Consider the following 71,102-nt stretch of genomic DNA (forward strand, 5'->3'; position numbering starts at 1 on the left):
GATCTTTCTTGAGCTGCTCATGAGTTGCTCGATGTTGAATTTGTTGATTTCTTTGGACAAATTCATCAAGCGTGGCCGGGATTCTGATGTAGAATTTGGATAGGTTCACTCATGTTCTCAAATTCCATACCACCATGTTGTTGGGAAAGTGGCATCCTTTCGTTGATGCGGTAGTTTATCTTTCCCACCGAAAAAAAAGTGAAGCGCTTTTAATTTGCATGAATAATCTAACGCAATGTTTAGGACTCTGAATTAAATTTCTCTCAAGGGAAGTCTGGCAACTGAACTGTTCCCCAAAAATTTCTCGAATATTGCATTCCCTAGGTGTAATATGTTTTAGCTTAGGTGTGTGCATTCTCCTCTTGGGTGCAATGGTTGAAATTACGCGGATATAAGTTTATAAAGTAGCTCAAATTTAAAAAAAAAATCCACGGCATCTAAAGACGCATCTCTATAGCATAAACTTCACGTCAAAAGGAAAAGATCAATACATGCGCAAATACTTGTTGATTTTTTTCCTGATAAATGACCCTTTTTATTGACTCATAGTGTCGCACCAAGAGGTTACAAATACAACGAGTACATGTTTGTCTTCCGCATGATAATATACACATAACCATTGCCCAGCTTCGAGGCTTCTCTCACGTCACCATGGAGGTGGAATCCGTACAGGTTGTTAACCTTTGGACCTTGTGCAGCAATTTCCGTTCGATTGTAGTGCCTATCTTGAAGGAAATAGGGGAAATGGCTCTTGGTTTTGCCTCCCTTTTGATTCATCATATTAGGAGAAGTGCAAAATAACTCAATGAATCAACGTGCTAACCTCGCTTACACGCATGACTTGTTTGAGAGCTGGATCGAGAAGAGTCATGAGTTACTAGAGAACTGCGTGCGGGCTGATTGTAACTATATGATTCTTGATCAGTAAAGCATCTGTTTCAATGCAAAAAAGACCCATAAAAGGTCTAAGCGAGGCAGACGACCCACTGCAGCAAATCATCAACTACCACTTCATTTTACAACACCCGAACTACGAGAATGTCCAACAATGTCCAACAAGTAACACCACCGTCAAACAAAGAGGACAATGCATGAACCCCGTCGTGGCCGGGTCAACCACAAAGGCGAGATTGTGGGTTTTCACCCACGAGAGAAAGTCAGAGCAAAGTCTAGATAGTGTCGTAAACAAGTGGGTGCAAAACCGCCACTGTCATGAACAACCAATGAATGTCAGACCTAGGGTTCACATTGAAACTCGAGACCTGGTACTCAAATAGCATCACCAAACACAAATATCCATGTGTTGTCGCCACTAACTTCGCAGAGAAAAAGTCTTGCTGCAATGCCCCAATCAACACTGAAATCACAGATCGAGATGAACTTCACACATCAGACATTTGTTAAGATGCCATGATCTGCCATCATAGATACTGTGCACAACCCGACCATTACCCAGAAGAAGTTAGAGGGCATGAGTTCAGCCTACCACACGAAGCCTAACAACCAAGTCGCGTGCACGGCCAACGAGCAATCACCATCGTCGGCCCCATCGGTCGCTCCATCGCCTGCACATGCCATCGGATGATCACCAACAGGAGGTTGTGCAAAGCCCAAGTGGCCATTTGCACACCCTCCTCCCAAGTCACACCGACAAGGAACCTTAATGGGAACGCCGCAGAGGTTCTGAGTTAACAACCTTTCATAATAAAATACATGTGAGATAGCATCGCTTGTTAGGCACGTCATGTTCTTGATTGTACTTTGTACTTAATATTAGCTTAATGTAACTTTTTTTATTAAGGAATCCATTCAGGTGAAGTTTTACTGTCCTAAAAATACTAAAATATATTGCAAAAACATTCCATCAACAATGTGTCAGGACATCTAGTTAACAAGGGTGAAGAAGCAGAGAGCTCTGTGGCTTATTCGGCTACCTGCTATAGAGGGTGTTTGGTTGGACTTTTCCTTGGCTTTTGCACCTTGGCTTATAAGCTAAAAAAACTCCTAGGGGATTTCGGCTTTGCTTTTGGCATTTATCCCTAAATAGGCCAAAAGCCACAACCGAAGCCAAAACCCCATAAATAGGAGCTTTTTTGCTTATAAGCCAAAATGCAAAAGCAAAGTAAAAGTCCAACCAAACACCCGATATAGTCTAAGCATTCCTCTGTTTCCTTCCGTAGATCATACCTTATTTTTTTCAAGAATTACTATTTCATAACATCTAGCGATGTGATTGCTTGCACCTCAATTTGCAACATAACTTGTGTGAGGTAAAGTATCGGGGTAGGGCTGAAATCAACTCCTTATTTAGCAGAAAGGACTAAAATCAACTTAATGTCTAAAATTTCGCTAAATAAGTAGTGCATTCAAATGACACCACACAAGTTTTTTGTAACCACAATTTTAAAAGGTTATATTACCAACTTTAAAGTGGCTTTGAGTACTTTTCCGGCTGAAATCACTATTTTGACTTTGTTAGGAAACTTTAGCAGGACCTGACCGTTTTGTTCAGCGCCAAGGCTTGTGTCATTTCTGTCCCACCTAGACACGCCAAACTTGTCGCCGTTTCTGGCCTAGCACGACCTCGTCAAGTAGCCGTGGGCCTCCTACATGGCAGGGCAGAAACGCCACTTTGGGGCGCGTTACTGGAAACGCTAAAGGCCCTAGCGTTTCTGCCCCGAGAAGAAACGACAGGGTGTGTGGTGTTTCTAGTAACGTGTGCCCCGTGACCACTTATCTATTCAGGGTTAAATTGAAGGGAATATGCCCTAGAGGCAATAATAAATTTGTTATTTATATTTCCTTATATCATGATAAATGTTTATTATTCATGCTAGAATTGTATTAACCGGAAACTTAGTACATGTGTGAATATATAGACAAACTAAGTGTCACTAGTATGCCTATACTTGACTAGCTCGTTGAATCAAAGATGGTTAAGTTTCCTAGCCATAGACATGAGTTGCCATTTGATTAACGGGATCACATCATTAGATAATGATGTGATTGACTTGACCCATTCCGTTAGCTTAGCATTTGATCGTTTAGTATATTGCTATTGTTTTCTTCATGACTTATACATTTTTCTATGACTATGAGATTATGCAACTCCCGAATACCGGAGGAACACTTTGTGTGCTACCAAACGTCACAACGTAACTGGGTGATTATAAAGGTGCTCTACAGGTGTCTCCGAAGGTACTTGTTGGGTTGGCATAGATCGAGATTAGGATTTGTCACTCCGATTGTCGGAGAGGTATCTCTGGGCCCTCTCGGTAATACACATTACTATAAGCCTTGCAAGCAATGCAACTAATGAGTTAGTTGTGGGATGATGTATTACGGAACGAGTAAAGAGACTTGTCGGTAACGAGATTGAACTAGGTATTGAGATACCGACGATCGAATCTCGGGCAAGTAACATACCGATGACAAAGGGAACAACGTATGTTGTTATGCGGTTTGTCCGATAAAGATCTTCGTAGAATATGTAGGAGCCAATATGAACATCCAGGTTCCACTATTGGTTATTGACCGGAGACGTGTCTCGGTCATGTCTACATAGTTCTCGAACCCGTAGGGTCCGCACGCTTAACGTTCGGTGACGATCGGTATTATGAGTTTTTGTGTTTTGATGTACTGAAGGTAGTTTGGAGTCCCGGATATGATCACGGACATGACGAGGAGTCTCGAAATGGTCGAGACGTAAAGATCGATATATTGGACGACTATGTTCGGACACCGGAAGTGTTTCGGGAGGTTTCGGACATATAGCGGAGTACCGGGGGGTTACCGGAACCCCCCGGGGAGTATATTGGGCCTAATGGGCCTTAGTGGGAGAAGAGGAGAGGCGGCCAGGGCAGCCGCACGCCATCTTCCCCTCTAGTCTGAATTGGACAAGGAGGGGGGCGCCCCCCTTTCCTTCTCTCCTTCTCTCCCTTCCTTCCCCTCTCCTACTCCTACTTGGAAGGGGGGAGTCATACTCCCGGTGGGAGTAGGACTCCTCATTGGGCGCGCCATAGGAGGCCGCCCCCCTCCCCCTCCTCCACTCCTTTATATACGGGGAGGGGGGCACCCCTTGGAGACACAACAATTGATCATTGATCTTTTAGCCGTGTGCGGTGCCCCCCTCCACCATAATCCACCTCGGTCATATCGTAGCGGTGCTTAGGCGAAGCCCTGCGTCGGTAGCATCATCATCACCATCATCACACTGTCGTGCTGACGGAACTCTCCCTCGAAGCTCTGCTGGATCGGAGTTCGTGGGACGTCACCGAGCTGAACGTGTGCTGAACTCGGAGGTGCCGTGCGTTCGGTACTTGGATCGGTTGGATCGTGAAGACGTACGACTACATCAACCGCGTTCTCATAACGCTTCCGCTTATGGTCTACGAGGGTACGTGGACGACACTCTCCCCTCTCGTTGCTATGCATCACCATGATCTTGCGGTGCGTAGGTAAATTTTTTGAAATTACTAAGTTCCCCAACAGTGGCATCTGAGCCAGGTTTATGCGTAGATGTTATATGCACGAGTAGAACACAAGTGAGTTGTGGGCGATACAAGTCATACTGCTTACCAGCATGTCACACTTTGATTCGGCGATATTGTTGGATGAAGCGGCCCGGACCGTCATAACGCGTACGCTTACACGAGACTGGTTCTACCGACGTGCTTTGCACACAGGTGGCTGGCGGGTGTCAGTTTCTCCAACTTTAGTTGAACCGAGTGTGGCTACTCCCGGTCCTTGTGAAGGTTAAAATAACACATACTTGACAAAATATCGTTGTGGTTTTGATGCGTAGGTAAGAACGGTTCTTGCTCAGCCCATAGCAGCCACGTAAAACTTGCAACAACAAAGTAGAGGACGTCTAACTTGTTTTTGCAGGGCATGATGTGATGTGATATGGTCAAGACATGATGCTAAATTTTATTTTATGAGATGATCATGTTTTGTAACCGAGTTACCGGCAACGGGCAGGAGCCATATGGTTGTCGCTTTATTGTATGAAATGCAATCGCCATGTAATTGCTTTACTTTATCACTAAGCGGTAGCGATAGTCGTAGAAGCAATAGTTGGCGAGACGACAACGATGCTCCGATGGAGATCAAGGTGTCGCGCCGGTGACGATGGTGATCATGACGGTGCTTTGGAGATGGAGATCAAAGGCACAAGATGATGATGGACATATCATATCACTTATATTGATTGCATGTGATGTTTATATTTTGTGCACCTTATTTTGCTTAGAAGGACGGTAGCATTATAAGATGATTTCTCACTAAATTTCGAGGTATAAGTGTTCTCCCTGAGTATGCACCGTTGCGAAAGTTCGTCGTGCCGAGACACCACGTGATGATCGGGTGTGATAAGCTCTACGTTCACATACAACGGGTGCAAGCCAGTTTTGCACACGCAGAATACTCGGGTTAAACTTGACGAGCCTAGCATATGCAGATATGGCCTCGGAACACTGAGACCGAAAGGTCGAGCGTGAATCATATAGTAGATATGATCAACATAGTGATGTTCACCATTGAAAACTACTCCATCTCACATGATGATCGGACATGGTTTAGTTGATATGGATCACGTCATTACTTAGATGATTAGAGGGATGTCTATCTAAGTGGGAGTTCTTAAGTAATTTGATTAAATTGAACTTTAATTTATCATGAACTTAGTACCTGATAGTATTTTGCATGTCTATGTTGTTGTAGATAGATGGCCCGTGTTGTTGTTCCGTTGAATTTTAATGCGTTCCTTGAGAAAGCAAAGTTGAAAGATGATGGTAGCAATTACACGGACTGGGTCCGTAACTTGAGGATTATCCTCATTGCTGCACAGAAGAATTACATCCTGGAAGCACCGCTAGGTGCCAAACCCGCTGCAGGAGCAACGCCAGATGTTATGAACGTCTGGCAGAGCAAAGCTGATGACTACTCGATAGTTCAGTGTGCCATGCTTTACGGCTTAGAACCGGGACTTCAACGACGTTTTGAACATCATGGAGCATATGAGATGTTCCAGGAGTTGAAGTTAATATTTCAAGCAAATGCCCGGATTGAGAGATATGAAGTCTCCAATAAGTTCTATAGCTGCAAGATGGAGGAGAATAGTTCTGTCAGTGAGCATATACTCAAAATGTCTGGGTATAACAATCACTTGATTCAACTGGGAGTTAATCTTCCGGATGATAGTGTCATTGACAGAATTCTTCAATCACTGCCACCAAGCTACAAGAGCGTCGTGATGAACTATAATATGCAAGGGATGGATAAGACAATTCCCGAGCTCTTCGTGATGCTAAAGTCTGTTGAGGTAGAAATCAAGAAGGAGCATCAAGTGTTGATGGTCAACAAGACCACCAGTTTCAAGAAAAAAGGTAAAGGGAAGAAGGGGAACTTCAAGAAGAACGGCACGCAAGTTGCTACTCAAGTGAAGAAGCCCAAGTCTGGACCTAAGCCTGAGACTGAGTGCTTCTACTGCAAAGGGACTGGTCACTGGAAGCGGAACTGCCCCAAGTATTTGGCGGATAAGAAGGATGGCAAGGTGAACAAAGGTATATGTGATATACATGTTATTGATGTGTACCTTACTAATGCTCGCAGTAGCACCTGGGTATTTGATACTGATTCTGTTGCTAATATTTGCAACTCAAAACAGGGACTACGAATTAAGCGAAGATTGGCTAAGGACGAGGTGATGATGCGCGTGAGAAATGGTTCCAAAGTCGATGTGATCGCGGTCGGCACGCTACCTCTACATCTACCTTCGGGATTAGTTTTAGACCTGAATAATTGTTATTTGGTGCCAGCATTGAGCATGAACATTATATCTGGATCTTGTTTGATGCGAGACGGTTATTCATTTAAATCTAAGAATAATGGTTGTTCTATTTATATGAGTAATATCTTTTATGGTCATGCACCCTTGAAGAGTGGTCTATTTTTGATGAATCTCGATAGTAGTGATACACATATTCATAATATTGAAGCTAAAAGATGCAGAGTTGATAATGATAGTGCAACTTATTTGTGGCATTGCCGTTTAGGTCATATTGGTGTAAAGCGCATGAAGAAACTTCATTCTGATGGACTTTTTGGAATCACTTGATTATGAATCACTTGGTACTTGCGAACCATGTCTCATGGGCAAGATGACTAAAACGTCGTTCTCCAGAACTATGGAGCGAGCGACATATTTGTTGGAAATCATACATACTGATGTATGTGGTCCGATGAATATTGGGGCTCGCGGCGGGTATCATTATTTTCTCACCTTCACAGATGATTTGAGCAGATATGGGTATATCTACTTGATGAAACATAAGTCTGAAACATTTGAAAAGTTCAAAGAATTTCAGAGTGAAGTGGAAAATCATCGTAACAAGAAAATAAAGTTTCTATGATCTGATCGTGGAGGAGAATATTTGAGTTACAAGTTTGGTCTTTATTTAAAACAATGCGGAATAGTTTCGCAACTCACGCCACCCAGAACACCACAACATAATGGTGTGTCCCAACGTCGTAATCGTACTTTACTAGATATGGTGCGATCTATGATGTCTCTTACTGATTTAGCGCTATCATTTTGGGGTTATGCTTTAGAGACGGCTGCATTCACGTTAAATAGGGCACCATCTAAATCCGTTGAGACGACGCCTTATGTGAAAAATCTTCAACCTGATAAGCTCGAACCCAAATCGGAGAAATGTGTCTTCATAGGATACCCAAAGGAGACTGTTGGGTACACTTTCTATCACAGATCCGAAGGCCAGACATTCGTTGCTAAGAATGGATCCTTTCTAGAGAAGGAGTTTCTCTCGAAAGAAGTGAGTGGGAGGAAAGTAGAACTTGATGAGGTAACTGTACCTGCTCCCTTATTGGAAAGTAGTTCATCACATAAATCTGTTCCTGTGACTTCTACACCAATTAGTGAGGAAGCTAATGATGATGATCATGTAACTTCAGATCAAGTTACTACTAAACCTCGTAGGTCAACCAGAGTAAGACCCGCACCATAGTGGTACGGTAATCCTGTTCTGGAGGTCATGTTACTAGACCATGATGAACCTACGAACTATGCGGAAGCGATGATGAGCCCAGATTCCGCAATATGGCTTGAGGCCATGAAATCTGAGATGGGATCCATGTACGAGAACAAAGTGTGGACTTTGGTTGACTTGCCCGATGATCGACATGTCATTGAGAATAAATGGATCTTCAAGAAGAAGACTGACGCTGACAGTAATGTCACTGTCTACAAAGCTCGACTTCTTGCGAAAGGTTTTCGACAAGTTCAAGGAGTTGACTACGATGAGACTTTCTCACCCATAGCGATGCTTAAGTCCGTCCGAATCATGTTAGCAATTGCCGCATTTTATGATCATGAAATTTGGCAAATGGATGTAAAGACTGCATTCCTGAATGGATTTCTGGAAGAAGAGTTGTATATGATGCAACCTGAAGGTTTTATCGATCGAAAGGATGCTAACAAAGTGTGCAAGCTCCAGCGATCCATCTATGGACTGGTGCAAGCATCTTGGAGTTGGAATAAACATTTTGATAGTGTTATCAAAGCATATGGTTTTATACAGACTTTTGGAGAAGCCTGTATTTACAAGAAAGTGAGTGGGAACTTTGTAGCATTTCTAATATTATATGTGGATGACATATTGTTGATTGGAAATGACATAGAATCTGTGGATAGCATAAAAGGATACTTGAATAAGAGTTTTTCAATGAAAGACCTCGGTGAAGTTGCTTATATATTAGGCATCAAGATCTATAGAGATAGATCAAGACGCCTAATTGGACTTTCACAAAGCACATACCTTGATAAAGTTTTGAAGAAGTTCAAAATGGATCAAGCAAAGAAAGGGTTCTTGCCTGTGTTACAAGGTGTGAAGTTGAGTCAGACTCAATGCCCGACCACTGCAGAAGATAGAGAGAAAATGAAAGATGTTCCCTATGCTTCAGCCATAGGCTCTATCATGTATGCAATGCTGTGTACCAGACCTAATGTGTACCTTGCTATTAGCTTAGCAGGGAGGTACCAAAGTAATCCAAGAGTGGATCACTGGACAACGGTCAAGAACATCCTGAAATACCTGAAAAGGACTAAGGATATATTTCTCGTTTATGGAGGTGACAAAGAGCTCGTCGTAAATGGTTACGTCGATGCAAGCTTTGACACTGATCCGGATAACTCTAAGTCACAAACCGGATACGTATTTATATTGAACGGTGGAGCTGTCAGTTGGTGCAGTTCTAATCAAAGCGTCGTGGCGGGATCTACGTGTGAAGCAGAGTACATAGCTGCTTCGGAAGCAGCAAATGAAGGAGTCTGGATGAAGGAGTTCATATCCGATCTAGGTGTCATACCTAGTTCATCGGGTCCAATGAAAATCTTTTGTGACAATACTGGTGCAATTGCCTTGGCAAAGGAATCCAGATTTCACAAGAGAACCAAGCACATCAAGAGACGCTTCAATTTCATCCGCGACCAAGTCAAGGAGGGAGACATAGAGATTTGCAAGATACATACGGATCTGAATGTTGCAGACTCGTTGACTAAGCCTCTCTCACGAGCAAAACGTGATCAACACCAAGACTCCATGGGTGTTAGAATCATTACTATGTAATCTAGATTATTGACTCTAGTGCAAGTGGGAGACTGAAGGAAATATGCGCTAGAGGCAATAATAAAGTTGTTATTTATATTTCCTTATATCATGATAAATGTTTATTATTCGTACTAGAATTGTATTAACCAGAAACTTAGTACATGTGTGAATATATAGACAAACTAAGTGTCACTAGTATGCCTCTACTTGACTAGCTCGTTGAATCAAAGATGGTTAAGTTTCCTAGCCATAGACATGAGTTGTCATTTGATTAACGGGATCACATCATTAGAGAATGATGTGATTGACTTGACCCATTCCGTTAGCTTAGCATTTGATCGTTTAGTATATTGCTATTGCTTTCTTCATGACTTATACATGTTACTAGGACTATGAGATTATGCAACTCCCGAATACCGGAGGAACACTTTGTATGCTACCAAACGTCACAACGTAACTGGGTGATTATAAAGGTGCTCTACAGGTGTCTCCGAAGGTACTTGTTGGGTTGGCATAGATCGAGATTAGGATTTGTCACTCCGATTGTCGGAGAGGTATCTCTGGGCCCTCTCGGTAATACACATCACTATAAGCCTTGCAAGCAATGCAACTAATGAGTTAGTTGCGGGATGATGTATTACAAAACGAGTAAAGAGACTTGCCGGTAACGAGATTGAACTAGGTATTGAGATACCGACGATCGAATCTCGGGCAAGTAACATACCGATGACAAAGGGAACAACGTATGTTGTTATGCGATTTGACCGATAAAGATCTTCATAGAATATGTAGGAGCCAATATGAACATCCAGGTTCCGCTATTGGTTATTGACCGGAGACGTGTCTCGGTCATGTCTACATAGTTCTCAAACCTGTAGGGTCCGCACGCTTAACGTTCGGTGACGATCGGTATTATGAGTTTTTGTGTTTTGATATACCGAAGGTAGTTAGGAGTCCCGGATATGATCACGGACATGACGAGGAGTGTCGAAATGGTCGAGACGTAAAGATCGATATATTGGACGACTATGTTCGGACACCGGAAGTGTTTCGGGAGGTTTCAGACATATACCGGAGTACCAGGGGGTTGCCGGAACCCCCCGGGGAGTATATTGGGCCTAATGGTCCTTAGTGGGAGAAGAGGAGGGGCGGCCAGGGCAGCCGCGCCCCCCTCCCCCTCTAGTCCGAATTGGACAAGGAGGGGGGTGCGCCCACCTTTCCTTCTCTCCTTCTCTCCCTTCCTTCCCCTCTCCTACTCCTACTTGGAAGGGGGGAGTCCTACTCCCGGTGGGAGTAGGACTCCTCATGGGGCACGCCATAGGAGGCCGACCCCCTCCCCCTCCTCCACTCCTTTATATACGGGGAGGGGGCACCCCTTGGAGACACAACAATTGATCATTGATCTTTTAGCCATGTGCGGTGCCCCCTCCACCATAATCCACCTCGGTCATATCGTAGCGGTGCTTAGGCGAAGCCCTGCGTAGTTAGCATCATCATCACTGTCATCACGTCGTCGCGCTGACGGAACTCTCCCTCGAAGCTCTGCTGGATCGAAGTTCGTGGGACGTCACCAAGCTGAACGTGTGCTGAACTCGAAGGTGCCATGCGTTCGGTACTTGGGTCGGTCGGATCGTGAAGAAGTACGACTACATCAACCGCGTTCTCATAACGCTTCTGCTTACGGTATATGAGGGTACGTGGGCGACACTCTCCCCTCTCGTTGCTATGCATCACCATGATCTTGCGTGTGCGTAGATAATTTTTTTGAAATTACTACGTTCCCCAACATAAATCATCGGCAAGTTTAACGTGTCTAAATGGAGGAGAAATGCCACAAGCCTTGGTGTTACCAAAAAGGTCGGATCATGCTAAAAAAATCTAAAAGGGTGCAGATTGTGCTAAAGTTTCCTGAAAAGGTCAAAACAATGATTTTGGCTTGCTTTTCCGTCACTCGTAAATCAGTGAGCAATTTAAAGTTATAGGTACACCTTGAGAATCTTCCCCATCTCTGTGACTTAAGAAGCATTTTCTAAATTCCATGGCCTTTGATGGTTCTTGGGATACATCCAACTTTCCATACATTTTTCGAAAATGACTCTTTCCATACATTTTGTTATAAAGGTTCAATAGAAGTACAAAGAATCCCTAACATGATAAAAATTACATCGAGGTCCCTGAACCACTAAACGACCACTACCACTGCCAGAAAAACACGCCGTTATGGTCGCTCCCATGCCGGTGCCGGTCTAACCTTGTCGACGAAAGCCGAGAAAGTCTTCGTGCATGTGTCCCTAAGGACCAGCGCCTTAGAGACACAGTCACCGCAGTGAAACTCTTGAATCGATCTGAATAACCTGACATGAAATCTTGGCACCGCATATGCACAAAGAGAAACCCTAACCTCGGTGCCCCGAGGAGATGGCAGAAATCTACGCTGAAGCTCTATCTATTCCATCCTGACGGACGAACTTGAAGGAGGCTGGAGTGAAAGACTGACTCAAAGAATAAGCGTCACCATCAGTCAAAACGCCGCCCCTACAAGGACTACAAGCCTAACCTATCTACTAGCTGGAGCCAATGCACACCATGGGAAGACAATTTCACAGGCTCGCCGGGAGAGAACAAGGGAAGGAATTTTTTGCCCTTGTCGCCTTGCGAAAGGTGAAATAAGTCCGAGCAACTTTCCAGCTATTTGTTGATAGGACAGCAGGAAATGCTACCAGCTTTCATGTGGCTATGGAACGCCTGTTGTCATAAAAAAGTTTACTTTTAACATCTTTTCCACAACAGACTCAATACAAGGTATATGCTACAAAAAGGAATTTTCTTTGTGCTAGACTACAAGAACTATGTACATGTGGAAGACCTATTAGAGTGCATGCATCACTTGTTCTTTTTCTCTGTGCATACTCAATGCCCATGATTTGGAAAAAACAATACAACGATTCCTAATGACTATTGTTCATCCTGGGAAATGGAAACATAATGTAGGATTTTTTTTCAACGTAGAGTTTTGTTTTTAGAGCTTTTTAGGCTAACCACATACTTTATTTATTGCTCAAGAATATTTTGAGGAATACAATGGACATCCGGAGGTTAAAGGAGCCACACATGACGTCCAAGAGAGAGACTAAGCCCGTACTTAGCGTTAGCGAGACTATGTGCCTTGATGTTTGAAGCCCTACCTTCAAAAACAAAGGAAACATGCTGGAAATCTGAAGACATGAGCTTAATTTCCGGATAATGTGACCATACTTGCCACATTGCCTTGAGATATATTTGAGACCACCTCCTTGAAATCAGATCCTACTATAATATGCGTTTGTAATAGATCAACAACCAATGCCATCGCTTCTGGACAAGCCAGTGCCTTGAGAGATGTTGGACCGGACATCCCATCAATCACCATCGTGAGGCACCCAGCTAAGCCCCTTCATTGCTTTTGCAAATTGTTCCCACTGCACCCCGCCTATACGACCTGGACAACGCTCCATCCACTTCGATTTTGCTATAGCCCATTGGAGGTGGCACCCACCTCGGCGTAGCAACACGATGAGCCTAGTTACATGGTGGAGCAGGTGTAGGTTTGGTGGCTACTAAATCGGATGTGAAACGATCAATGAATGCAACACTGGGACTTAGGAAGTCATTTTCGTGGATCGCCTTCCTCCTTGAGTGGCACCAACACCCGGATCAAGTCTTTGTGCGGGAGTGTCTCCATGGTAGAAAAAATCCATCGTCTTGCGTCAAGTTCAGTTGTATTGCTGATGATACCCACAAAATCTTCGTCTTCAAGGGCCCAAACGCATCTAGACATAGTGCATTCCACCAATGAATTTCACCATGCGTCCTCGCTTCCATGTAGAGTGCAATTACTTGTGGTTGTCATGTTACGGGAATGGAGCAGGTTCGCTGACGGGATAGATTACCATGCTAGTGTCCAAAGAAAAAATATGATTTTTAGGGCACTTAATCCTTCCACATATTACACCAAGATTTTTTTTTGCTCCGTTTCAGCATTGGACGAATCTCCTTGGCCCTCTAGCCACGTCTCACGCCGGATCTTCATTCTGACCAGCATATGATAAGCTGATCTAACGGAAAAAACGCCTTTAGGGTCGTGACTCCATGTCCAAAAGTCGTCAACCGGTCTGGTGCATAATGGTATAACAAGAATTGCCTCGGCGTTGAAGGCTATGAATGTGTTCCTGACTACTCCATGATTCAAGTTTGCCTCATTATGTAATATTAGCTCGCTCGCCATTTGAGACGGGCTGCCTGTTAGGTTTGTGATGGGTCTCATGTTGAAATCCCGAGGCAACCAGCTTTCACGCCATATGTGTTTCGTTTGGCCATTGCCAACTCTACGAGTTAACCCATGAGTAAGAATGCCCCTGTCTTCAAAAGTTATATGCCAAACCTGTGACGGTGAGCTGCCCAATTTAGATTGCAGGAACTCTATATTTGAGAAATGCTTTAACTTTAGAATTCTAGCACTCAGAGAGTTTGGTTCCTGGAGTATATGCCAGTCCTGTCTCGCTAATAGAGCTAGGTTAGAAAGTTTGATGTCTCTGAAACCTTGGCCTCCCATGTACTAGGGCCTTGTTATTACTTCCAAGGAAACCCAGCTGGCTTTTCTTTTTTCTTCCTTGCTCCCCATCAGAACTTCCTGATCAGTGAGTTAATATGATGACATAGTCCTCTAGGGAGTTTGAAATATGAAATGAAATAAACAGGGACAACCTAAGCAAAATGACTTTATTAGAACGTCTTTTTCACCACCACGAGCAGATAATAGTTTCTCCATCCATCCCTTGACCTTATTCCAAACTCTATCATGTAAGTACTTGAAAGTGTCATTTTTTGAGTTGCCAACATCACTTGCATCCCTTTTTTTTCAAAAAGAGTTTTAGTTTTTCTGAGAATAAAAAGAGTTTCTTTTGGTACTTCAAGTTTTTTTAAAGAAACCCGAGCTTTATTCATTAGAAACAACAATTACGTCATTTATGAGAATTGGTACGACTTCACTATTTGGCTCCTCGAACCATTCAGAAATGAACGAAAATCTAGCCAATTTGGCAAGTTCTGAGCAACTTTGTTCTCTTCTCCATTACTATGCTCGAATTTAGAAATAGAAAAAAATCACAAGCAAATTAAAACAATCATCAAAAATTGCCGCCGCTGCCCCCGACGATCGTCCTCCTTCCTTCATGGTGTCGATCACCTACATATTATAATGTGGTTGCTTCCTGTCCCTTGCGCCAGCGATAGACCGAATTTTTTTAGGTCAGAGTTTTAGCCATCAGTACATCCGCGCACCAGTTAATCTCACCATTTCCCGAGCAATGGATCTACCTTTGTCGTCTCTTAAAACCGCCCCATCGTATCCCTGAGTAAATCATGATCAAAAGAAGCATCAAGTTAAGTTTAACAAACCCCGTCGGGAGGCAAGACCATCCTCCTCTGGAAACCTTTGGCGAGGAAGCAATAACAAAATCGGCTGTACGAGCACGTACTTCAAGTTTTGTTTTTAGAGCTGATGAAAAAAAAAGAGTTTTCCTTTTCCCGACGACGAGCTGCATTTTTTTTTTGAGACAAACGAGCTGCAATGAATTTACACCGTCGTGATCGGCCGAGCGCCCAAGCCCAGTTACTCAGCTAGGCTATCGGTCCATCCGGCCCAGATCGAACACAAACAGAAACTCCCGAATACGTATTCTCTCAGCAGAGACGTACTCACAACACTACGACTCGCTCCCACCACCGCGCGTGCCGTGTCAGGCGGCCATCGCGCTACGCCGGCAGCCGCCACTGAACATCTGGACCAAACCCCCGCTGGCCACCACCCAGCGCGGCTGCAAAGGCCCCCGGGACTCTATCCTAGACGAGAGTGAAGAGGTCTTGAGAGAGAGATGGTCTGGGCGCTGACCCCCGTCGGCACAGAGCGCGGTGTGCCACCCCCTTCCCCCCCTCCGATTCCGCAGACCTCGTAGTGCACAGATTTTTCCTTTCAGTTTGGTGATGAATGGTTTCCATGGGGTCTTGCAGGGGCGCAGAAGTACTACATCTCCGCCGCCGGGACGTACACGGTCGGCCGCAAAGGTCTGTTGTTTAAGGCTTGTTGGTTCATTAAGGTTTTGTTTCTGCGTGCAATTACTGGTCAGTACATAGGTTGGTGATACGATAGCTGTGTTAGCGGTTCAATCGTTGAGTTCCTGTACACAACCTCTCGGCAGGATGGAAAAAAGGAGATGACGTTTTGGGATTCAGATATGCTGATTGATTCCTACGATTTTAATTTGTGTCCTGTCTCTTCATTTGTCTGAAATAAATGCAGTCTATAGTCAAGGATTTTATCTTTGTTACTGTATTTACTAGACCATCAAGGACAAGAGCCACACTCTTCTTTTCAGTAAAGTTGATATGGTCTCCATTTGTGCAAGCCCCTAAAACTGATAGATTATCAATATAGTAGCATGTGATTTGGAATTCATAGACTATCAGTATACATTGAACATCATGTATGAGACTGTAGATTGACACCGGCATTTCTGCTACAGATTGCGATATCGTTCAAACAGAAACGTCGATATCCCGAGTGCATGCGGAGATAGCAGTTGAAAAGATGGTTGCCTGGGAGCCACGTTCTGGTGCTCCAGCAAGCCCTTCATGTGTCAGTGTAGTTGATCGTTCAAAATATGGCACATTTGTCAACAAGGTACAGGGGACCCAGGGCAGTCGTCTACGTAAAGATGAAGTTGTGGTGCTTTCCGATGGCGATACCGTGACTTTCGGAAATGGCAACATGACCTTTAGGTTAGTATAAAAGAAAAATGGGGCAACGGTATGCTTGTGCCTTCTTCCCTGCTCACACATCTTTTTTTAATTAGCATGCGCAACTATCTGTAAGAAATGATTGTCAATGCATGCAATCATTTTTAATGTTTTTTTTTGCTTATTTCATATATGTACTGGTGCTTTGGTTGAAAAGGTGGATGTATAAGTTGCACTTAGTTCTGTTGATATTCCTGACAGGTTCTCGTTTATCCCCATAGTGGTCTTTTTTCATGGCAAAAAGTCGGCACGAATTGATCGATCATTGCAGGCAGTCATGACATCTATTGGTTAGTGGTAACTACACTTGTATGATGTACTTGCTGTCGGTTCATTAGTAAGCATAGGTTTTGCCATGCTTGTTGCTACTTAATTTTGATGTCGGTATTATCCTTCTAAGGTGCATATGTTACTCGTAAGTGGATTGATACATGTACACATGTTCTTGTGGATGAATCATCTCCATTGACACCTGAGCTCCTTGATGCAATCATCACAAAAAAGCCAATCATCTTGGGAAACTGGTTCAAGGTACTTTCCTTTGTCCCTCCTGCAGCATTGCTTGGATGCTCGTATGGTATTTTTTAGCCAGAGAACCTGAATTATGCGAATAAAATTCATGCATATAGATGGACAGAGGAGGTCCTCTGGTGTGATTCTGTAAATTATATAGCAATGATCAACTATTTCACTTGTGTCATTTACACTTTCTTATTCATATGTATATTTCAGGTTTGAGTTCTTGTTTTGATCTGTTTCAGGCGATGGCTGAAAAGAACATACACACGGAGATCCCTTCTTGTACACAGTAAGCTGTGGGCAACCTTCAGCACCTGAGTTGTAGTTTCTGTTGATTCTTGCATCAACTTGTGGTTCTCCCGTAACAACAGATGGTGATATATTCATGGTACTTGATCCAGATATATTCCAAACTTGACTCTTGATGGGATGGATATAAAGATGGTTGAGAACAAGCTCATGGAGAATTGCCTAGCAGGCCATACTTTTATCCTGGGGTCGTCAGAAAAGGTGGTGTATGTTAAAGTTGAAAGGATATCATCAGGCGTTTTGCTGTTGACTAACGTTATTCAATTGCAGTATAAATTTGGAGAGAAAATACAAGAGCTACTGGAATCAACTGGAGCAAAATATCTCAGTATCGAGGAGTTTTGTGCTAACAGCCAGGTAAGTGTTCTAATATGTTATAAATTTTTTTTCTTTTTCTTTTGAGGATACCTTTGAGGAATAATGCATTTTCTCTTTAAAAACATAAGGCACCCAAATTCTAGATGAAGAGGGCTTGAGCTGATAATAATGTCAGTTACTTATTCCGGTGCTACCTTATGTGATTGCTTCATTGCCTCTATTTGCATGATGATTTATCTTGTTATTGGTGGGTGTGTACTCTTTGTTTACGGGAGGTGCAAACAGATGAATGACTTAAGCATGAAATTAACAGGACTCTGGAGCTGGAGACAATGACCAACAAATTCTTCTTGTTCCTGCAAAATCTCCTTTGGAGTTCAGTAAGATGCGTCCTCTATTTCCTTTGTCCAAGACCACTGACGTGAAGCTATTTGCTGCTATATTGTCTGGTCGCTTGGAAGCAGCTGCTATTGAACCACCTGCTTGTAAGTATTAAAAGTTCCATGCATATGCATTTTTGGAGAACGTGCAAGAAATTGGACATCTTAACATTAAGCAGTAGCATATATATACCACCAGCCTTATTGAACCTACAAATGTAAATTTTTTTTGCCAGACATGATTGCATCCTCCAATACAACGGATGAAACTATTGTGGCGGATTCTGATGTTGAAACTGATACTGCAATATCTGATCATACTGTTGCTGCTAGCAAGTCTCAGCACCATATTCTGCATATGTCTGACGATAAAGCAGAAAGTAAAGTTACAAGCAGTGTGAGTGCTGTAAATTTAGAAGAAACAAACGTCAGCATCAATATTCAGAACGACCTGGAGAAAGAAGAAATTTCGGAACCCATGGAGGAGGATGTTCAGGTCATAGAGAAAACAACAATTTCTGGGTTCAAAGCTGGAGGTGAGCATGTTCGGGTTATCAACAAGGTGGTGCAGGATGAGGCTTGTGATGCTGTTTTCGTGAACAAGGCGCCTAAGGATGAGAACTTGGACAGTAGCAGGGAAGAGACTTGTCATGTTATTTTCAGTCAAGATCTGATTGTCAAAAGGGTCCTTCGGCCAGCTCCTACCGTGTCAACAGAAACTGGAGGCGTTAACTTCAAACGATTCAAAAAGGTATGTTCTGTATGCTCATGTCGTCTTTTTTGGCACAAAGAGTTGAATGCTAACACAGCGGAATCGTTGACCTTCGACTTTTCAGAGGCAAACCGTGTCTGGAAACAGCTTCAAGGCCCTTATTCCATGTGCACAAGAACCATACAGGTAAGATCATGATGACTTCTGTTGGAATTTGACATTCATCAGTAGGTTTGGCACTAAAAGGCTTACCTTATTCTGTTTCCTTTCCGCAGAGAATCTGATTATGAAAAGGGTACCTTGAATGATTTCATGAGAGAGGAGAAGCGGCGAAAACAAATGGAGTCCATCGCAGAGGACCTCTTCAACAACCAGAAGGTACCTGTGGGCTTGCCCAGCACTGCCACTCCCATAACCTGTGATGTGTGTATGTATTTTAACCCTGTGATGGTGGGTTTTCAGCCGCAGAAGAAGAAGGCGGCTGCGGGCAGTTCAATCCAGACCCTGCTCACCGGTTGCCGATGAAGTCCAGCATAAAAGCGACTCTTCGTCGGAAGCAACCGGATGGTGGCTCTCTTTTTGGGTACCTTTGTTTCCCAAGCTGTACCGAAGGGCTCTTGTCACCACGAGAGAAGCCAGTGGTGGAAACTACTACTACTACTACTACATAGGAGGGGTGCGTGTAGGAGATGAATTGTCAGATATCATGCTCAGGTTTTGGCAAGACGTTTGCATCACTGCACACACGTCGGAGGCGGCTGTTAGCCTGCACTGTTTTTTTTATGTCTTTGGCTCAACTTAGACAGGCTGAGGTAATGCAGGTAGAAAACCATGTTCGGCACATAGTTTGGTAGCTTACATATGGCCAATCTGCATGAAAGCACCAATCCCTTCTTCCTCACGCGTTTGGTTGCCTGCATATGGCTCTTCTGATGCACTATGCTACATGTTTGGTTTCACACATTTGGCTGTGTATACTGTTAGCATCTACCACCCTAACAAGTGCTCGTTGCATTTTATATATGATCACAATTATCACGCCAATAAAACGACACTACAATCAGAACGAATTGAATGATGACGTTGTCTTCATCTCACACAGCCCAAACTGACCAGGAGAGCATAAAGTCGGACTAGGCATCCTCTGCCTTTCGCTTGGTCATAAAACTTTTGAAGCAGTTGTCTTTGTAATAGGTCACTTGTTCATGACTCATGAACGGTAAACTCTTGGAACCCTCCCTATGTACACCACGCACCACTTCACCTAGCATGATAAAAAAAGGAAATCGTTTATTTTCATCCGGCTGATAACAGCGACGCGTAAGTCGCCTCGTCCTAGCGACGTGTGTCCTGTGTGGCGTGGACCTGGCAACCTTATCCTCTCCGCGTGCCCCTCGGCTTCCTCATCTCCTACCTTTGCAGAAGCAAATCCCCATCTCTTTCTCCGGACGCAGGATAAGCAAGCCGACATCGGCCACTGGCCCGTCGTCGCGGCAGCCATCGCTGCATGAGCCAACCCAACCTGCTGCTGCAGGCACCGCCAGCTGCCACCACTGCTCCACCTGCTTCTTCTCTTTTTTCTGGCGCGACCAGTCCAACCACAGCAGCGCTGCGACCCCACGATCTCGCCGTCGACCAGTGACGTTGCAACGCGAATCGGTGGGGAGCTGCAGTGCAGCAAGCGACATGTGACCCGTGGAGACGGAGCCGTCGGCGCTGCCTTGGACCACGCCGGGCTGCAATGGAGCTTCGCCGGAGCCGTCGGCGCTGCAGTGGAGCTCCGACAGGGCTGCAATGGAGCTCGACCGGAGTTGCAATGGAGCTTCGCCGGAGCCGTTGGCGCTGCCTTGGACCATGCCGGGCTGCAATGGAGCTCCGCCGGAGTTGCAATGGAGCTTCGCCGGAGCCGTCGGCGCTGCCTTGGACCACGCGCGGGCTGTAATGGAGCTCCGCCGGAGTTGCAATAGAGTTTCGCCGGAGCCGTCAGCGCTGCGGTGGAGCTCAGGCAGGGTTGCAATGGAGCTTCACCGGAGCCGTCAGAGCTGCGTTGGAGCTCCGCCGGGGCTGCATTGGAGCTTGGCCGGAGTTGCAATGGAGCTTCGCCGGCGCGTCGGTGCTGCGTCGGAGCTCCGCTGGGGCCGCAATGGAGCTCGCCGGAAGCCATTCGTGGTGCTGCGTTGGAGCTGCGCTAGGACTGCAAGTTTGCAATGGTGCTGCGTTGACTCGCTGCTACCATGGCGTCATTGTAGCTTATTTGTAGCAGCCCCCATTATACAAAGTTGAGACGCGCTATCCACCACACCACAGAACCACCCACGGCGGAGGACAGGCGAGAATTCTTTTATATCGTAACTCTGGGCCGGGCGGCTGGGCCCAGCGAGGCCTGTAGCTGCGGGAGTGCTGAGGCGTGCCCTGGTTTCTTTTCTTTTCATTTCTCTTATGCTTTATTTTTGTTTCCGGTTTTGGCTTATTTTTTGATTTTTCTTTTTTCTTCATATTTTCTAATTCACTGGGTTGGTTTTACTCTTAGATTTTTAACAAACTTACTGAATATTTTTAATATAGGTTTCACTATATGATGAACATGGTTTCAAATACACATGAATTTTTTTTAATGTACGCTGAGCACTTTTTCTGCGTATAGTGAACAGTTTTTAATGCACGATGAAACTTTCTTTACAAACGGTGAACTTTTTTTAATATAACGGACTTTTGGTAATATACGTTGACCATATTTTAAATGCAAATTGACTGTTTTTGTAATATATCTTGAGCAATTTTCTTAAGATATGATGAACATTTTAAATAATGCGTGGTGAACATTTTCTTGATACACGATGAATTCTTGTGGCAATGTGTATTTCAAAAAATGCCATGATAAGTATGTATTAAAAACTAACTGTGTAAAATCATTCTTGCATTGCAAGAAACACGTCGATTTTTCTTAATAAAAGTTGAACAGTTTTATTGCATTTATAAAATTTATTATGATTACGCAATTATTTTTAATACATGCTGTCAACTTTTTAAGTAACTGTGCATTTAAAAAATACAATCAATATACGGGTAACTAAAAAAAACTATGTGTCAAGCGTATTTTTTAATAGTTTTGTATTTGAATAATATAACGAGGATACACAATAATTGTGCATGCCAGTAGTCCTGAGTGAAGACACATAAAATGTTGACCGTGCGTGTGTTCTAGTCTGGTGCTTGACACTTAATAATACTAATATTGTCTCAACTGTTTTTAATAATAATAATAAGTAATCACAAAAATAAAATGTATTAATACCATGATTATAGAAAAATAGTAAGTTAGCGCGCGTAGTGTCGCTGGGCCCAACGGCCGGCCCAGCGTGTTGGTAGACTATACAAATGCCTCTTGCCTGCATTTTAACGTAAGCGTCCCTTGGTCGAGTTGGCCAGCGCGCGACTCTAGCCTGCGGCAGGTCTCTTGTTCGAATCTTGGCGGCACAAATTTTGTTTGTTTTATTTATTTGTCGATTCCGACGAAAACTTGCAATGGAGTCCGATTTGGTGGTTGAAATTGCTAAACGAAAAAAAGTCTGTCACATGAGACTTTTTCCGCAAAATAAAAGGGCATTTACGTATAAAGTAAGGGGGTTTTCTGCAAAAAAGATGCCACGTGGGCACCTGCCGGATGGGTCCCGCCAATCAGATACCGCGTCAATACATGGTTTAGACCTTTTTGTAACAGCTCGTTACAGACTTGGTACTGACACATAAAAATTACCAAAAGTGGTATCAATCTGCCACTACCGCCCCAAATGTGGTATTATCGTGTAATTTTCTCCAACATATGAAACAGAAACAATATAGGCATGCATAATCTTATACCCCAAAAGGCAGAACAAGTTCGTCCTAACTACTATGATGTTATCCTACCACCACATTTAATAGATGGTGTAATCCTATCAATCACCATCAGCACGATGGGTTCGTATATACCACCTCATCAAAATATATAGGCCAACAACAATTTTTAAGCCCTATGTACAATAAGATGTACATCGTCATCGTCGGCGTCGTGTGTCATCATCATGCACGTCATCACCCCCACCATAAGCAACACTAGTAGTAGTGCAAGCCAGCAATGTCCTAAGATATAGCACCTTATGAACCCCCCCCCCCCCCCCATGCCAACGAACCCAAGCCCCCGTGCCATGATGTTTAGTAGGTGGCTAAGAGCCGCCATCAGAGCCTCCTGACCGAAGCCACCCATCTCCATGACGGAACTGTAGAGGGAAGGGTGAGCGTCGGCGGTCTTGCTCTCCCTGATGGCAGTTGCCACTTCCTTGACAGCCTCAGTCATGCTGCTAAAGACGCTCGGCTCCTCATCCATCAAGCCGCCCCTCTTCCTCTTCCTCTCAACAACAGGAACATGGTCAACAACCTTCTCATGACCATCAAGGATGTTGGTCTCGGACTCGTGGGTATCTGGATACTCAGGCGTAGGCATAGGCGAACTGAGATGCTCGCTAGAGCCCATGGCATGCTTGCCGGTAGCCAACCGAGAATATCTACTGCATCTTCGAGTAGTTCTGGATGAAAGTGTTGAGGAACTTAGCGTCCTTGGGGTGGACCTAACGAAGAAACACAATGTTGTTAGTTGTGTTTGGCATGTTAGAGAAACTAAACAAGTTTAACCAGTGATATGTGAGCTAACTGTAGTGTGGCCTTGGTAGTGCTCTGTCTCCAACTGAAGCATTAGGGTGTCGGAGAAGAGCAGGAAGACAAATCGTCGTCGCCTTCTACAACCGACCAGAGAAGATACTCTACTTACCTTCTCGTCGGTGAAGAATCCGAATTGGACAGAGAATTCGAAGGGGAGAGGGGGTTGGTGGCGGGGTTTTTGGCGATGAGCCGAAGGGGTAAATAAGATGACCGATTCGGCGGGAGGTGACCCAATTCCTCCTGCTGTGTTTTCGGGAACACGCGAGAGTTCGCATTGCTTGACGCCTTGTTCCTCCCGTGCATGCCGCGAGCTTGGTTAAGAGAAATTGGCTAATTCAGTCGTTATTAACGCGCCTAACTGAGATGTGCTGTTGTAAGATTTGTGTTATAGACCAAACAGTAAACGCACATTCAAACGAGCCAAATTTGCATTCGGTGGACGTGGTCGAGGCCTGAGGGGAATGGAGGCTACCAAACGCCCCACAGACGTACCTTTGCAATTTCATCGTCCAGCTATTCCCAATTCCCCGTTCACTCCCCACGGCCCGAAATTTCATCTCCACGCCTTCGGCCGTCACCATGACCGACGCCGCCGCCTCGTCTTCCCGCCGGAGGATGGAGGCCGTCCGCCGCCATCTCCTCCCTCGGCCGCCGCCCGTCCTTAGCCTGGTACGAGCTATCTCTTAGAGGCCCCAGCCTGCCATCCCACCAAGTCCCCTCCTAACTCACTCGTATCATGTCTTGCTTAATCGGTCCCATTTCGTGCTCAGAATCAGCTAAGCGCCCCGGAGGCAGGACAGATCCCGGTGATCATCGGCGGAATGGTGCTGGACATCCACGCGAAGCCGTCCGTGCCGCCACATCCTGGCACCACCGTTCCTGGGATGGTAAATCACCATCTTGCTTTAAAACACACTCCTCATTTCCACCAATTGATAGCTTGGATCACATGATATTTTGCTGGATTGAATGATGCGAGGTATAAGCGTGCGGTGCGACGTTTGGATCAGCCATGACCAGTAGCCTAATTCTGTCAAAGTGGGCTTTGCTAGGATATATCCCCTCACATATTCTTACTATGGGCTTGAGGATCCATCGCAAAAGTCTCTACTTTCACACTTTTAGTCTGGTCGTTGTGCCAACCGTAAACTTGGCAAAGCTCAAGATTCCTCGTCTCACCAGGCAAAACAATTTTTGGTTTCGAAAAATATTTTGCCCCCACTGAAGACAATGCTTTTCCATTGATTTCTTAACCCGAGATTTTCAAATTAGAGTGATTTTATTAGCTAAAATTAACCCTTTTCTTGTGACCAATCGAACTGGTTGATTTCGTGATTTTTGGCCGAACTTCTGCCGATCATGAGAGGTATTGGCATCTGCAGATAATTTTACCCCAACTTAGTCCATAAAAACTACAAGTTCTGTCATATTTGATCTCTGATTAGTAAAATACTTCATCCTTGTTATTATGTATGTGTAATTATTTTGAACGCCTATCTATTTTGGTTGATATTATATGCATGTTATTCATCCTTAGGTCGAGGCATACAGCTTGCGAGCTTGCATTATTTCTGTCATATAAGAAGTAAAGTTTGAGTCGAATACCATTTGATGATGTATTTGAACTTCATAGGTTAAGTACATCGGTGGGGGAGTAGCTAGAAATATTGCTGAGTGCATGGCTAAGCTTGGGACTCAACCACTCATGATTAGTGTCATTGGAGATGATATGGCAGGTATAGCGTACTTATGTTGACCTAGTTTTTCTAATAACTAAATGTACTCATGTCAGAGTACTCTTCCCTTTTCCTGCCTTGAGTTAAAATTTGATCCAATACTTTTCGTTAATTCTGCTAAAGGGGATTTTCTATTGAAGTACTGGAGGTTAGCTGGACTATGTACAGATGGTAAGTGTGAAGTTATCTATCTTTCTGTACTGATCGTGATATCAACCATATATTTGTATGTTAAACCCAGTTGAAATATTTATTTTGTATGTTGCTAATATGTTGAATATTTTCCCTTTACAATTAGTTCCTGGTTCTCCACTGGCTTAATGTTGTTTGGCAATTTGCTCTGTGCTTATTTGTGATGCAATGGTACAGGCCTACAGTTTGGTACAACAAACCAAAATTAAAACTCTAACTGTAGTGGGACTAGAAAAGCACCCCCCCCTCCCGCCCCACTGCGGTGATCAAATAGCTCACAACCACCCTATGCCAAATTCGGTGTTAGTCGTGTTGTAGGGTTGAGGTTATGGTCTAGAAGGGGGTGAATAGACCTTATAAAATCTACGTCCGATTTAAGCGATCAAGTTTAAAACTTCTCTACCAAGGTTGTCTTGGGGAGCCTACACAACAAGTCTACAACAAGATTAGAGTGTGGAAGCGAAAATTGCAAGTAACTAGGAGTAAGGGAAAAGATATTGCAAACACATCAAACACAACGATGGTTTCTTGAGGTTCAGGTTGTTGATGCAATCCTTCTCCTCGTTGGTAAAGGTTCAAACACAAATTCCCAAGACACACAAAGGCCTTGGCAAGGTCGACCACTAAGGTCCCACGAAACCTCTTGCCCACCTATGTTACCATCGCTTGATACTACGAAGGTCAAAGCCTAACCGGGGTTGATCTTCACGGAGAAGGCAATCACTAGGCCTTCTACGAACTCTTGATTCCTTCACACCTTGAAGGCTATCAAGTGACTCCTAATCGTCTAGGAGGCGCACACCCTCCAAGAGTAACAAGCAAAGGACAGTCACTTGGATGAACTCAAAAGATCTTCAATCAACTCTGTCAAGAATCCATAGGGTCTCTCTCACTAAGAATCAAATGATGGAGCAAAGAGAGATGGAGCACTAAGGGGTCCAAGAGGTGGTGGAGTTCTGCCTTCAAACCCTCTGAAAAATCGCTCAAAAAATGCTTGCCCACTCAGTGGTGTGTGTGTGTGTGGGGGGGGGGGGGGGTCTATATCACTCCCTCTGGTTTTAACTACAAGGCCACTATCAAAAATGCAATTTGCATCTATACAATACCACTATCTCTTCCCGAGAAGAATTGATTAGATTTTTGCCTTGTATGATGGTGCTTACTAATGCAAACGTTGCATGCAGCCATTGAGAAAGAGGCACCACATGCACATGTTTAATTAGCCCAGAACACGAGAGGTTTTCCACACAGTTAGTCCTGCTATTTATTAGTTGGTTTTGTTTTCTGGTATCTGAAAAGTGAGATAATGGCCTTGTATACAAAAACGGAGGGAGTATAGGAAAAAGCAGAAATCTGACCGTTGCAATAGCTTACAACTTGCTCAGTAGTACCGAACAGAAAACCTGGCAGTACTGGACTCGTTCAAATTTGAACGGTCAGGCAGGAAAAATGACTTTACTTGGAGGTGCCTGGCACTCGGAAGTACTGGCTGTCGAGTAACCCTCTTGAAAATCCAAATACCCAGGGGTACCGAATGCAAAAGACACAGAGGTACTGGACAATGGAATAGTTCATTTCTGCATGAAGGATCAACTTGGTCAGAGGTAGGGAAGTGATAATTCTTGGAAGTGCCGGGGTCAATAGAGGAAGCCCTGGAATGGAATGGTGCAGAAACGGCCAAGTCTCAGCTTGGAGATGCCAGAAAGATTTGGCTTGGAAATACCGGACCTATACCGAAGCAAATGAGAGGTGCTCATAATTGCTAGACAAGGTTAAGTTCGGAGATACCAGAGCTAACAGAGACACACTTGGTAGGACAAAAGCTCAGTGGTACCGGAAAAAATTCTCGGTTGTCCTGGGAAACACTTAGAGAACTGGGTTTGCTCATCAGCATCACTCACAACTCACTAGCGGAGAAAGCTCCTTCGCGGCCACGCGTTGGAGCGCTCGATCGAGCATCACGCATTGGAAAGCTCCTTCCATGTACTGAGCATCCAAAATTATCTCCGCCCCCCCCCCCCCCCCCCCCCCCCCCCCCCCGCGAATTCTAGTGGTGGGGCCCAGCGTGTCCTTCCATAAATCTATCCTCCTACTGAATTCAACGCGTGGTGCTGGTATCTTCTTCCATAGATCTCACTCGGCCCCCTGAAATCAGCGGGTGGGGCCCGGTGCATCATTTATTTTTCTCTCACCCTGATTATGTGTAAAAGGAAACTTGACTTCTGAATTTAATTTTTAAGACAAGACCTTCAATTCTCTTGCAGCAACTTGAGGGCCTCAATTGTTCTTGTGATAATATGACATCTTCTTTATAGAAACATCTTTAATTTATTATTTCACTGTGAATGCTGTTCATGAATTGTCAAGGTTTTTTTTATTTTCCTTTTGCCCCTTTAAATGATCTTTAGTTACTTTTTATTAGTTAGCATTATCTCACAGCACTTAAGTAGGAATACTGCAGGTTCCTGATGTTACAACCCCAGTAGTATCAAATGTATTCGATGGGAATGGAGAATTATTTGCTGGTGTCGCGAGTGTGCAAGCAGTTGTAAGAATTATTCAACGAAATGTGTACTGTTTCCTTACATTGAACATTAGTGTTTGGCTGTTTGCTAATTACCACTATATTTGTCTCTGTTTTCTTGGGGCAGGAAACTTTTCTTACCCCTAGCTGGATATATCAGTTCTACCGCCGCATCTCCACTGCACCTCTACTAATGCTTGACGCCAATTTATCTCCTGAGTCACTTCAAGCCGCTTGCAAAAGTAAGTTGTTACATCTCTTTATTATCTTCTGGAGCCGATAACATTTAGTTTTTGTATGCATGTGTATGTTGGATACTGGATACAGTAAATTTTATTTACCATAACAAGTGGCAGTTTTGAGACAAAGAATAATGGATACCAGTGGTAACCTAAGATTATCAGAAGTTTGCGGAGGATTTTTCAAACTAAATTTGCACTTATTCGATGTATTGAAGTTAACTGATATTTTCTTTCAAAATTCAAATTCGAAACCTAATTTGATAAATTCAGGGCCAAACGGGGTTGTCGGCAACTGAAATCTTGGTCTTTAGTACTTTCTCCATTTCAAATTACAGGCTGCATAGTTTCCAGCTGCATTTTTTTAAGCCACCAGAATGTTTTGGTTACTCATTCTGCCCTCTAATGCATTTCCCCCTCATGGTGTACCATGAAGTGACCCAACTTCCAATGAGCTTAAGTATCTCTCTCCATTGCATGCCTTCAAGTCTCTAAATGCCCGAGTTCTATTCCTGCATGCACTTTTACTTGAAAGGTGTCCTTTTTATCCTCCGGTCTAGTTACTTTAAATGCTTCTTAATCTGTGTGCTCAAACAAAATGCGCTCTGTAATCTAAAATGGAGGGAGTGTTTTCTTATATAAAGGCATTGTTGTTGCACTACATTACCTTTTAGTTTAACTTGAATGTCCCAATTATTACCGGTGTTATGTTTTTCTTATCATATTTTTTGGAGTAGGGTCAAAAGTTAGTGATAAACACTATATTGTGTTATTTGTTTCAGTAGCATATGAATCAGGGGTGCCTGTGTTATTTGAGCCTGTCTCGGTGGTAAAAAGTTCAAGAATCGCACCAATTGCGGAACATGTGAGTGCAAATGATTGAGTAAGCATTTTTTAGTATGTATATGGGAAGAATTACCCCCTTGGCTGATTCGAGAAAGCACCCCCTTGATTCCAAAACTGTTTACTTTGCACCCTCCAACCATTAGAACTAGTGCAGATCGGCATGACTGTTCAAATTTCATGGGTAAGAAATGTGTGTATAGATGAGTCTTCGAGGTAAACCACAAATACCATTAGAGAGGAAGAGAGAGAGGGAGGGAGGGAGTATCGTTTTGAACCAGTAGGGGCACATGTAGAAAGCGGACGAAAAAAATCAGTGATGTGGCTGTCTACTCAGAAAAAAGTCAGTGATGTTGTTTCCAACGTGGCGACAGTCACTGATGTTTAACCAACCAAACCAAGTTTTGGTTTCGCACCAGTTTTGGTAGTTGGATGGTTTTGTAGTTGAAGTAGTTTTAGGGAGTCCGGGCAAGAGTTACGCGGTAAATGCACTTCTCTTCCCGTTATATTTGAAGTTTACTTATTGATTTTCTATGATGATTCAGATAACTTGCACTTCCCCGAATGAAATTGAGCTTATTGCCATGGCAAACGCACTGTCTACTCCAGGGAAGTACAACTTTGTCAAACTTGAGCAGTGCAACAACAAAGCGGAATCTGTAGATTATTTGTTTGAAATGCTCAGCCCAGCAATGTTTTTTCTTCTCGAAAAGGGCATCAAGCTTCTCCTGGTGACACTTGGCTCGAATGGTGTTTTCATATGTTGCAGAGAGCACGTCAACTTCATGAAGGATCAGAAAAGTTGTAAAGTGACACCTTTCTCAACTCGGCTACTTGAAAAATTGGAGGGATGTTCTCTATCCAGCATGCCTGTTAATTTGTCTAGAGAAGGTTCTTCCAGAACTCGTGTTTTCCATTTACCTGCAACATCTGCCTCAGTGGCCAGCCTCACAGGTGCGGGCGATTGTTTGGTTGGTGGGTTCCTTTCATCTCTATGTGGGGGATTGGATATTATGCAAAGTGTTGCAGTTGGGATTGCTGTAGCAAAGGCGTCCGTTGAATCTGAAGCTAATATACCTGCCAATTTTTCTGCTGCAAGCATCGCAGGTCTGTCACATGAATCTTTATCAGCTTCACTGTTTTGTGGGATTAGTTATTGATTTGTTGATATTTCGTTGCATAAGTAACTACTCCCTCCGTTCCTAAATATAAGCATTTTTTATAGATTCCAATACAGAGTACATATGGAGTAAAATGAGTGAATGTACATTCTAAAATACGTCTGTATACATCCGTATGTAGTCTATTGAAATCTTTAAAAAGGCTTATATTTAGAAACGGGGGGAGTAGGATATTTCTTGTGTCCAAACCCCCTGTAATGTCAAAAGTGTAAACATCCATTTAGAGCTTGAAATTCAACACCTGTCCTGTGTATTGCCTTTTTGGAGGATGCTTTATGCTCTCTGTTTTATCTTCTCTCCATTTTCGGTTGCAGCGAAACTAATTACCATTTCTTGTATGCAGATGAGGCAAGAAGGACGCTGCTATCAGCTAGACACATATGGTGCCAATAAATAAAGGACCACTGCAAACATTTTGGTGTTATTTTCATTCGAGTCTTTAGGAGAGAGAATTTGTCATGTCACAGTTCATTTTTCTTCTTCTGAATGGTTGGATGTGCCTTCGAGTGCATAGCAGCGCCATAAATGTGCCTGCCAAAATGATGTGTTGTAACTAATGATTATTTATTGAGCCTGTAGGTCAGGCGCCTGAAAATTGTTTCCAGTTTCTGTAACTAATGTATCTTTTCTCTTAGTTATTTCTCTGTTTGGAACGCCCCCGATCTCCTCCACCGGCCGCCTCCTCTGTGCTTCTTCCCTCGCCGCCGCCGGATGACGCCGTCGGGCAAAGCCCACGGCCGATGGCGGCGGCGGGACATTGTCTTTCTTTTCCGAATCTTCCCTTCTAGCCCGACGGCGACGACTAACTGCCCAAGGCGCTCCTCACCGGCGGCTGGTTGATTCGAGCAGTGTTCATGATGGTTAGCCACATCATCCCATGCCTTGTAAGATGGACTGCATCTCCTCCTGTCCGTGCGTGTGATTTGATTGCAGCGGAAAACGGATCTGAGGCGGACTGCATCGGCTCCATGTCCATGCGTGCTCCTGCTGGACGGCGAACCTTCCACCTCTTGCCACGGTGGCTCAATCATGGGCCTCTGGTGCTGAGGGTGCCTCCTTTACCTCGCTGGCTGGTGCACATTAGAGAGCATGTCCGCCATATGTGCTCACTACGGCGCACCGCTAGCCCAGTCAGCTCGACAATGGGCATTGTCTTCACAGCGACGACGACGGTTGCCAAAAGGCTCGACCGTGGTTGTGACGCTTGGAGCGCGTGGGCGGTTGCTCTGTTGGCGGTTGCATGGATCCTGGATGGCATGTGGAGCTCGTGGACAAGATCAAGGCGCGATCCCGGCGTGGACAGCGGCGTTCGGTCACATTCTGGCGACGCGCGCGCCTCCAGCCGCGGTCGTCCATTGTGATGGAGGTGAGGGGCATGATGCCATCTGCGGATGCCTACAGATGTTCCTTGTCTGGTACCCTTGTGTGGCGTTTCCTGAGATCTTCGGCGCTGTGCACGGTTCACCGTGACGAGGTACAAGCGGCGGCGCCACCACATCGCACTATCCGCCTCGTCAGCAGGGATCTAACGGAGGTGGGGATGTCATTATGGAGCGAAGGCCAGAGGTTCTACGCACTCGCTCATATTGTGTGAAACTTCTTGGTAATGGCGGTGATGTATGAAGAAGACTGGATGGGCTAGATCGGAAGAAGTTTGCGTGTCGGACGATTGGAGCTTAGCAGCAGTAATCTCGGCGAGTGGGTGGCGACACTGACATACTTTATTCTTGGTGGTCTCAATTCCGGGGTGAAAGCCCTAGGTCTTGTACCTGGCAATGGCGGCCTCATAGTCGTTTCCTTGTTGAAGGCATTGTTTGGAGATTGGACCTTCTTCAGGGTGAAAACCCAGGATCTGACTAGGATGGTCGGACCGGACGATGATGGTGTTTGTGCACTATAACCTTCCTGAAGGCGTCGTTTTTGGAGAATCTTTTTCGGAGTCTAGGTGTTGCCACCATTGGTGGTGCTCTTGTTGTTGTGAGTCTCTCTTTGTTTTGACGAGGCTTTCGTTTTTTCCTTTTTTTCATTTTTTTGCTGTGTGCATCCATCATGTCTAGACTTGCTCTATATATGATGTTGTTGCAGAGGCCAGGTGTAATTGATATCATCTTGATATTAATATATTCCCTTTATCGAAAAAACCATTGGATTGTTGTTCTTCTTCGTCCTCCCAATGCTGCACTGCTAGTCCCCCTCATGCTGCCCCCGTGCCTGAACTACTACCTCCGGTGGGTTTATAAGTCGGGCATAGTTTTTCAGGTCTTTGGTTTAATGGGAAACATGTATTATATTTCATAAAAATATATCTTTAGATTCGTTGTCAAATGTAGTTTCTAACCACATAATGTCTTGTGGCATGTTATACATATTTCATTAATCAAATCAAAGACATAAAAACCCATGCCCGACTTATAAACCCAATAACCCAATCGGAGGGAGTAGTCAAGATTCTTCCTCCGGCAATCGGAGGGAGCAGTCAAGATTCTTCCTCCGGCTGCGAGCCACGTTGTCTTCGCCCTTGGGAGGTCCTGGCAATTTGTATGGTTTTAGAGTTTAGGAACGGACCGTATTTTATGATTGTTAATTTGAAATGTTACAACCTCCGTTAACAAATATATCATGTTTTGGATTTTTTAGTATGAATTACACACGGACAGAAGTGAGTGAACAAACACACTAAAATGTCTCTATATGTATCCTATTAAAAAAAGTTAGAACATCTTATATTTGTGAGCGGAAGGAGTATGATGCAATGTTTGATCAGGATCTTCTGTGGGGTTCGATGGGCGCAGTTTTGAGAAACTTCCAAGGACGCATTTATAGGGAGTGGAAACTTGAAAATTGATATGTGCGTTGATGCTTCATGAGCACAAGCACAAGCACTAGCCTTTAAATTTAGGCTCGAGTTTGTTGGAATTATATGTCCTGCAAATTCAAACCACTTGGAATTATTAATATTTGGAGTACCTCATTATGGAGTTAAATATGTATTTGCACATTGAATTACTTTATATGTTTAGCATGGAAGTAGTACTTGCTGGCGGTGGCGAATCTAGAAAAAATCGGAGGGGGGTTGGGCTACCCGGGTCACGCAAACATGTGTTGGGCTTGGCTAGCAAGTGAGTGGACTGGACCTTGAAACTAGTAGTAAAAACTAAATTTGTAGGGCTGGGGGGGGGGGGCTCGAGCCTGTTAAAGCCCCCTGCAGATTCACCACTGCTTGTTGGAACGTAAGTATAATGTGCCTAAGGAAGTTGGTTCATTATCCATGGGATACAATATACTGTGTACCGTATATTGGAAAGATTACATTTGACGGAGCTAGATCATATAGTTAGACTACATCCCTAATGTTGATCCACATAATTAGAGAAATTTGCACTCTGGCGCATTGCTCACAAGTGCCTGCTCTAGGGACTCGGCAGACAGAATCCGTTAACAGACAAATTGTAACAGGGTTGGTAGTTTGATGTGGACTCTATCCAAAAAAAGGTTTAAAAGACTACGAATCTTATCTATATAAAAGGTGGACTCTTTAGAAAGACGGTATAAGAAGGCCGAGAGATGCGAATTGTGAGCGGTACCACACAAAAGCATATAGGAATAGGGGGTAGACCATAAACCGTAATTTTTTAACCATAAACCGTAATCTCGGAGATGCGAATTGTGATCCACGGGCATAGACATTTTGCTTGAAAGTCATGGATCTTCATATGAGATAGGCCATTTTGTGAAGTTTTTTTAGTTTGTCATATTGCAAGGTTATATATTTTTTCCAACAAACTAGTGCATATATAAGGGCTCCATGCAAAAGGATTTCAATTTTTGAGGTATTTTTTATTTTCTTTAATTTTCCAAATTATGGTCAAACTTGCAAGGATGACCATTCATACCAAGAGGTTGGTAATATTCACCTTTGTTTGTGGCTATTACATACAATCCTAATGTGCAAGCTTGAAATTAGTTTCCCCAATATTTATGACCAAAATAGAGCACACTTGTAGTTCAAATTTGAATTACTTGATGTAAATCTCTAGCAATTCATTAAATAAATGAAATATAGCAAAAATACTCTAAAAGTATTGAAATTTTGGTAGTTGGAATCCCATGTGATCTACTTCGGGAGAAAATGGAAAGGGCACAATTTACAATCTTATTTCTGCTACTTCTTTCACAAAGAAATCACTTTAGGAACTTTGAAAATGGAAAAAAATTAGCCAAAGCTTGAAACTTCCTTTGGAATTACTGTTTAGAATGTTAAGACCCTTATTTGTGCCAAATATGGTCACGTTATCATGGACTATGCGATGATAATGCCCATGGGCATGGTCATTTTGCTTGAAAGCCATGGATCTTCGTATGAGATAGGTCAATTTGTGAAGTTCTTTTTAGTTTGTGATATCGCAATTTTATGATTTTCCCACAAAATAGTGCACATATAAGGGATCCATGCAAAAGGATTTCAATTATTTAGTATTTTTCCATTTTCCTTAATTGTTGCCAAACTTACAAGGATGACCATTCATACATGGAGGTTGGGAATTTCACCTTTGTTTGTGGTCACTGCCTACAATCCTAATGTGCAAGTTTGAAATTATTTTTCCTAATTTATGACCAACTAGAGCACACTTATAGTTCAAATTTGAATTACATGATGTAAATCTGTAGAAATTCACTAAATCAATGAAATACAGAAAAACACTCTAAAACAGACTAGTGGGCATATAGGGGCTCCATGCAAAATGATTTCAAATTTTGAGGTTCTCTTTTCATTTTCTTTATTTTTTTTCCAAATTGTGGTCAAACTTGCAAGGATGACCATTCATACCAAGAGGTTGGGAATTTCACCTTTGTTTGTGGCCACTACCTACAATCCTAATGTGCAAGCTTGAAATTATTTCCCCCAATTTTTATGACCAAACTAGAGCACACTTGTAGTTCAAATTTGAATTACTTGATGTAAATCTCTACAAATTCTCAACTCAACGAAATATAGCAGAAACACTCTGAAAGTCTTGAAATTTTGGCAGCTGGAATACCATATGGTCTACTTTTGGTGAAAATTGAAAGAGCACAACTTACAATCTTATTTCTGCTACTTTTTCACAAAAAGGTCATTTTGGGCATTTGGAAAATGGGAAAAAAATTTGAGGACCCACTTGTTAGTTTGTGAAATATACACATCTAAATGCGCGTGAGCAGGACCGAACCTGGGTCCCCCAGGTGAATCTCGTTGGGATGGATCAGCTGGGTCGTACAGTGTGCTCGTGAGAGCGTGTGGATCTATTGGGACTCCCACTATCCTAGGCTTTCGGTGTATTATATAAACCAAGGCCAGTCTAGACGATAAACCATCAGATTCATTCACATACATTCTCACGGTAGATCACATGTACTTTGTACCCCATCCACAATCAATACAAGCAAAGTAGGACGTAGGGTGTTACCTCTTCGAGAGGGCCTGAATCTTGGTAAACACCGGTGTCCCTTGTGTCTTTCTTACCATCTAGCCAAGACTACTGATAACCCACAAGTATAGGGGATCAATTGTAGCTTTCTCGATAAGTAAGAGTGTCGAACCCAACGAGGAGCTATAGGTAGAACAAATATTCCCTCAAGTTCTATCGACCACCGATACAACTCTACGCACGCTTAACGCTCGCTTTACCTAGAACAAGTATGAAACTAGAAGCACTTTGTAGTTGTGGTAAGATAGGTTTGCAAGATAATAAAGAGGACATAAATAAAAACTGGGGGCTGTTTAGATAAAGAAACAATTACGTTAGTTTAACGAGTGTGGAAAAGTGGTGGTAGGAGTTGCGGAATTGCCCCTAAGCAATTGACTATGTTACTAGACCGATATCAAGTTTTATCTGGGAGAGGCCACTGCTAGCATGTCATCCCTTACTTGGAATTCTATGTACTTATGATTGGAACTATTAGCAAGCATTCGCAACTACTAACGTTCATTAAGGTAAAACCCAACCATAGCATTAAGATATATTGATCCCCCTTCAATCCCGTATGCATCAATTTCTATGCTAGGCTGAAGCCGCTATCACCCTTGCCCTCCAATACATAGTCATATCAACATACAACTAACCCTATGGTGTGATCCACACGCGCGCTCATATGATGGGCACCAAAGGATAGCACCATAACCACAAGCAAATTAAACCAATCATAGCAATTCAGCAATTACCGATGGGACAACAAAAATCTACTCAGACATCATAGGATGACAACACATCATTGGATAATAATATGAAGCATAAAGCACTATGTTCAAGTAGAGGGTACAACGGGTTGCGGGAGAGTGGACCGCTGAATATAGATGGGGGAAGGTGATGGAGGTGTTCGTGAAGATGACGGAGTTGTTGGAGTAGATCGTCGTCAGACGATGATTGCCTCGACGACATTCCGACGCCACCGGGAGAGAGGGGGAGAGAGCCCCCCTCCTCCTGCTCCTCCTCCTTCTTCTTCTTCCTTGACCCCCCCCCCCTAGATGGGAGGAGGGTTTCCCCTTTGGTCCATGGCCTCCATGGCGGCGAAGGGGCGGGAGCCCCTCCGAGGTTGGATATCTCTCTCTCTCTCTCTCTCTCTCTCTCTCTCTCACTCTCTCTCTCTATTTCCTTCTCTTTCTGCGTTCCCAGGTTCTGTCCTTTAACCGTTTCTTAAATTCCCGGAGATCCGTAACTCCGATTGGGCTGAAATTTTAACACGATTTTTATCCGGATATTAGCTTTCTTGCGGCCGAAGAAGGGGACCAACCACCTTACGGGGTGGCCACAAGCCTCCCAGGCGCGCCCAGGGTAGGGGGCGCCCCCTAGGGCTTGTGGGCCCCTCATGCATCATCTCGCGTTGATTCTTTTCCCCAAAAATCACATATATTCCAAAAAAATCTCCGTAAATTTTTATCATGTTTGGACTCCGTTTGATATGGATATTCTGTGCAAAAAACATGCAACAAGCAGGAACTGCACTCGACACTGGATCAATATGTTAGTCCCAAAATAATATAAAAAGTTGCCAAAAGTATATGAAAGTTGTAGAATATTGGCATGAAACAATCAAAAAATATAGATACGACGGAGACGTATCAACTACCAGATGAGGACCACCTACACGTGATCCATTGGATTTAGCTCCGATGTTGGTGGCCCATGCATGTCTCGATATGTAGTCGCCACAATTGGATGGGAATCTGGATCGGTTCCAGACGCGATCTACGCGCCGGAAGGGATCTTCATCTTCGGTGCTTACACCTTAGTCGCCTACTTGATTGGTCACTGATACGTCTCCAACGTATCTATAATTTATGAAGTATTCATGCCATCTTTACAACAATGTTATATGGTTTCGGTATGATTTGATTAGAACTAACATGGACTAATGTTGTTTTCAGGAGAACTACCGTGGTGTCATTTTTTGAGCAGAAATAAAAGTTCTCGGAATGGGCTGAAAATTTACGGTGATTTATTATGGACCAAAAGAGACCCCCGAAGCACCGGAGTTGGGCCAGGAAGTGGACGAGGGAGCCACAAGCCTAGGGGGCGCACCCCCTGAGCTTGTGGGCCCCTGGCATGAGACTGACGCCAAAAATTCCTATAAATACCCCAAACATAAAAAAGAACAATAGACGAGAAGTTCCACTGCCGCAAGCCTCTGTATCCATGAAAACTCAATCGGGACCCCGTTCCGGCACCATGCCGGAGGGGGAAATCATCACCGGAGGCCATCTTCATCCTCCCGGTGGCCACCATGATGAGGAGGGAGTAGTTCGCCCTCGGGACTGAGGGTATGTACCAGTAGCTATGTGTTCTTGATTTGGCATGATCTTGATGTACCGCGAGCTTTGTTAATATATTTGGATCATATGGTGTTCTTCCCTCTCTACCTTCTTTGATGAATTGAATCTTTTCCTTTGAGCTTTTGTTATGTCAGATTGAATCTTTTGGATGTGAGAGCACTTGATGTATGTCTTGCGATGGGATATTCGTGGTGAAATGGGATGTTCTACTGATTCACTTGATTTATGTTTAGGTTATCAAATTGCGGATTCCCGTGGTGACATTGGGGTAATCTATGCATAGGGGTTGATACGCGTTTTCATATTACTTTCTCCGATAGAAATCTTGGGGTACTCTTTGAAGTTCTTTGTGTTGGATTGAATATTATGAATTTGAAATTGTGTGATGCACATCGTATAATTAACCCACGAATACTTGTGGTGACATTGGAGTATCTAGGTGACATTAGGGTTGATTGATGTGTGTCATATGGTGTTATTTTATTATGAACTCTAGGGCTGCCCTCGTTGCTATTGAGCTGCAGCAGTTTCGTCGCCGTCAAGCTGCCGCCGCCGTCGTCGCCGCCACGTTACGTCCAACGGAGCCACCTCCGCGTCGTCACCGTCGAGCTGCAGCCGCTGCGTTACCGTCGAGCCACTGTCGCTGCCATGTTGGTTGAGATGCCGCAGTTGCATTGCATCCCATCCTCTATCTGGTCCTCTGAAGTCTGGAGCGCCCCAAGTTTGCTAGTGGTCTCTAGGTACAGCCATGCCAAGCACCAAAAATTGCAGGTACAGCCGTGCCAAGCACAATCCGAATATAGCAGTTTTCAGTTTTCTCAAGGAAACTGAAGTGCACTCTACTAACAGAGTACTGAAATTAGTGTACGCTGGGCATAAATAAATAACTTAAAAATAGAACTGTAATATTTATACTGCATCTCACTCACGTATTCAGACTACCTTTGGCCTCGTAATCTCCCTCGTTTGTGTTTTTCATTGGACTGTACAAGGAAGAATATCGGATCAGTTTTGAAAAGTGGATTAGGGGATCAATGATGATGTTTGGTTTTTACCTATGAAGATCAAACGCGACTCCTTGTTTTAGATCGCAACGTGTACGTGCAGTTTGAATTTGACGCGGCGGCGGCTGCTCGAACGGGCGACGCGGCGGCCGCTGCTCGACGGGCGACGCAGCGGCCGCAGATCCGTTGAATTTGATGCGGCGGCAGCGGCAGCAGCTTAACAGGAACTTGGTTCTACGCGGCGATGAGCAGCTCACCTTGGTACGCGGCGCGGCAATTTTTGGCGCGAGAAGGCCAGACGGCAGACGTGATTTTGGCGCCTAGTTTATTAGCAGCTCTCGCTCGGTAGCAGAAGACCGTTGGATGGGATGGAAAGTGAATGAATGGTTGATTTTGGCCCGTACGGCAGTTCTGCCGTGTGTGAAGGCACTGCAGACGAGCCGCGTCCCTTCCCCAGACCCTGCGCAAGCGGGAGCTATATGCACTGGGGCTGCCTTTTTTTTTGAAATTTTTGTTGTCATTATGCAAAGTTGTATGCTGGACAAAAAATTGCCTTTTTTGATCTTTTGTTCTGAATCTTTTTTCTGAACTTACTATTCTGTTTGTGTACATTATCCTCTCGTCAGTTTTGTGATTTTAGACAAAGTTTCAGCCCTCGAGCAATAGCTCGTCCACCACGGGTGCTTGCAGCCGTCCAAGTCGAGGGTTGACGCCAGTCCAAGTAGAATCACACCCACCATCTTCACTAGCACTGTGCAACCGGCCAAGTTGAGCACACACAACAAGGAAAAAAGTGAAAGCCCGCCAACCCGCGTCGCGTTGCCCCGGGACCCCCGAGCACTGCCGCGCGCCCATCGCCGGTGCCTGACGGTGAGGGCCAGCGTCTTTGCCCGACAAAGCAGGCTACCATCCCTCCATTGACAATGCGCATGTCCAGCCGTTGCTGCATCTCTCTCTGCCCGTGGATGCTCGTTTGCTATAGTTGCTTTCTCCCCTCCCTGTACATGCTGCTACTCACCTTTTTATCTCTCTCATGCGTTGTGCTGCACTACTGCAGCTCGATCCAGGAGGTGCTAGCTCATGCTGGCTGGAACTAGGATGCAAAAGGGTTGACGGATCCATGCCGCACAAGCACTGGTGCTCTGCTTTCTTCTTACTTTGTGTTCTAATTTCCTTTCTTCTTATTTTCAGTTTGCGAGATACAAAAAGAAGTTAAAAAAATGTTGTGCCTGGAGTTCATTTTATTTGCTACCCCGTGATGTACGTCTATAGTTTCTCCCTCCAAATGTGTTGGTCCATGTGGTTGTATTTTCTGTGTTTCTCCCTCCAAATGTATGCAAGTACAGAAGTTGCACACAAACAAAAGTTTGTTTTAGTGAGAAAAATGCATACTGTCTTCTATAACTCATTTCACTTCACGGTTTCTTCACCTGTTTGTTGTTTCCTATTTATGCTAATTCCTAAATGTTCTACTCAACTTCAGCGCCATGCTCAGTCCAACCCCGTGGCTTCAGGGTGGCCGAGTTCGTCGCGACCATCAGTTCGGAGACCTGCGTCACTACCCGTGTCGCTACCATGGCCACCTGCATCACTGCGTGCTCCGTCAACAGCCTCCTGCACAGGGAAAAGCAACAGGAGTAGAGGCGTCTGAGATGCTCTGTTCTAGCGAGGTGGCTAATTATGTTTGTTAGTTTGTAATACTTTGGCTGCAGTGTACTTATGTATCTTTTTCTGGCCGGAGCACGACCAGAGCTTATGTCAGTACGAGCTTTGATTGTGATGGTACTACAAACTATATAAAAACACCAGCAATCCATTTTTACTCGTACTTACCTTTTATACAATTTACATGGATTGTGCCCCTATTACCAACTGTGATACAAAAATGCATTGTGCTCACCATTTTATTTCGTCAGTTTGTAATACTTTAAAGAGAGGAGGTAAAAGTGAACCATTCGGTTTTGTATTATAAAAAAGTGTTAATGTGAGAAACTTCGGAAACATCTTGTTTAATAAGTTTTGCTTGTTCCGTGTATAGTATTTATTGAGCTAAAAATGGTATGGTTCATACATTCTTGTCGATCTCGTTGTAATCGTCCTTGTTTTTGTGAGTTTCCTGATGCAAGTTTTGTGGTTAGTCCAGATGAGAGAAGGTGATCCGTCCAAAGTGTAATTCTGTGACGTTGACATCCAAGTTCTACAACTGATCAGTACAAACAAAAACGGTGATCCGTTCTACAAAGGAAAAATAGTTGAATTAAAAATATTGATCAGTACAAGTTAAAAATGGTGGTCCGTTCGGAATTAAAGAAATGACAGAAATTCAACTTGTAAAAGTTCAAGAAAAAAGAGACCCCATGCAATTCAAATAGGAAAAGTACAAGTCGTAAAATAAGAGAAGTCCAGAACATCGTTATGAAAAAATGTTTAGTTCAAAAAAAGAATAAAAAAATATTTTTTTGAAAAAATATCATTCAGTTTCATGATATAAACCATGCAAGTACAGGGGCGACGATACAATAAACCGTTGAAAACTTACGAGCAAAAATATTACCCAAAACAGAGCAAAGTATAGTTAGTAAAAAACACGCTCAGTACAAACCCATGCAAACATCAGTTCAAGTACTCTTTTTTCGGAACCTTTCGAAATTACTCTCCGAAGAATATATCAGTACAAACACACACGTAGATCAGTACAAGCACTCTGTTTTTTCTGACGAAAAAACAACACGATGGGTCTTATCGTAATCGAAATTACTCTTCAACGGTTGCGAATTTGAGAAAACGTTCAACATGACTAAGTTTCATATTTTTGATATCTTTCCAACCGTATATTATTTGCCTCATTTCGACAAACTTTAAAAAAATCGCGTTCAAAATCAAATTTGACCGTATTCGAATTCGTTTTTAAACCGTAAGGAATTAGAAAAACGTTTCAATATGAAAAAGTTGCGCATTTTTCATAGTTTTCCAACGCCGTATCATTTGCATCAATCCGACAAACCGTTTGCAAACAATCGCGAAAATACATTTCGCCCAGAATTTCACTGTTTTCCAAATTACTTTTAAATCGTATAGAATTAGAAAAAACAATAGATATATGGAAGATGCGGATTTTCACCAGCTTTCCAACGCCATCTTATTTGCTCAATTCCGACAAAACATTTGAAAATTGAGTCCAAAATACGATTCGCGTTTTCGGTGTTGGAAAAAAGGTTTTTTCAAAACTGCTCTTAAACCATAAAGATTTTGCAAAAAATTCCTATATATTTGTAATGTAGATGTCAAAAGCTTTCTAACGATATATTACACGCCCCATTCCGACAAAAAGACGATCAGTTCGACGAGATGAAAATCATCAGTACAATCGCCTGAAACCATCAGTTCAAGTAGGGTAACAGAATAATATTCTGTTACGCGTAACAGAATAGCCCAGCCCAAGTAGGAGGAATCCTACTTGGAGTCCCTCCCAAGCCGCCCCCTGCCATATAGAACCGAGGGGAAGGAAAGAAGGGTGAGAGGGAAGGAAGTGAGAATCCTAATCCACACTTTCCTTTCCCTTCTCCCCTTTCCTTCCCCTCCTTAGGCTGGCCCATATAGGGGGCGCACCAGCCCCTTGTGGCTGGTGTGTTTCCCCTCTTGGCCCATAAGGCCCATATCTTTTGCCAGGGGTGCCCGGAACCCCTTCCAGTGACCCGATAAGTACTCGATACCTCTCGAAACACTTCTGTGTCCGAATACTATCATCCTATATATCAATCTTTACCTCTCGACCATTTGAAGACTCCTCGTCATGTCCGTGATCTCATCCAGGGCTCCGAACAACATTCGGTCACCAAATCACACAACTCGGTATCTTCATACCTAGTTCAATCTCGTTACCAGCAAGTCTCTTTACTCGTTCCGTAATACATCACCTCATGACGAACTCCTTAATCGTTTCCTTACAAGCTTATGATGTATATTACCGAGAGGGCCCAGAGATACCTCTCCGATACTCGGAGTGACAAATCCTAATCTCGATCTATGCCAACTCAACAAAAACCTTTAGAGATACCTTTAGAGCATCTTTATAATCACCCAGTTACATTGTGACGTTTGATAGCACACAAGCTATTCCTCCGGTATCCGGGAGTTGCATAATCTCATAGTCAAAGGAATATGTATTTGACATGAAGAAAGCAATAGCAATAAAACTGAACGATCATTATGCTAAGCTAACGGATGGATCTTGTCCATCACATCATTCTCCTAATGATGTGATCCCGTTATCAAATGACAACTCATGTTCATGGTTAGGAAACCTTAACCATCTTTGATCAACGAGCTAGTCTAGTAGAGGCTCACTAGGACACGGTGTTTGTTTATGTATTCACACATGTTAAGGTTTTCGATCAATACAATTCTAGCATGAATAATAAACCTTTATCATGAATAAGGAAATATAAAATAACAACTTTATTATTGCCTCTAGGACATATTTCCTTCATGAAAAGAATACACTCGGTGACTCCGAACGCACAAAGGTGAATTTTCCACAAAAGCTTGGAGGACCCGATGGAAGTAACTCAAAGATTTTGAATGAAACTTATGGTTTTTGGATAGAACATAGATTACAACCCGAAGGCTCTGACCACACAACATTCGGAGGCTTTGAACTATACTATAATCCTGGGATTTTGCTACTATATGATCTCACAATGTCCAGATGAAACTCACTCAGAGTGTTTGTACGAAACTTTTAGTCCAAACTTTAATTGGCTCGGAGGTATTGGACAGATGACACTCACGGCTACTGGACAAAAGGAGCAATGTTGCACGTACGAAAGCTTACATGAGGCTTTTAAGTAAAAGCTTATGTGGAGGTGGGTAATTGGGCTAGGATAGCAGATGGGGCCCACCCCGGTTAAATTAGGGGGGAGGAGGGAATGTATGGAAGGTTAAGTAAACTTACGTAGGACTTTTAGTAGGTGTAGGATTATTGGGACACAAGTCACCTAGAGGTACCGAACATGAGTAGAAAGTTTTTGTACCATCTCGGATATACGAGACACCTTGCTTGGAGGATCCGAAGTGCACAAAGTGCAACTAACTAACTCTCTAGATTGCTTCAGAGGCTCCGGATGGAATCAACTTGGACGTTCCGAACAAATGAATGTGAAGAGAGTTAGGACTTGGAATAATGAGAAATTTTGATGGGTTTTGGAGACTGAACTTTGATCACATAGCAAGAAGTACTTCTCACAAGACCCAAGACCCCCTTTCATAGTATCGGCATACCTATGACTCGAAGTGATCATGCCAAAGCTTGATCCTTCGATTCGAGGGTTCACGAACCATCTTCCAAACTCAATATCTTTTGGGACTATAGCTGATCAACATATGAGAAATTGTTAGTCCCTTTATTCAATCTTGTTGTCATGATTCATCAAAACCCACTATGGGGTCCTAGATGCACTTACAGCTTGACTACTTACATGACCACCATGATTGCTTTTTTTTTCCACTCAATTGCGTAAATAAATAATGGTGGTTGAGGGCATGTAAACATGTATACGACTCGAAGTGATCATGCCAAAGCTTGATCCTTAGGTTTCGAGGGGTCACGGACCATCCTCCAAACTCAACAACTTTTGGGACTATACACTATAGCTGATCGACACTTTGAGAAATTTTAGTCCCTTTATTTAGTCTTGTTGTCATAAATCATCAAAACCCACTATGGGGGCCGTGATGCACTTACAACTTGACTACTTCCACGGCCGCAATTGCTTATCTTAAGGCTAAGCAAGATTTTTCCACCAAATTGTGCAAATAAATAATGATATGTTTGAGGGCATGTAAACATCCATGCCGAAATTTATCTAGCATCCAAACCTCTCTATCTGAAGTTCTGTTCAGGTATGCGCCTATGCGGACGGTCAGGGACTACAACAAACTCACCAACATTCTCACACCTATCGCATTTGCATGCAAAACAAAGATCAAGCAAGCACGCACCGTGGAACCAGCTCACAAGCATTGCATTTCCATGGCCGGTTCCCAGCCGAAGCACCAGCTCCCCCGCCAGCCCGCCCACCAAACAAGCCAGATCCTCTAGAACCATCAAGCACTATAAATACCCAAGGCATGGCACATCACCGCCGCACCACAAGAGCAACCATCCACATCCACGAGACACACACAGCACAGCATCGGCGTAAAGGGAACACCAGCAAGATGTCTCAGCTCGCCCGCGCCAGCCTGACTGCGATGGCGATGCTCCTTCTCCTTGCCGCTGCTGCGGCGGCGGCGGGGCCGGCGGCCGGCGGCGCGGCTGTGGCGGACCCAGCAGGCTGCCAGGACGACGTTGTGGCGCTCAACGAGGCCTGCTACAAGTACGTGCAGAAGGGCGCGCCGACGGTGCCGCCGTCGCAGGAGTGCTGCGACGCCGTGAAGAGCGTGGACGTGCCCTGCGTCTGCAGCTACCTGGGCAGCCCCGGCGTGAGGGACAACATCAGCATGGAGAAGGTGTTCTACGTCTCCCAGCAGTGCGGCGTCAGCATCCCTGGGAACTGCGGAGGTGAGCTAGCTGCTGCTTCACTTGGTTAACTAACAGCCTGCACATGAATGAACTGAGACTGAGATGCTTACCCCACCAGAGTGCTAGTACATTCAAACCTAAGAGAAATACGTAGATGTACTGGGTTTATTAGTCATCGATGCCGTTCGAGCTCATTATTGTAAATAATAATTGAGCTGGTTATGTTTTGGGTTTACTATTACAGGATCGAAGGTCTGAAGCAAGAACAGGCCGGCTGAATGGCAAGCTTGGATAATGTAAGCAGCGCAGTTAGCGCTGCTGAAATAAATAAGACGTCCTGGTCAACTTATAGGTGGACGATGCCGGAGCACAGGGAATGTATTGCCATTCAGTTGCTGGAATTATTTACAGTATTGTACTTTGACTACGTTGCAACCTGTTGCAAGATGTATTGCCATTCAGTTGCTAAAATTATTATACTTTGACTACGTTGCAACTTCCCTGATAGTATTATCTAATCTTGAGCAGTGAAGATATTCTGGATGACTGAACTGAAACCAATCACGTGTGCAGATTCATCAAAACAATTTACACCTGCTTGTGCAAAACAAACATGCAAGGCCATATATGCAAGTCCATATGCATGGATGAATAGATGCACACAGCCTACTTGGCTGCAGTTAAACTAAACCGCATACAAACATATACATACACAAAAGACAAAATGGCACTAGCAATCCCCAATCTCTCCCCTTTTAAGCAGTAGTAGTACATCTTAGCAAGTAATTACATCACAACTCAGTGGTTCATGGGCGGCCTGGAAAAGAAGCAGCCCCCCAGTGGAAGAACTATACAACTCGCCCTCCACGAATCACATACTCATCCAGCCCAAAACACTGGACTCCGCAGCAGCAGCACTCACAAACCTCTCTAGGACTAGCGCCGGCGTGTAAAATGCCGGCGCGTCTACACCATCACCATCATCATCAGACACCATAAGAAACTCACGAGAACTTGGAGGTGTTGAGCCTGCCCCACCACTTCCGCTTGGCCGAGTTGGGGGAGGACTCGTTGCCGCCGCCGCCGCCGCCGCTCGCGAGCTTGTTCAGGATCACCTTGGTCTCCCTGATGCGGGAGCCGAAGTCCTTCTTCCACGAGTCGAAGTTCTGCTTCAGCCTGCGGAGCTCCACGTCCGGGTTCAGGCTCGCGTCCGCCTGCCCGGACTTGACCTCCACCAGGAACTTGGCGTCGTCGGCGAACACCTGGCTCCGCTGCTCCAGCTCCTCCGCCAACCGCCCGATGACGCTCATGCTGGCGTTCATCTCGCGCCCGGTGATCCGCGGCGCCGCCGCCAGCTGCTGGGAGGAGCCCCCACCGACGTGGTTCCCGTTGCTCTCCCAGCTCTGCTCCACGGACGAGTCGGACATCCGAGGCGTCTCGTCCAGGGCCAGGCTCTTCTTGGCCACCGACAGGCTCGACTGCAGCGACCGCATCTGCTTCTGCCACATCTCCTCCATCGCCTTCATTTTCTGCTCGTATTCTAGCCACCGGTTCTCGTATTGCTGGAGCCGCTGGTGTAGCATCTCGTTCTCCTCGTCCTTCTCTCGAACTGTCGCCTCGGCACGAAGGATTCGCCGTTGTAGCTCGGCCAGGAAAGACGCCTTGATCAAGATTTGGTCGCCGTCTGCCTCCTGAAATAATTTAATTCATGGGTTTAAGCGCGAGCAGATAGTGTAAACAAATTTTCTGCAGTTCCAAATGAGAAACATTACTAGCATGGACATCATATTTTAGATAGCATAGAAACAGATATGCTGTGTACCTTTTTCGACTCGAATTCTCTCAACACGTTCAGTAGATCGACATTGCCGGCGCATCTTCTAACAAGGCAGCCGCGGATACCTTCATATTATGCGAAGACAATAGGGAACCAGAAATAGTGAGTCATACTGCCACTTCTATCTTTGCAGAGTCTGACAAGAATGAGGAAAATCTTCTTACCAGATTGTATAACCACTGAAGCCTTCCGTATCTTGATGAAGTATCTTCTTGCACGCCAGCCTCTTAGATTTTTCTGCACAAGAGTGGCTGCCCTATGTTTCCTCAACAGAGATGAATAACTTTGCCTTGCATTCTCAGCACGAATGACTGCAAGATGTGAAGAGCAACCAGCCCATACAGTAAGCATGAGCAGGAGAGAATGATACAGCAACAAGAAATACAGTAAAATGCATAAAGCAGCGGGGCTTGGATACCGTACATGATTGAAGAGCCAAAACTCCTCTGCTTCGTTCACTTGCATGGCGCCGTGCTTGATACCCTCGGAAACAACTTTGAACCCTTAAAACACCATGCAGAGTACGATTCCGAGTATTCTCAAGGTTGCCAATCTTCAGTTCCCAAAAAAGAAGCAACACAAGATAGTGACTTAAAAGCTTAGTAGTAGATGAATGTATAGATAACCACTCAAACTTCAAAGACAGCATAATTATGAATTATAAATTTTAGAAAGCAACTTTAAACATGTGATGTCAATTCATACAAGTATCATAGGCCAACACCTCTACTTGAAAATATGTCAACCTGATATGCAATAAAGTACAGATGAACAAACACGGTGATACAGCATTTTCCAGAAATACATCGCTTCACAAGGAAAAGAAGGCAAGCCAAACTGACACTGCCGTGTACACTAGAAGAACGAGAAGCGCCAGTTGTCATTCACTAAACAAAACACCAGATGTAGTTCAAAAATTTGTGAACCGTGAGCCCTTGTGCTCTTGGCATGCTCTTTGGAAAGCATCCCTACCTTGATACCTGTTTGGTGCATTTTTCTTGTATATATATTTTATTGTTTTTTCTATTTATGAAACTTTGTTGTTTATAGATCAGTGCTGCCGTACTACCTGGATCTTTTGGATCCCAATTTCTGTGTATTTTTTACTCCTTACTTTAGTGTATGCTTAGTACGATTCATCCCGACTAGGACAGTAGAATATATAAATTTGGTATCTTACTGCCTCTACTAGCAAATCACTGAATGTACTTATTAATGGCCTTGCTAGACAACAGCAAATCAGTGCACTAGCAAATCACCAGCATATCAGCCGAATATCAAATTACTAAGCTGCCCTGTTGTGAAATATTGGGCAGTATAAGGAATCCTTATCTAATTACTTGTCTACTGAAAGTGAAACCCAGTGAGTACGAGAAGAATAGAGAGTGTAAACAAAGTAGCAGTATAATGTATGGAATACAACAATAAAGGCATGTTAATAAATGAAACAAAGACTGCTTGACTGACCTGACCAGTTCGGAAGAATAACTTTGTGTAGCCAACTTGATACATCTCAGGCAAAATGTTGAATTGATGAAGAATTGCAACCGAAACACTAAGTGGATCTTGAGACGCAACATCCTCAAGAAGAAGAAAACCATACCTGATAACTTGAATCGTTAACATCTTGGACACAACAAAAATCAGAAGCATAATACAGATATACAGATATTTGAATTACCGCCGAGCAAACTTCTGATGAGTCATTCTCGTTGGGTACCCAGATCTTGAAATGCGCACAACTTCAAGAACCCCGCAGCATTTCAGTTGTTGAAGCACAAGTTCTTGTCCGTAAATGGCAGGGAGTTGCAAATTATTTGGTTTAATACAACGTATGAAGTGTGGTGTTGTGCTTTCAAGTCTTTGCATAAGTTGGAACAATTGTCCCTGCGAAACATTTAAACAAACGGTTGTTAACAGTTGATCTGATTCATTCAAGATCTCCTTCGAACTTACTTTGGGGCCACAAAGGTTTTTACCTTAAACTTCATTGCTACACTTAACTTCTGCGAATCAGCAACACTAGGCCTGTATGGTACGGATTCTAGATTATCAGACTGAGCAAGCATCTTAGATGCAAACGTTTGTGGTATAGATAATTTGCATTTGGCAAGGAACTGAATCGAGTCCATGTGCAATAAATCTCTGTTCTTCTCCAGAAAACCCGATGTGTCATACGCCACCTAATCATCAAAGAAATGGAAATAAAGTTGGTAAATGGTAAAAGAAAGACTGATGTGAACATAGAACTGGATATTTGACAACTCCCAACCTCTCCTGCATAGTGACGGACAGTGAAAGCCTTGCCTCTTTCTCCTCTGAAGCAAGAATTAGTGTCAAGATGTTGCTTCAGCTTGTTTGCAAAAGTAAGGTCTGTGGCATTAGGGAATGTAGATTCCTCATCCAGCAGAGACAATAACCCCAGTGGTTTCTGTATCCAGTAAGAGAAGTAAGCAAGATAAAGAATCCCAGACATTTTTATCCAGTAAGAGAAGTAAGCGAGTTTTATTTTCTTTATTTTAATTTTGCCACAAGACATCTACAGAAGTCATTAAACTCCAGCAAGGTTAAGAGGTATGTTTGGTTTGTGCCCAGGTTGTCATGCCGAAAAGTTGAGCCAAAATTTTGGTTGAGGTTTTGCTTGCCAATTGATTGGCCAACATTGGCTAGAAAACTGAACTAGAGTTGGTAAAGAAGCATTGTTATGCCAAAAAGATGGTCTTTGTCCAAACAGAGGCCAATGGTCATGTCCAAAAAAAATTGTAGGGTACACTTTGGTCCATATCCAAACATACCATAACCCAATATACACCTTGGTTGGAAACCCAGAATCCATTGTGATAAGCCAGTTATATGTTCCACCCTTGTTTTCCCGATGCTAGTTATCATCATGGTTTGAGAAACCAGTAACTACATTTACTTGTACAACGTTAGGATGGGTCAATCACGGAGTATTTACCAAGTTTGTAGAACCCCTGTATTCCTAAAAATGGAAGTATTTGCATATTGGTACAATCTGAAATCTGCAGGCTTTACTTTGAGTGATGTGGAGACCTTCTATCACATTCTATTTTTCTAGTAGTCAATTTTTGTCTCTTAGCTAAGAATGATTGAATGCCATGGGAAAATAGCACTTGCAGTAAATTTATACTTGGAATTTTGCAAGTTAACCACTTTCCAGCAAAACAAAGGCATTCCCCCTCTGCTTATGTCAAATAAAATAGGCATGTGCTTTTTAAGGAAGTACTAGTAGAATTTAAAGCGAAGGGGAGCCTTGGCGCAGCGGTAAAGCTGTCGCCTTGTGACAATGAGGTCACGGGTTCGAGTCCTGGAAACAGCTTGCAGAAATGTAGGGAAAGGCTGCGTACAAAAGACCCGAAGTGCTCGGACCCTTCCACAGACCCTACGCAAGGGGGAGCTACGTGCACCAGGACTGGCAGAATTTAAAGCATTCCAGCACAGACTAACATATTTATGATTTCTTGATGATGACAACAATGAAGAAAATGTACAGGTCCATACTTTCTCAAATAGATTCAAGCAATCCTGGTTGTCCTCAAACTCAACCTTAGCCCAGTCAATGCCATCTTCAACATATTCCTGATCACAAAAATGACATATTTTTAGAAAGTTACAAGAAAATCAATAAATCGTGGAGTGACTATACAACAATCTCGCCTTTCTGAATTTAGCCAATATAAAGGATTAGAAATAGCAATCTCAAGAAGCACATGCAATACATTTTAATCTCAACAGATAAGGAAGAACATTACAGTTGTGACAGAAATTGAAGCCATAATCAGTAAGAGAAGTTCACAGAATAATAGGAGCATCAATACTCTTTTACTACCTCCGTTCCTAAATATAAATCTTTTTAGAGATTCCAATATGGACTACATACGGAGCAAAATGAGTGAATCTACACTCTAAACTACGTTTACATACATCCGTATGTAGTCCATATTGAAATCTCTAAAAAGACTTATATTTAGGAATGGAGGGAGTAACTTTTAAGTATTTTTTTTCTTTACTGAGTAGTGTGAAAGTATTGTGAAGTCAATAAAAGAACAAGAATGATCACTACAAAATGTACACCTGCTGGTACCAGAAACTAAGTAAAATTGCAATGCTGCAAAACATGCACCTGAAAGTCAAACAACAACTCACCTCTTGCTCAAGCTTAAACAAATGGCGGTTGAAATGTTGTTGTAGCCTCTCATTGGCATAATTAATGCAGAACTGTTCAAAACTGTTTTTCTGCAAATTGATAGCGTATCATGAGAAAACATTTGACAATGAAAAAGTGAAAATGCAAGCCAAAGGGAAGTGCATTACATCAAATGATTCAAAGCCGTAGATGTCAAGAATACTGATTGATCTCCCAGTTCGACGCTTGCCAACTGAAAGGGACTTGTTAATTTGTTCTACAAGCCACTCGAACAAACTGGCATAGAGTGCTTTGGCCAGAGCATCCCGTGTGTCAGTTGCCTGCAATATCCAAAGAGAGGTAGATGTGTAAGAGATGTAAATCAAATAGAACTTCATGGCTAGTAATTTGCCTAGCCATTAGTTGAGAAATCATGCTAACCTGTGTAAGGGTAAGCTTCTGGACAATATTCTCATTATTAACTTTCATGTGCCGCTTTGACAAAGCTAAATTGAGATCTTCAATACTGCAGCCAAGAAGTCGTGAAACCGTTTCCGCAGCTGAAATAAAACTTATTTTGTTAACTTTATAAAATAGAACCAGCCAGTGATACAAATGCGATACAAATGCTAATTTGTTTTCAGATCTTCACATTGCGGTATGTTATACTAAAACATTGAACAAAATTGACGAAAATACACAGCAGTAAAGGTACCATCAGTATTTAAAACTGATGATATACAACAGTATGTTAACCAAATCATCACCAGATACCATAATATTGTGGAAGTTATGGTTCATATAACCATATTAACGACTGAAAGCACACATGTTCTTTTTACCTTCTTCTACAGTGATCTCAACATGATTTTCATTATCAATAATTGTGAAAGAGACATCTCCAAGCCAGAGCACAGCTGAAACCATTGCGAAAACATTATCTTGGTCCTCCTGGCTGATATGGACGATGTTCATGGCTTCCTATTAAAAATATAAGTCAACAAACATGACAGTACACAAGAACAACTACAGGCATGATAATGCCTTCTGTGGAATTAGCCTTATATAGCGACGTATTTATTGTTGTGCCCCAGGTAATGTAAAAGAAGGTATTTTAATTAGGAGGCAACAGTATATTATACCGTTACAGCACGAAACATTTCGGCATCATCCACGCCAGCAATTGAATAGCAACAACTCTGTTTCAGATATTTGTATTCATCCACCTTCTTCAAATTCAACTTCTCTGTATCAAAACATTGCACAGAAAACCATGTACAACTAAGTATTGTGCAATGCAAAAGTGTGGAGCAAAGTCAATTGTCGATGGAAGACACTGTAGTATCTATGTTGAAAGCCGAGCAGTACAAATAGTAGTTCTTGTAATAAGCAGGACGAAAAGGACTATGTTCAAAAGAAGTTTGAGAGGATATACTAGGCTGCCATCACCTGTACAACTGTATGAACCAAATAAGCCAGCGACTAACAAATTCAGACAGGATGAATAGATTATGTACCTCTGAGTGTCGTTGGAGCACCAGCACATAGCTGATAAAATATATGGTAGGAACGCTCACCGACTGCACACTGTACAACCCTTGACTACCATAGTGGAAAAGTTTGGATTAGGTTACTTATCCTAAAACAGTGTTTAGGAGAAAAAAGATAACCACAAAATTAGAAGTTACCTTCTCGAGTAGAACTGTCCAATTGCGCATGCAGCAAGATCATTAGAAAATTTCATCAATAAAAAACATAAAATTAAATTTAAACCAGAAAATGCTAATGGTATAAAGCAGGTACACTCGGTAGAATCTGCATACATGTTTGAACCATGGCACCACATATTCTTCCAGTCGTACTGAAATGAATTTCAATGAGCTTTCCCTGTAATAAAAAATATAAGAATATTAGCCAAACTTTGTTCGCGTTACAGTATTGTGATAATCATAAGAAAAAACTTACGAAGCGACTTGAATTATCATTTCTTAATGTCTTTGCATTGCCAAAAGCCTCGAGTATTGGGTTAGTCTGTAGGATCTCATACTCTATGCCACTTCCACCTCCAAGTGAAGCCAGATACTGCATGGCAATCTTTGCAGTTTCTGTTTTTCCTGCTCCACTCTCACCACTACATAGAAAATGGCATCACTCATTCATTTGCTCACCATATCATGGTTTAAGTAAAAAAGAAAGACAATTGCTTAAATAATGTCAATGAAAGAAAAAAGTTGAAAGTGCAAACTGAAGTGTAAGTTATCATGCACAGTGAACCTTTTAAATCAGCTACGGTAAATTTATTAGATTTTTGCAGTGTACTACTCACTGTTTATTCCAATCTAAGGCGATACAGAAAAATCTACCACATTTATTACTTACTGGTGAACCATGTGAAGGAAAAGGAACAGGTACATGAGATTATAGGGTTGGTGTGTGCCTATTGCATCTGTTGGAACCGGACTATTCTCAAGTCCCAATTTTTGTATGACAAACAACCGCGCATATTTTAATATCCCAGTAGGACCCTTGTAGTGTGAACTGAAATCATGGACAATGCATGAGACAATTATAGGGTTGGCGTGTGCCTATTGCATCTGTTGGAAGTGGACTACTCAAGTTCCAATTTTTGTATGATAAACAACCATGCATATTTTAATATCCCGGTAGGACCCTCGCAGTGTGAACTGAAATGATGGACAATGCATGAGACGATTAATATAAGTACATTTCACTGGTTACATGACTATTTATTCTGTTCAGCTGACAGAAAAAAGTAGCAGAAAATGCAAAGTACCAATCCCAAAAATACATATTTCATGTGGCTCCGCTATCTATTACTCCCTCTGTAAACTAATATAAGAGTGTTTAGATTACTAAAGTAGTGATCTAAACACTCTTATATTAGTTTACGGAGGGAGTACATATCAATTCAGGTGCAAAGTTATTACAACATGAATCCCACTGAATGCTTCTTAGTTCTTACTGAAAAAATAGAAGATACCAACCTTATAATAATGGACTGGTTAACTTCATCTGCAAATGAACATATCAATTAGTTAGGCATAGATGTAGATGATTTTCCTCAGAAAATTGAAAGATCATACCAGCAAGAAAGATGTACTAATAGACTGACCTCTTTTCATTTCACGAAGCGCTGAATCTGCTATTGCATACACATGTGGACTGTCCATTGTTTTGTTTTTATATGCTTTAATATACTCATTACCATACAGTGCAACCTTCTTAAAAGGGTTGACGGCCACCAAAACTGGACCTGCTTTAGTCTACAATGCAATAGCATATCACTAAGAAATTCATTGAACTCCAGAAGAAAAGACAAGGTTCTAATCTATCCTCACATAAATCATGTCTTGTGAATATCTGTACTGCAAGTTGTACAGCACAGATGGTTCACTTAGATAACTCAGCTGCATAAGATCATCCACTCCATCAAGAATTTCAGGATTTGCAGGTTGAAGGCTCTCCGTTTTCAATCTTAGAACCTTCAATTGGAAGAAGGGGAGTCAAACTATCATAATTTCAAAGAGATAATAAGATCTTCCACGCAGATTTTAGGTAGCTTACTTTTCCTTCAGGAACCTTTAGTACAGACTCGTCACCAGAGGTAGTAATCACGGTGCATAAGGCCCAATCACCATTTGGAAGCTGGCAAAAAACTCTATGCTTCTGCAACAAGTGTTAGGTAGAAGGTAAATTAGTGTCTTACTCCAAGTTGAAAAACAGATACAAGCATATCAATTGTATAAGAATGATAACAACCTAGAAGTCAAGAACTAGAGAAGAACACATTCCTTGAACTCTCGCCAAAACTTCGCATGGCGCCTTCCTGGCATTGCAACGTCAAGTGGCAACATTTATAACTGCAGTACCGTGGACAACAACCTAAGACCATCTACAACCGGACTGGGCAAATATGACCCCATAAGCGTCTGCGGACAGCGCCGGCCCGCCACTCATTTGTCCGTGTGTGCAGTCGTCCCCTCATATGCAAACCCTCAAATCCATACAAAAACGTGCAACGTAGATTTCAACACATGTACTTCATTGCACATAGTTCACATTGTCCGGACATTACATAGGGGAGTTGTACATACCATGAGAGACTACCAAAATGATGGCATGTTCTACTACTTCATCATAACTAAATTAACACTATATAGATATACATAGTCTAGTTCATCACCTACGGTTGCCCTTGCCCTTGTCCTCGTGCTCACGAAAGTAGTGGTCAAAGACACAGTAGGGGTCGAGGCGGATCTGCTCGGCGCCAGAGCTGGAGGTGTCGGACACGGCATTGGACATGTTCAGATCCTCCTCCTTGGGGGGGCGGCCGGCGAGGGCACGGACGGCCCGGGTTTGCTCCACAACGAGGTCACGGGCAGCTCGGGCACGCCGCTTAGCCCGGATCCAAGCATGGGCATCCTCGTCGCCGGCCGCCGCTACGCGACATGCCTTCTCCCTTTCACGGCGGGCACGATCGTCCCTCGACCCCGGCCTTGCACATTGACCTCCGACTCGGAGTCCGAAGCCGCAAGGACAAGGATCCAACGCCGGCCAGCCGGTCCAACATGGCAGACGCGTCCGGGCAGCCCCATATCCACCCCACATATGGGTCGGACAGCCTGGACGTGGGTTTTGGGTTCAGGTGGTGTCCGAGGTGCCGCCCGGACGTTTGGGGTGTGTGTGTGTGTGGGGGGGGGGGGGGGGGGGGGGGGGGTCCCGGTTGTAGATGCTCTAAAGCATCTCGAAATGGAATTACATCTTTGGCATCTATGTAGCTCAGCCTAGCACTTTACAATTGTTTTTACAGGTTACTGGAAATAAGCTCTACACCTGGTTAATGCAGGAATTCAATCAAACTACCAAAAAAGAAAACTCGGAATAATAGGTGTTCACAGATTCAGAAACCACAAAACACTTCAGTCGGAGCTGACCAAATTTCAAGCATTATATCCATATAAATTCTGGCATTCCAAAGTGTCGGAAAACAGAAAGGGCAAAAACGAAGGGGGAAAAGCCACCTTTTTAGCACCGTAGGAGCTGGTGTCACCCCATCTGGTGTCGCGCGGTGAGGGGCCAGCAGCTGCCGCCGGCGACGGACTCCGCGGCGCCGCGGCTGCAGAGGACGCTGAATCGGCCTCCCCGCCACCCCCAGCACTCTCCTCCTCCGTCGTCGTCGCCTTGGAGCTGTAGGGAGAGTCGGCGTCTCCCTCGGGCGGCACCGCATCCCCTTCCTCGTCCGCCGCAGCCCGGCGCCCTACGCCGTTGGGCGCCGGGCCGGGCTCGACGCCAGCACGCGCGGCGGAGTACTTGTAGTCGAGCGACATGGACCGCGCGGGCTGCACCTTGGCGGGCCCGCGCGGGCGCAACGCCGCGGACTTCCGCACGGACCGCACCTCCACCGACGCCATCGCCGGCCGGCGCGCCCGAGATCACCCCGCGGAGGACCCAAAACTCCCGCCTCCGACGGGATCTCCGCGCTGACCACCTCAAATCCACAGACCTCCTCCCAGCGCCAATCCACTCTCGGCGAACAACTCCCAAAATTCTACAGAAAACCGCAGAAAAACACCAGCGGACTAGCCGATCTGGGAAACCGCCGAGGCCTCAGGAATGGCAGCGCGCGCGAGCTCCCTCTCCCTGAACCCGTGGAGACGCGTAACCCCGTGGCCGTGGGCGTGGCTCCTCCTCCACAGGCGCAGCAGCTCGCGTGCGCCTCCTTCCCTCTCTCTCTTTCCCTCGGGGTCAGAGAGCCAGCGACAGGGACAGAGTCACCACACCAGAGAGAGAGGGAGAGAGAGTGGGGGAGGAATATTTTAATGGAATTAAGGCGCCTCGCTTTTAGTATCCGGGACGAATTACGTGGTGGTGGTGGTTTAAAAATGTTCAAATCTAAATGGGGGTGGCCGGGTGGGTGGAGGGGGGAAGGTTTTGAATCCGCCACATGGCAATGCTCTCCTCGCACTCACAATAATTCTAGTTCGGCCGCTGCTGGTGGCAGGATCAGGATGGATTCATCAGATCCAGGGGAAAAAAGTGTGGCTGGCATACGAGTCAGGAACGGGTGGCCTGCCTCGCGGTGACGGCGCGCTAACGGCTCCGGCCGTTGTTCCCTGCCCAAAATGCCGACGATGGCCTCAGGTTTCAAAGAATTATTATCAGGGACGATGTGCAAAAAAAGAAAGAATTATCAGGGACTAGGATGATTCTACGGGAGAGGGAAAATGCTGGGGACAGGTGTCTCCGTGCTCGTGGTGAAAGAAAGGCATCTCTTGACTTTTATTCTTGGACAGTGCTGTCGCATGTTTTAGTCCAAACCGTTTGTTAAGCATGTTCGTTTTTATATATGGTTTCTGCTTTCTTTTCTTTTCTTTTCTTGAGTCGTAAATGATGAGTAGTAGTAGTTTTTCAACATTTCATGAGAAAGAATACATACATTGATGGTACGAAATGTGCCTTTGGTGTGATATTCTTTCTACTGAGATGTGAAAATTGCTGAAATAGAAAGAAAAAACTCAAATTAAAGGATCCATACGCACTTAGAACAAGGACGAAAATAAAGGGGGTCTCTGGTTCTCCATCTTGCAGGATGTTTGGCTGTGCTCGATTTCAAATAACAAGCCGGCAAAATTTTAAAACATACTCCTTCCGGATGTTTACACGAGCTCCTGGTCAATGTTATCTTCACTCTGTTTTACCCGTTATGTTTGAGTATAATAATTTCGCTCCTGCTAGAGGGACTGATTCAGCATTTTACAGGTGGCCTCGTACGTCAGAGGAAAAGCGGATTTTGCAGAACTAAACCGACAAAAGGTCACACGACCACTCACTGACAAGTGGTCCAGATACCTCTCCACCACGTAAGCTGCTGCTAACGGTTAGTGCGAATGACTTTTCAGCCCCTAATGTTGAGAGTTACATTGGGTACACGGACATAATTGTCAGGCCGGGAAAGAAATGCACGCAAAAACGTGGCCGGCCGGATAATACGGCAGTGGTGGGTAAACAAATACCGACCGACCTCTCACTACGCGGCAGGAAGACCGGATGAGGGCCCTGTTTGGTTTCGTTAGTTTGGGTTAGTTTGGACTCAAGTAATTCAAAAATATCTAAACAGAAAGATTAGTTTGGGTTAGATGCATCTAACCCATTCAAAAAACCTAACCCACTCAAAAGGTGCTTATTTGGATTAGTTCTTGGGACCACTAAAAAAACACATTTTTCTCTCGCTCTTCCCACAACAGATCCCTCCCCATTTCCTCGAAGGTTTTTGTCATTTCCCTTCCTCCTCTCACACCGTCTATGAAGGCGCCTCGCCGTATCCGCGCTCCCGTCCACCGTCGGTAAGTAGCCCCGCCCTATCCTCCCGTTCCAACCCTCTTGTCTCCCCGCGCCCCTTCCGCCCGCCGGTAAGCAGTCACGGCTCCTTGCGCGGCCCATTCTCGTCGGCCTCGGCCAGCGTGACTCCGCAGGGACGGCAGATTCGGCTGGCGGGCCGCGCGAGAGGCCAGCGCGGCTCCTTGCCGAGCGCGTCTCAGTCTATCTCGGCCAGGGCTCGCTCCGCCAAATCCAGCAGGAAATAGGGCTCAAAGTAGCCAAATGATTGAGGAAGAGCATTTATTGTCAATCTAACCCTGCCATCTAAACATCTTTTTGGTTAGAGTTAGTTCAGGTTGGTTCAAGGTTAGAATTTAACTTTAACCTCTAACTGAGTTAGAGTATCCAAACAGGGCCAAGGTCCAGCGCCAACGTCTCGTCCCGTTTTGAACAGCAGCCGCAAGATGGGGATCGGACGGACACGAGCGCGTCGTCAAGTGCGGCTCGCAAGAACGGGTCTCCGTGCGCCACAGGACGGCACCCCATTTTTGTCTCTGTTCGTTTCGATCCATTCGAAAACTGCATGTACACGTGTATGTAGGCGCCGTCCAAACGGTTTCTGCTTCCACCGTCTTCTCGAGCAGTATCATTTGTGACAAATGGAGGTTTGTTTTTACAGCAGCTCAGATGAACTATAAAATCTATAAACATTAAAAAACAAAAATAATCTGAATTTTTTTGTGAAAAATGTTTTCAATACTTGCAAAGTTTCATCATGAAATGATACCCGTGAAAGTCGTGGCAAAAAAACGATGCTCCAAAAAAGTTATGAGCACGAGTACTGTTTTTTTTTCACCGACTCCCACAAATATCATTTTATGATGAAATTTTGCAAGCATTAAAAACATGTGTCAAATGTTTCCACAAAAGATCAAAGAAAATTATTTTTTCTGGATTTTACTGTTCACTCAAGCTCATATGAGCTCGAGCTCGTGTCCCATGTAAAGCATCTTCATCCGGACCTTCCACCTCCCTGTTTTGTCCAGACATTGTTCAAGAAAGAAAACCTCTCCAACCTGACCTTTCAAACCTAGTTCATTTTGTTCGGATTGTTTGACACCCCAAACCTAGCCCATATATGGGGTGGATTTGGGGTTGAATGCTACACACCCGCCACTTCAGACACTACATGTCGAACCCATCTCAAAATCGTCCTAGATCGATCCCCACCCCCACCCTTAGCCAACCTTCTTTGTGTATATGTCCTCATATCGCGTCATGCCCTGCCCATTCCCCCCTACCCTATCTTCATCATCGTCCCACATCCCGTCCCAGATGTCCTTGCTGCCCCAGTACGTCCTACATCGCCCTACACGTTCAGCTTGTTTGCACATTTGTAGGACACATAGATTCGTCGGGGATGAGCTTGTTTACGCGGATGTTGAGGGGTTCATCTAAACACCGTCGGAAGACGACGATGACTATGAAGAAAGTTGATGATGATGATGATGATGATGAGGAGGAGGAGGAGGAGGAGGAAGAGGAGCATCTTCAACAAATGGAGAAGGAAGATGAACGTGTTTTCACTTCATGGGGTTATTCAGGCAGAATAGTTGTTGCTGAGGATAGGATAAAGGGACATAGAATCTGTAGGATGACCACTTCAAAGCCAACCTGGTATTTCATAAGGGCTTCTTTTTTGCATCGCTTCTGGATGTGCAGGCATTTGTTCCTGCGCATAGCGGCAGGTGTAAGGGAGTAGGGCGTAGCTAGGCACAGGGTTGTCAGGACTGTGACCTAGGGCGTGGAGTGTGCTTTCTTTGTTTAGTGTAGCGATCGGAGGGTCCAGGCAGCCCGAAAACCCCTGCTAATATCCACCTGCTATAAATAGCAACCAACCACTTACCTATTTTGGAGAACCCTAAAATCTAGGTTTATTGTCCCATCCGCCACCGCCACTCTCCTCGGGATCCAATCCCACAGCAGCCCAACTCCTAGCGCCAACTCCTCGTCCAGGAGCTCTCGAGGGTAGACTCCTCCCGGCACCTCGCCCTGAGCTCGACCCCGACATCCTTCACGCTGGTCCCAAGCCACCGGAGCACCACCCCAGCACCAGCGCGCTGCGCCTCTTCCCAGAGCTCCACATGGCTGCCCCGACCACCAGCTGAAACTCGACACTGCTCCTCCTCCCCTCCCTTGATTTCTCTCCTTTTCCTGCCATCTCCTTATGATTTTCCACGCCATGGCCGCCTCTCTGCAGGTCGTCGACGCGCTTGACGTGATCAAGTCGCCTGAGCTCCTGCACCCTCTGCCATCGCCCGAATCCGTCCGCCCCGACCCTGTTCCTGGTCTCGTGCACCCTTTTCGGAGCCAAACCGCCGTCACACCCGCTCCCCACACAATAGTTGTCTTATGCGCAAAAACAACCGTTTGCGAGAAGTTGAGGCAAAAATAGCCCCTCCGATAGCCCCCATAAACCCGAATTTTTTATGAGAACCCGTATAATTTCCCCCCAACTTCCCTCCCCTTTACGTGAAGATAGCGTTCTTGTATAATTTAGCAGGCTCAAACTTTAGGAAAGGAGTGCCTCGCACAACCCCCGTGCACATAGGCCACCGCCATGCAAGGCAACCGCCGTCAGGCCGCGCCCCTGCCCACACGTGCCGCCAGGCCTGACCGCTGCCACACCGCCCCACGTCACACCTCGCCGGCTCGCGCGTGCCACTGACTTGCGGGCCCTAGGTCATTAACTAGGCTTGTTTAATAAAAATAAAAAATTAGGAAAAAAATGTATGAGAACGGAATATAATAGTTGTGAAACAACTTTATCTAAATTTAGTGGTGCGATTCGAACTAGGGATGTTATTACTACTCTGAGAGTTTTTCTTTTCTTTTTGATGCGGGTGTACTACACCAAGAGTTTAATGTTTTCTTATAGTATACTCCCCCCCCCCCCCCCTCTCCAATTACTTATTGTTGAAATGAATAGAAATGGTTATATTTAAAATTAAAAATATGTTTAGATATATCTATTTCTACGATAAGTAATTTGAGAAGAAGGGAGTACGATTCAAACCACCTTAGGGATATCATGTATTGCATGTGGTAATCAATTCAAACAGTTAAAAAAACACCTTGGATATATAAAATCTAAAATGACACGCCGTAGTTAATTCCCTCATCGAATGAAATCGGTCGATCACGAGAGACGGATCATTTGGAGCACGCAAAAGGAGAATATTTGTCATATTGGCCCCTATCTTTTCAGTACCGTGATAAGCTTAACTAATACCCAGTCCGTGCCCTTTTTTCTAATCACGGCAAAGTCATTGGTTAATTAATCAAACTCGTGCTCTGGATGTACTTGTTGGTACGTCGTCGGGCATGTGCCGATGTACGTGAGGAGCTTTCCTCACGAGCTCCCTACGGAAAAGGGCCATTGATGGGATCGAGGCTTTTCTTTTAGTGATGAAGAGAGGAAAAAGGAGTTTCCCGGATGAGTGCCCACTTTTGACTCGCTTGCTCCGGCCGGTGGGTTCGTGCCTGGTTCGGAAGCCATAGCTCAAAGCTTCAAAAGAAGTCCTGAAAAAAATGTACACATATAGAAATTAGATGAAAAAAAATTAGCATGCAAATGACTACTCCCTCCAATCCAAAAAAAAGTGCCATCGCTGTAATTCAAATTTAAACTAAAGCTGAACTAAAGCCACGGCATTTTTTTGGGGGGGTCGGAAGGTGTACATTCTTAGTTAAGTTTTGCATATGTAGTGCACATCTATATGTTTTTTCTTCTAGCCCAAATCATGAACCAACTTATGGTTAGATAATTAGTTGTATGGTTGTACTGCTCGCTCATCAGAGACAAACTATATGTTTGACACCCAATACGCATATGCGTGTGTCTAGGTTATTGCTCATGTTTCTAAAAATAGTGTTTTTTGGTTTCTTTTTGGCGATTCGGATTCACCAGAGCATGTCAAAGCTATTTCACATGTTCTCCAATATATGGTTCGGGATTACGAGCATATTGTTTCCGCACTCTAAAATAGTCCACTCTCTCCCTCTCTGCCCCCTCTCCCTTTCTCTCTCTTGACTATTTTAGAGCTCTCTCTTGTTCCACGTTGTTTTCACTCCCATTCATAATGGACGTGTTTGGTAGGCTGCATATACCTCAGCCAGGCCCGCGCGGGAAGAAAAAGGCCCGTTTGGTTACCCCATTTACTGTTGGGCATGCATAGCACGAACATTAAAGCACCTCTGGGCCTGCATCCTTGGGAACGCTTAAATCGGTCGTTTTTCCTCAGCCAGGCCCGAGCGATGCAACCCTAGGCACGTGGGCGTGGGCGGTTGCACACGTGGGTGCGGCCCCGAGACGTTGCGTTGTTTCCAGACGCGTCGTCATAAATTACCCTCACCCCCCCTACTCACCGCTCTCTCCCCTCTTCCCCACTCACACCGGCGGCGGCGACGGTGGTGACCACCTGAGCTCTACTGCGAATCGATCCAAGACGGCGGCAGCAACCAACGGCGCGACTGCAGACCTCCACTGGAGCGCATCGACCATGGCGGTAAGACCTCGTCCTCTCTATACATTCACTGCTTTTGACTCGGGCTAGATTCGATTAGAGCACGCTATTGAAGAGTTAGGGAGGGGATTCAACACATCGGGGGGGGGGGGGATTAACATCAATCGATTGTGCATCTACGGCTACTAGGCTCATAGGTTATTTTACGATTACATCGGGGGCGGGGATTGGATTGTTTAGCCGCGGCGACCCTGGAGTCGCGTCGAGCGGCGGGGGGGGGGGGGGTGCGAGGGGGGCGTAGTCATCTTCTTTTCTTCCTCATCGTCTTCGTCAAGAACGATGGGTCTTGCACGGTCGCCTGCCGCCGGCGCCCTGGCCACCATCTGCACCTCATCGTTGTCGGACTTCGGCGACCCGAACGTACTACTCTAGTACACCCCGGCACGCTGGTCTTGAGGCGCCTGTACTGACTGTACTTGGCCCATCTTGCCCGTTGTCAAGCGTCACCGGAGTCTATCTGATTCATGGCCCAGCGTAGGATGTCCAATGACATCGTGCGCTTGGCTGGGTCCGGACCCAGTGTCTTCAGCTCATCCGGCGTAGCCTTCTTCATCACAATATTGGCCTCCTTGTGCATGTCATCGATGTTGTTGAAGTTCGAGTACACTTCCATGGTGTGCTCGAACTTCTTGCGGTCACCGGGCGAGCACCCAAGGAAGAATGCCCTCCATCCAATGCCCCAGGGGAAAGGGTTGGGGTTGGAGTTGGAGTTCATGTCAAGGAGAGGTGGAAGAGGAGAGGTGGTGAAACAGAGGGGGTTTGAGTGCGGTGCTGGATTAGTAGGGTGGGTTAATATAGGAGCATTAGGCCGATATTAATGAATGCTGACCATTGATATGCGTGTTGTTCATAATGCAGATGGACAAGGGCAATGAGGTGGTGCCACCATTAGAGAAGGGCAAGGAGGTTGTGCCTCCATTGGTCGAAGTGCCAGTGCAGGATCACCCAAGCCCTAAGCGGAGGAACTATGGCCACTTACATTAGGAGTCAGGACCAAACCACTTCTGCAAAGTTATTCTTGCTCTAAAGCTGGAGAGTCTACCATTGCCTCTGGACTTCACAAAGTACTTCCCTGCCATCCCTATAGAGTTCAAGCTGAAGACAAACACCAGATGCGCATGGAGGGTGACGTTGAGGGTGATCGATGGTAGGGTCACCCTTGATCAGGGTTGGGCCACCTTCGCCGCCGTTCACCAGATCATGATTGGGTACATGCTCACGTTCAAGCAGCTGTCCCCCAATGATACATCTCCATCATATCTACTTTTACAAACTCTGTTGCCCTTGTTTTGGACTCTAATTTGCATTATTTGAATGGAACTAACCCAGACTAACGTTGTTTTCAGCAGAATTGCCTTGGTGTTACTTTTGTGCAGAAATTAAAGTTCTCAGAATGACCTGAAAATTTACGAAGAATATTTTTGGAATAAATAAAAAATACTAGTGAAAGAATCAACTAGAGGGGACCCACCAGCTGACCACAAGGGTGGGGGCGCGCCCCCTGCCTTGTGGGTCCTTTGGAGCCCCCCCCCCCCCCCGACCCTAACTCCAACTCTATATATTCACGTTTGGGGAGAAAAAACAGAGAGAAGGATTCATCGCGTTTTACGATATGGAGCCACCGCCACCTCCTGTTCTTCATCGGGGGGGGGGGGCAAATCTGGAGTTGTTCGGGCATCCGGAGAGGGGAAATCATCGCCATCATCATCACCAACCTTCCTCCATCACCAATTTTATGATGTTCACCACCGTGCGTGAGTAATTCCATCGTAGGCTTGCTGGACGGGATGGGTTGGATGAGATTTATCATGTAATCGAGTTAGTTTTGTTAGGGTTTGATCCCTAGTATCCACTATGTTCTGAGATTGATGTTTCTATGACTTTGCTATGCTTAATGATTGTCACTAGGGCCCGAGTGCCATGATTTCATATCTGAACCTATTATGTTTTCATGAATATATTTGTGTTCTTGATCCTATCTTGCAAGTTGTAGACACCTATTACGAGTTATGATCCGCATACCCCAAGGTGACAATAATTGGGATTCTTTCCGGTGATTACCGTAGTTTGAGGAGTTCATGTATTCACTAAGTGTTAATGCTTTGGTCCAGTTCTCTATTAAAAGGAGGCCTTAATATCCCTTAGTTTCCATTAGGACCCCGCTGCCACAGGAGGGTAGGACAAAAGATGTCATGCAAGTTCTTTTCCGTAAGCACGTATATGACTATATTCGGAATACATGCCTACATTATATTGATGAATTGGAGCTAGTTCTGTGTCACCCTAGGTTATAACTGTTGCATGATGAATGCCATCCGACATAATTATCCATTGCCTATGAGCTTTTCACATATTGATCTTTGCTATGTTACTTTGTCGCTGCCACTGTTACAATTGCTACAAAACCGCTACTATCACTTTTACCACCGTTACCGTTACTTCCAAACTACTTTGCTACTAAATATTTTGCTGCAGATATTAAGTCTTTCAGGTGTGGTTGAATTGACAACTCAGCTGCTAATACTTGAGAATATTCTTTGGCTCCCCTTGTGTCGAATCAATAAATTTGGGTTGAATACTCTACCCTCGAAAACGGTTGCGATCCCCTATACTTGTGGGTTATCAAAACCTTTTTCTGGCGCCATTGCCGTGGAGCATAGCTCTATTCTTTGAGTCACTTGGGATTTATATCTGTTGATCACTATGAGGAATTTGAAAGATACTAGAACCAAGATTTTTCCCTCTACTGCAAGGGGAGGTAAGGAACTGCCATCTAGCTTTGCACTTGATTCACCTTCTGTTTGAGTAAGCTTGTGACACCTACACCTGCTATTGATTCTAATATGTCGCATGCTATTGATGATGCTACTTCTACTATGAATGATGCTTATGATGCTACTACTTTGCTTGATAAAACAGTGCCACCAGGACAATTACTTGATGAACATCTTGCTAGATTTAGAACTATTGATTATGCTGAAGATGATGATATTTCTAAAACTGATGAAATTATTGAAACTGAAAACTTTGAAGCACCTGATAAGACTAGCTCCCCTAGATATGAACTTCCTGTTATACCTCAGGGTTATGTTATGGATGGAGAGGTAGCTAGGGACTTTCTGGCTTGTAACGATAGAGATGATCTTAAGAAATTATTATGCAAGTGGAAAGAAAAATCTTTGAATGCTAAAATGCAATATGATCCTAAGTTTGCTACTTGACCTATCTTTGTTACTGATAAGTATTATGAATTCTCTGTCGATCCTGAGTTAATTACTTTGGTTGAATCTGATCCTTTCCATGGTTATGAATCTGAAACTGTTGTGGCACATCTTACTAAATTGAATAATATAGCCACCCTATTTGCTCATGAGGAAAAACTTCGCTATTACTATATTCTTAAATTGTTTCCTTTCTCGTTAAAGGGTGATGCTAAGTTATGGTTTAATTCTCTTGCTCCTGGTTGTGTGCGTAGTCCCTAGGATATGATTTACTACTTCTCTGAAAGATATTTCCCTGCTCATAAGAAACAAGCCGCTTTAAAGGAAATATTTAAATTTGTGCAAATTGAAGAAGAGAGTCTCCTAGAGGCTTGGGGGAGGCTTTTCCAATTACTTAATACTTTGCCTGATCATCCTCTCAAGAAAAATGAAATACTTGATATCTTTTATAAGGGACTAACCGATGCTTCTAGGGACCACCTCGATAGTTGTGCTGGTTGTTTTTTTAGGGAACGAACTGTTGAGCAAGCTGAAAACTATTGAATAATATATTGAGTAATGATAATGACTGGACACTTCCTGAACCAATTCCTAAGACAACTCTGAAGAAAAGAGGAATTCTATTTCTCAGTCCTGAAGATATGCAAGAGGCAAAGTAATCTATGAAAGAAAAAGTTATTAAAGATGAAGATGTTAAAAATTTACCACCTATTGAAGAAATACATGGTCTTGATAACCCGACACAGGTAGTAGAGGTAAATTCTCTCTATAGATTTGATGAAGGTGATATTCCTCATAATAAGTCTGCTAGTCAATGCTTGGATGAGTTTGATAACTTTATTGTTAAACAAGAAAACTTCAATGCTTATGTTAGTAGACAATTGAAACGTAATGCTTACATGCTCGACTGCTTGAGTAATTATATGAGTAGAACTATTAGTGATCTTAAGATTATTAGTAAGCATGCTTCCATGGTGAAAACTCAAGTAGAACAAGTACTTCAGGCTCAGGATGATTTGCTCAATGAGTTGAATAGTAAGAACAATGATAATGCTGTTAGGGTTATGACTAGAGGTGGTAAAATGACCCAGGAACCTCTGTATCCCGAGGGCCATCCTAAGAGAATTGAGCAAGATTCTCAGAAAACTAATACTGATGCACCTAGTCCTCCTAGTAGTAAAAAGAAAAAGAAAACTGATAGGACTTTGCATGCTTCTAGTGAACCTGTTATAGATACACCTGAGAATCCAAATGGCATTTCTATTTCTGATGCTAAGACACAATCTGGTGATGAACATGAACCTAGTTCTAATGTTAATGATGATATTCATGTTGATGCTCAACCCAGTAATGATAATGATGTGGAGGTAGAACCTGCTATTGATCTTGATAACCCACAATCTAAGAATCAGCGTTATGATAAGAGAGACTTCATTGCTAGGAAACATGGTAAAGAAAGAGAACCATGGGTTTAGAAACCCATGCCCTTTCCTCCTAAACCATCCAAGAAAAAGGATGATGAGGATTTTGAGCACTTTGTTGAAATGCTTAGACCTGTCTTTTTGCGTATGCGTTTGTTTGATATTCTGAAAATGTCTCCTTATGCTAAGTATATGAAAGATATTGTTACAAATAAAAGAAAGATACCGGAAGCTGAAATTTCTACCATGCTTGCTAATTACACTTTTACGGGTGGAATACCTAAGAAACTAGGAGATCCAGGAATACCAACTCCATGCTCCATTAAAAAAACTATGTTAAAACTGCTTTATATGATTTGGGAGCCGGTGTTAGTGTTATGCCTTTCTCTTTATATCGTAGACTTGAATTGAATAAGTTGACACCTACTGAAATCTCTTTGCAAATGGCTAATAAATCAACTGCTATACCCATCGGTATTTGTGAAGATGTGCCTGTTGTGGTTGCAAACGTTACTATCTTAACGGACTTTGTTATTCTTGATATTCCCGAGGACGGCGGTATGTCGATCATCCTTGGTAGACCCTTTTTAAATAATGCAGGTGCTTTTATTGATTGCAACAAAGGCAATGACACTTTTCATGTTAATAGTAATGAGCATACGGTACACTTTCCGAAGAAACAATGTGACGCCCCCGATTAGACCGTACACTAATCATGCACGCAAACGTGTACGATCAAGATCAGGGACTCACGGGGTGATATCACAACACAACTCTAAAACATAAATAAGTCATACAAGCATCATAATACAAGCCAGGGGCCTCGAGGGCTCGAATACAAGTGCTCGATCATAGACGAGTCAGCGGAAGCAACAATATCTGAGTACAGACATAAGTTAAACAAGTTTGCCTTAAGAAGGCTAGCACAAACTGGGATACAGATCGAAAGAGGCGCAGGCCTCCTGCCTGGGATCCTCCTAACTACTCCTGGTCGTCGTCAGCGGGCTGCACGTTGTAGTAGGAGTCGTCGTCGACGGTGGCGTCTGGCTCCTGGGCTCCAGTATCTAGTTGCGACAACCAGGTAGAAGGGAAAGGGGGAAAAGAGGGAGAAAAGCAACCGTGAGTACTCATCCAAAGTACTCGCAAGCAAGGAGCTACACTACATATGCATGGGTATATGTGTAAAGGGCCATATCGGTGGACTGAACTGCAGAATGCCAGAATAAGAGGGGGATAGCTAATCCTGTCGAAGACTACGCTTCAGGCCACCTCCATCTTGCAGCATGTAGAAGAGAATAGATGGTAAGTTCACCAAGTAGCATCACATAGCATAATCCTACCCGGCGATCCCCTCCTCGTCGCCCTGTTAGAGAGCGATCACCGGGTATATCTGGCACTTGGAAGGGTGTGTTTTATTAAGTATCCGGTTCTAGTTGTCATAAGGTCAAGGTACAACTCCGGTCATCCTTTTACCGAGGGACACGGCTATTCGAATAGATAAACTTCCCTGCAGGGGTGCACCACATAACCCAACACGCTCGATCCCATTTGGCCGGACACACTTTTCTGGGTCATGCCCGGCCGCGGAAGATCAACACGTTGCAGCCCTACCTAGGCACAATAGAGAGGTCAGCACGCCGGTCTAAATCCTATGGCGCAGGGGTCTGGGCCCATCGCCCATTGCACACCTGCACGTTGCGAGGGCGGCCGGAAGCAGACCTAGCCTAGCAGGCGTTCCAGTCCAATCCGGCGCGCGCCGCTCAGTCGCTGACGTCACGAAGGCTTCGGCTGATACCACGACGTCGAGTGCCCATAACTGTTCCCGCGTAGTTGGTTAGTGCGTATAGACCAAATGGCCAGACTCAGATCAAATACCAAGAACTCATTAAGCGTGTTATTTTAAGTATCCGCGGACGCTGACCAGGGCCAGGCCCACCTGTCTCCTAGGTGGTCTCAACCTGCCATGTCGCTCCGCCACAAAGTAACAGTCGGGGACCGTCAGGAACCCAGGCCCACCTCTACCGGGATGGATCCACCTGCCCCTTCAGCCCCCATCTCCGAAAAGTATCATAAGAAATGTAACAGTATAAAGTATATAGCATATGCCCGTGATCACCTCCCGAAGTGATCACGGCCCAGTAGTATAGCATGGCAGACGGACAAGAGTGTAGGGCCACTGATGGAACACTAGCATCCTATACTAAGCAGTAGGATAGCAGGTAAGGGTAACAACTGTAGCAACAATGACAGGCTATGCAGCAGAATATGATTAACCGAAAGCAGTAACATGCTACACTCTTCTAATGCAAGCAGTATAGAGAAGAATAGGCGATATCTGGTGATCAAGGGGGGGCTTGCCTGGAAGCTCAGCCGAGAAGGAGGGGTCGTCAACACCGTAGTCGTACTGGGTAGCAGCGGCGTCGGTCTCGGTGTCTAGCGAGAGAAGAGGGGGAAGAAACAATAAATACAATGCAAACAAATGCATGACGATGCATGACATGACAAAGCGTGATGCTAGGCGTGCCCAATCGCGGTAGTAGGTGATACCGGCGAAGGGGGGAAACATCCGAGAAAGTATTCCCTGTGTTTCGCGTTTTCGGACAGATGAACCGGAGGGGGAAAGTTGCGAGTTTGATAGGTTAGGGATGTGTGGCGGACGAACGGGCTGCGTATTCGGATTCGTCTCGCCGTTCTAAGCAACTTTCATGTAGAAAGTATTTTCATCTGAGCTACGGTTTATTTTATATGATTTTCTAAAGTTTTAAATCATTTTTCAAATTTATTTAATTAATTTAATTTAACATTATCCAGAATAGTGCATGCTGACGTCATCATGACGCCAGCATGACGTCAGCAGTCAACAGAGGTGTTGACTGGTCAAACTAACGTGTAGGTCCCGCGTGTCATTGACTGATTAACTAACTAACAGATTATTTAGATTAGTTAGCTAATTAGATTATCTAACACTGGTTAATTAAGTTAACTTAATTAAGTTAATTAATTAATCCTTTTCTTTTTTTCGTTTTGGGGCTGGGCCCGTTCGGTCAGTGGCCTAGGGCTCTTGCGGGCGTGCGGGCACCAGCGGTGCGGTTACGAGCGCA

At 44.2% G+C, this 71,102-nt stretch overlaps 4 protein-coding genes and 1 long non-coding RNA gene across 7 annotated transcripts; 4 read left to right on the plus strand and 1 right to left on the minus strand.

Annotated features, from left to right (window-relative positions):
• The first annotated feature begins 15,341 nt into the window (after window positions 1-15,341).
• LOC109772932 (nibrin homolog) lies at window positions 15,342-19,602 on the plus strand. The gene is made up of 13 exons (XM_020331634.4): window positions 15,342-15,578; window positions 15,678-15,731; window positions 16,190-16,445; window positions 16,665-16,753; window positions 16,864-16,994; window positions 17,225-17,271; window positions 17,384-17,492; window positions 17,562-17,648; window positions 17,923-18,094; window positions 18,226-18,740; window positions 18,826-18,887; window positions 18,977-19,079; window positions 19,164-19,602. Exons 1-13 carry the CDS (start codon window positions 15,542-15,544, stop codon window positions 19,224-19,226), a joined length of 1,725 nt encoding a protein of 574 aa, XP_020187223.1. The 5' UTR covers window positions 15,342-15,541; the 3' UTR covers window positions 19,227-19,602.
• A 4,232-nt stretch (window positions 19,603-23,834) lies between these two features.
• Window positions 23,835-30,728, plus strand: LOC109772933 (pseudouridine kinase). 3 transcript variants are annotated; one of them, XM_020331635.3, is made up of 9 exons: window positions 23,835-24,068; window positions 24,170-24,286; window positions 25,033-25,135; window positions 25,259-25,306; window positions 27,778-27,875; window positions 27,979-28,093; window positions 28,873-28,955; window positions 29,479-30,040; window positions 30,458-30,728. In XM_020331635.3, exons 1-9 carry the CDS (start codon window positions 23,979-23,981, stop codon window positions 30,505-30,507), a joined length of 1,266 nt encoding a protein of 421 aa, XP_020187224.1. In that variant the 5' UTR covers window positions 23,835-23,978; the 3' UTR covers window positions 30,508-30,728. The 3 variants fall into 3 exon arrangements, with proteins under 3 accessions (XP_020187224.1, XP_020187225.1, XP_040258283.1); XM_020331636.3 differs by having other exon boundaries at window positions 28,876-28,955; XM_040402349.1 differs by lacking the exon at window positions 30,458-30,728 and having other exon boundaries at window positions 29,479-30,108.
• Window positions 30,729-39,476: 8,748 nt separating this feature from the next.
• On the plus strand, window positions 39,477-40,776 carry LOC120967916 (uncharacterized). The gene is made up of 2 exons (XR_005761764.1): window positions 39,477-40,065; window positions 40,412-40,776. It is a non-coding gene; the product is annotated as an uncharacterized lncRNA (long non-coding RNA).
• A 4,287-nt stretch (window positions 40,777-45,063) lies between these two features.
• LOC109772936 (uncharacterized) lies at window positions 45,064-45,939 on the plus strand. Its single transcript, XM_020331640.4, has 2 exons — window positions 45,064-45,490; window positions 45,696-45,939. The coding sequence occupies exons 1-2, from the start codon at window positions 45,148-45,150 to the stop codon at window positions 45,707-45,709; spliced, it is 357 nt and encodes a 118-aa protein (XP_020187229.3). The 5' UTR covers window positions 45,064-45,147; the 3' UTR covers window positions 45,710-45,939.
• Window positions 45,940-46,176: 237 nt separating this feature from the next.
• LOC109772934 (myosin-1) lies at window positions 46,177-57,360 on the minus strand. Its single transcript, XM_020331639.4, has 23 exons — window positions 56,478-57,360; window positions 55,021-55,122; window positions 54,795-54,938; window positions 54,569-54,719; window positions 54,441-54,468; window positions 53,401-53,566; window positions 53,259-53,322; window positions 53,124-53,137; window positions 52,953-53,037; window positions 52,578-52,681; window positions 52,278-52,416; window positions 51,877-51,995; window positions 51,624-51,776; window positions 51,456-51,545; window positions 50,811-50,888; window positions 49,561-49,719; window positions 49,268-49,471; window positions 48,970-49,175; window positions 48,756-48,891; window positions 47,712-47,841; window positions 47,453-47,599; window positions 47,274-47,353; window positions 46,177-47,142 (listed from the first exon to the last, which is right to left on the minus strand). The coding sequence occupies exons 1-23, from the start codon at window positions 56,865-56,867 to the stop codon at window positions 46,456-46,458; spliced, it is 3,576 nt and encodes a 1,191-aa protein (XP_020187228.1). The 5' UTR covers window positions 56,868-57,360; the 3' UTR covers window positions 46,177-46,455.
• Between the last annotated feature and the right edge of the window lie 13,742 nt (window positions 57,361-71,102).

Source organism: Aegilops tauschii, chromosome 1, assembly GCF_002575655.3.
Source record: "Aegilops tauschii subsp. strangulata cultivar AL8/78 chromosome 1, Aet v6.0, whole genome shotgun sequence".
Taxonomy (NCBI): domain Eukaryota; kingdom Viridiplantae; phylum Streptophyta; class Magnoliopsida; order Poales; family Poaceae; genus Aegilops; species Aegilops tauschii.

Bases quoted from the DNA above. Each gene is read 5' to 3' on its own strand.
- LOC109772932 (XM_020331634.4), top strand. From the start codon at position 15,542: ATGGTCTGGGCGCTGACCCCCGTCGGCACAGAGCGCG. The intron at 15,579-15,677 runs GTGTGCCACCCC...GGGGTCTTGCAG, and splicing joins CCCCGTCGGCACAGAGCGCG to GGGCGCAGAAGTACTACATC. The intron at 15,732-16,189 runs GTCTGTTGTTTA...TTTCTGCTACAG, and splicing joins GTACACGGTCGGCCGCAAAG to ATTGCGATATCGTTCAAACA.
- LOC109772933 (XM_040402349.1), top strand. From the start codon at position 23,979: ATGACCGACGCCGCCGCCTCGTCTTCCCGCCGGAGGATGGAGGCCGTC. The intron at 24,069-24,169 runs GTACGAGCTATC...TTTCGTGCTCAG, and splicing joins CGCCGCCCGTCCTTAGCCTG to AATCAGCTAAGCGCCCCGGA. The intron at 24,287-25,032 runs GTAAATCACCAT...TGAACTTCATAG, and splicing joins GCACCACCGTTCCTGGGATG to GTTAAGTACATCGGTGGGGG.
- LOC109772936 (XM_020331640.4), top strand. From the start codon at position 45,148: ATGTCTCAGCTCGCCCGCGCCAGCCTGACTGCGATGGCGATGCTCCTT.
- LOC109772934 (XM_020331639.4), bottom strand. From the start codon at position 56,867: ATGGCGTCGGTGGAGGTGCGGTCCGTGCGGAAGTCCGCGGCGTTGCGC. The intron at 49,176-49,267 runs GTAAAAACCTTT...AATGTTTCGCAG, and splicing joins GTGTAGCAATGAAGTTTAAG to GGACAATTGTTCCAACTTAT. The intron at 47,600-47,711 runs GTACGGTATCCA...CACATCTTGCAG, and splicing joins AGTTTTGGCTCTTCAATCAT to TCATTCGTGCTGAGAATGCA.